This window comes from Lagenorhynchus albirostris, chromosome 16 (assembly GCF_949774975.1).
Source record: "Lagenorhynchus albirostris chromosome 16, mLagAlb1.1, whole genome shotgun sequence".
In the NCBI taxonomy this organism is placed as follows: Eukaryota; Metazoa; Chordata; class Mammalia; order Artiodactyla; family Delphinidae; genus Lagenorhynchus; species Lagenorhynchus albirostris.
This window is the reverse complement of record NC_083110.1, coordinates 33996528-34057475: the sequence shown is the minus strand read 5'-3', so window position 1 is coordinate 34057475 and position 60948 is coordinate 33996528. Positions and strand designations below refer to the sequence as shown.

The 60948-nt window shown below is 50.2% G+C and overlaps 3 protein-coding genes across 4 annotated transcripts in view; 1 reads left to right on the top strand and 2 right to left on the bottom strand.

The window, feature by feature from the left end:
* Positions 1-3622: 3622 nt before the first annotated feature.
* LRIT2 (leucine rich repeat, Ig-like and transmembrane domains 2) lies at positions 3623-7887 on the top strand. Its single transcript, XM_060126953.1, has 3 exons — positions 3623-3732; positions 4023-4804; positions 7094-7887. Exons 1-3 carry the CDS (start codon positions 3623-3625, stop codon positions 7885-7887), a joined length of 1686 nt encoding a protein of 561 aa, XP_059982936.1.
* Positions 7888-13538: 5651 nt separating this feature from the next.
* Positions 13539-34914, bottom strand: CDHR1 (cadherin related family member 1). 2 transcript variants are annotated; one of them, XM_060125576.1, is made up of 17 exons: positions 34419-34914; positions 33797-33892; positions 32887-33032; positions 32016-32066; positions 30796-30885; positions 29443-29529; positions 28013-28129; positions 26865-27008; positions 25424-25502; positions 23961-24061; positions 21126-21329; positions 20465-20617; positions 18693-18857; positions 18228-18295; positions 17481-17709; positions 16569-16826; positions 13539-15910 (listed from the first exon to the last, which is right to left on the bottom strand). In XM_060125576.1, the coding sequence occupies exons 1-17, from the start codon at positions 34471-34473 to the stop codon at positions 15353-15355; spliced, it is 2601 nt and encodes an 866-aa protein (XP_059981559.1). In that variant the 5' UTR covers positions 34474-34914; the 3' UTR covers positions 13539-15352. The 2 variants fall into 2 exon arrangements, with proteins under 2 accessions (XP_059981559.1, XP_059981558.1); XM_060125575.1 differs by lacking the exon at positions 34419-34914 and having other exon boundaries at positions 33797-34201.
* Positions 34915-60235: 25321 nt separating this feature from the next.
* GHITM (growth hormone inducible transmembrane protein) overlaps positions 60236-60948 on the bottom strand; it is a 15084-nt gene continuing 14371 nt past the window's right edge. Inside the window, exon 8 of the mRNA XM_060126079.1 lies at positions 60236-60948. This exon is cut by the window's right edge and continues 257 nt beyond it. The gene's annotated coding sequence lies outside the window, so the exon portion shown is untranslated.

The following is a 60948-nucleotide window of genomic DNA, read 5'->3' as shown; positions in this document are numbered from 1 at the left end:
ATAAATAAACTAATTAATTAAAAAAAAAAGAATTTCTAGTCTCTCAAATGCTGAAGACCAGCCTGCACTAGGGTGATCCCACAGCATGTGGCCCTTGGAAGCCTTGTTTGGAGGTTGGTTGGAATCATGACATCTCCAGCATGTCTTTTTTTTTTTTTTTTGGCTGCAACATGGTTATATTCCTCCTGACCTAGGCAGAGGGTGTGTCTGCTGTCACTTGATGTAGACATGTAAACTTACAGGGAACCAAAAGGCAGACAACAGAAATTTTATCCTGGAAAGTGGATGTGGCTATTAAAACTAGGCTGTTAGTCAAGGGGCTCAGTGAGCAGTGCGTTTAAAGGGCTAGAGCTGGAAACTTTTGTTTTAACTATCATATAATCCAGGAGAGACAAAAATCAGTTTACAAGTACTTGAGCATATTTTATTGTATGGGCATTGTAGTCAGGATTGGTTAGGCTTATGCTGTGCTAACAATTCTCAGATTTCAGCGGCTTAACAAAGAAACATTTATTCCTGCTCTCACAGAGTCTACTTGAGTGAGTGGGAAATGAGGATGGAGGGAGGGGTCTGCTCTCTTCTTCACTCGGCGACCCAGGCTGATGAAGACTTCACCACCTGGAATGTCAACAGTTGCTGCAACAAGGGAAAAGAGAACCTGGAGAATCACATAGGGGATTTTAAAACATTATTTCGTCCAACATTTCATTAGCCTGAATATTGGTCACGTAGCACACCTGTTTCAAAGGGGCGTGGGGATGTAGTCCTCTGTGTGTCTATCACAGGCACAGGGAGCCGAGAAGACCGTCTGAGACATGGTTGGAGCAGGTGGAGGAATGAAGGAAAAACACCAGCTTGAGAAAGAGGAAGGACAGCCTATCTGCTTCCTGGTAGGTTGCCTAGTTCTCTGTCTGAACTCTCCCAAAGTTCCGATCATATTGGGGGATGGGGGGAAGGGGGCGTTTTCCAGTTGAACAGATAGGAAATCTAAGACAAGCCAGGGAACTGCTGCTCAGAAGCCATTTTTATCTAATTAATTTCACAAAAACAGAGTAACTCCTCCCCCAAGATTCTGTCTCTACTAAAAATCCTAAGAGCCAAGCTCCTAAAAGCATCCTTCCAGAAGGGTGATGGGCTATAATATCCTCAGATTCCTTCCTTCCCTTTGTTGTTAAGTCTCTTGAGTTTAGGGACACCACTTAACCACTAGTTGTTTAAGAGAAACGACACGAGCCAAGCTAATTTTAATTGTTCTAGTCTCCTGTTTTAACTGACAGCACAGCTATTCCCTATGCCTATATACAAAATAAGGAAACTAGAGGATGAGGGAGTCAGGAGATAAGAAGGAACAGTGATTCCAGAGATGACATACCAGTGGGCATCCTTCTCAATTTTCCGGCAGACCACTGAAAGGTTGAGTTGAGCTGGATTCATTTAAAGAGGCTGGATGGGATGAACAGAGAAGAAATTGTGGGGATGTAGGGCTCTTTAGGCCTTTCTATTTTGGGGTGAGAAAAGAACTCACTAGTCATTTGTGATATCCATGGATTGAATCACATTTTCCCACAAAGCAAGGCTGGCAAAATTTTGGCCAACCTGGTAGGGAACTCTGGAATGAGAATCACCCATCAGAGTTGCCCCCATCAGGCCAGACTGGCCAGGGCCCTGTGCCCTCACCTCCCTCAGTCTCTGCCTGGGGCTGCCTGGGGAAGGGCATGACCTCATGCAAGCACTCCTTGGAGTTGAGCATCGACTCATTCCTTGAAGGGTGTCTAGGCAGCACCTCTCCACATCTGCCACAGCTTTGTGCTCATTGTACTCTCCTTGCTTTTTAAATTTTCACTTTGAGAGGAAGTCCAGAGATCTAGCCAGATTGTAGAGTTAGACTGTCTGGAAATTCCAGCAAAAATATCTGGCTTGGATGGAAAGCCTGGGGTGTAATCAGCTTACGTGGTGACCCATTTCCCCTCTCACTGGTTAGCTACTAAGCGGCTTTTCTTCCCTGAGGTCTTTTATAGGATATAATGTATATCATGAATCTTAGGGGAACCCATGGAATTTCAATAGTTATCAGAAAGTACCCCAGGTAATGGAAAGCAGACTCTCTTCCAGAGTCTGTTGGTGTGGGAGGTGAATTAAACTTTATTGGGCACCTACTTTATGTTAGGTACTTTATTTTGCATAATATTAATATTTCCTAGAAACACTATAAAGAATTCATTAATTTTCTCACTTTGCACAGGAGAAACCGACTTTCCAAAGATCTCAAGACTAGGAAGTATAAGCTAGATAGAAGACCCCATGGGACCGGATCTATAACAGTATTGCTCACCATGGCCTTCCTTGCACCTAGCAAAGGTGTGGCTTAGAGCAGATGACCAATATATATTTGTTGAATGAATGAAGAATGGCAGATCAAATATACAAAACCACATATTATCTCACTTAAAAAATTTTAACTGGGCTTCCCTGGTGGCGCAGTGGTTGAGAGTCCGCCTGTTGATGCAGGGGACACGGGTTTGTGTCCCGGTCCGGGAAGATCCCACATGCCGCGGAGCGGCTGGGCCTGTGAGCCATGGCCGCTGAGCCTGCGCATCCGGAGCCTGTGCTGCGCAACGGGAGAGGCCACAAAAGTGAGAGGCCCACGTACTGCAAAAAAAAAAAAAAAATTTAACATAAGAAATACACAGCGTTCAGGGAAGATTTATAACATGTGAAATACACAGCATTCAGGATAAATTATGTGATCCAGGATAAGAAACATGCTTTGATTTAATCAGAAAACACAATCTCGTGGTTTAACCTCTGTACCGTGATGCTTCTCTGATTCTGGTCATCCAAGCAGCAGGTGCAGCTGTCTTAACACAGAAGAAAAATGAATCCACCACGCGAGGTGCTGGGGAGATTACCACTGATAGGAGTGGTTGCAGAATTACTTTGTTAACCATTATCTGCATTCACTTTTAGAGACTGGTTGAAAATTCTAGGTTACAGAAGCCAATTGTGATTGATGAAGTATTAGATGTATTCTGGCCAAATCTCCTGAACCATAGTGCTCAGGATAGTATTACCTGTTTGTTTCTCAGATCTTTTTTTTGTTTGTTTGTTTGTTTTTTGCGTTACGCGGGCCTCTCACTGCTGTGGGCTCTCCCGTTGCGGAGCACAGGCTCCGGATGCGCAGGCTCAGCGGCCATGACTTACGGGCCCAGCCGCTCCGCGGCATGTGGGATCTTCCCGGACCAGGGCACGAACCCGTGTCCCCTGCATCGGCAGGCGGACTCTCAACCACTGCGCCACCAGGGAAGCCCTCTCAGATCTTTTTTATGAGACTGAGGGGAGGCAGTATCAGGACTGAATTGGACATCTGGCTTATAGTTTGCTCTCTGGACTCAAAAACCAAAAAAACGGTAAATCTTCTGACCTTAGTTAAGAGACATGGCTCCCTCTTCTGGGTTCTTACTGAGCTTGTGATCTGGGCCATAACAGACCTCAGAGCATCCAGGGGCTTTGCTGCTGCTGTGCTGACCTACATCATTATGGATTACCAATAATAGGATTTGCCACTCAGAAGCTTGGACTATACGTATTCAAAAACTCATAAGGTAGTTTCTTACAGAAGAATATGGCTTCAGTTTCTCACTATTTCTTGCTAGTTCTTGTCTTTCTGGATTCACATGCAGCTCAGCTATCCTGTCTGCCAGGATGTACCTGCTCAGAGGAGAGTTTTGGCAGGTGCGCTGGGCTAACAGGATCCCAGTAGGGGACGGGCTTTCTTTGGGGATGGTGTGAAGTGGGAGCAGGCCAAGATTTGGCAGGAAATCAGCAAAATCTCTGTGAGACTCCCTCTAACTGGTGCTGAACTTTGATAAACTGCGCGCTTTTACCAAAATGGGTCTAACTCTTGTATTTCAAGAGAATCGTATTATTTCCTTCTAATTCATATGTCTAATGCCAGGATAAGCCTGATCCCACTTCCCAGTTTCCTGATGTACGTCTCAAAGCTGTTGTGGTTTTTTGTACAGGACTCTGCAGTGCGTGTCTATCACTTTGGGAAAGATCCCAAGGAAACTTCCTGAAGAGTTCAAGCAAGTGAGAATTGAAAATTCACCCTTATTTGAACTGCCCCGAGGGTCTTTCATCAACATGAGCACCTTGGAGTACCTTTGGCTCAATTTTAACAATGTCACTGTGATCCATCTAGGAGCCCTGGAGCACCTGTCAGAACTGAAAGAGCTGAGACTGGAGGGGAACAAACTCCGCTCAGTACCATGGACGGAGTTCCGTGCCACCCCGCTCCTGCGGGTCTTGGACCTCAAACACAACAGGATTGATGCACTCCCTGAACTGGCTCTTCAGTTCTTGGTCAACCTGACCTACCTTGACCTATCCTCCAACAGGCTTACAGTTGTAGCCAAGAGTGTCTTCTTGAACTGGCCAGCCTACCAGAAACACCGGCAGCCTGGCTGTGAGACCGAGATTCTCTCCAGCATGATGCTCGCGCTGCACGACAACCCCTGGTTATGTGACTGTCGCCTAAGGGGACTTGTCCAGTTTGTAAAGTCCATCAGTCTTCCAGTAGTCCTGGTGAATCCCTACCTCATGTGTCGAGGTCCTCTCTCCAAGGCAGGGCAGCTTTTTCACGAAACAGAGCTCAGTGCTTGCATGAAGCCACAGATCTCAACCCCCAGTGCCAATGTCAGCATCCGGGTGGGACAGAATGTGACCCTGCGATGCTTGGTACAGGCTAGCCCCTCACCAACTATTGCCTGGACTTATCCCCTGAGCAAGTGGAGGGAATTTGATGGTAAGTGCATGCACCCTCTCCATGTATCTGGGGGGGGGGGGGTTGGGGAGGTCTGTAGCAACCCTGCCCTCAATAGAGAAGTTCTAAACTGGGTCAATCATGAAGGAGGGGTGCAGGTGAGACTGGGACAGACCTGAATTATACTCACCACGACAGAAAAAATTCCGAGACAGTGTTCCACTATTGGCATTATTTTATTATTATTATTATTATTTGGTCATGCGACTCAGTGAAAGCCCGGAATCCTACCCACGAGGCCGCCAGGGAACTCCCTATTGGCATTATTTTACATGGTTGCGTACAGATCTCTATAGGATATAAGATGTAAATATATGTACTCCATATAATATATATTTATATATTTGTTGCGTACAGATCTATCTATCAATATAATATATATTTGTTACACACATATATGTATAATATATATCTATATATTTTTGCATACAGGTCTCTATAGGAAGTAAGATGTAAATATATATATTACATACATATTTGTTGCATATATATATATTTGTTGCTTACAGATCTTGATAGGATGTAAGATGTTAATATATATGAATTGACTTAACAATATTGTATTGATATAAATACTATAGAATTGTATATGAACACATATATTCTTTGAAAGCCTTCTAGATGCAAAAAAACCATACCGTGTATTTTTAAATCAGAGAATTTCTGACTAGAACTGATTCTAGAGATTATCTATTACTTATTTCTTAAACTTCTCTGAGCAGAATCACCTGGGGTGCTTGTTTCAAATAAAATTTTCAGGCCTCTCCCTGGAGATTTGATTCCGTTAGTCCAGGGGAGGGCCTGAGAGAATGTATTTTAACAAGTGTTTCATCCCTCTGCCATTGCCTACCCCCCAGCTAACTCTTACCAGGCAAGGTTGGGAAGTCCTAGATATTGACTGAATTTTGCACTTCCTACCGCTGTGTTGATCAGACATTATTGGCTTGAAGTTGCCATGCTGGGACCCAGGGAGAGGGAGTGACCTTCGTGGGCCCCACCGCTGGGATTCTAAACTGCCTCTCATTTCCTGAAGTTCATGCTCTGTTATCACACCTCAGCTGAAATCACCTTTAATGCCACCCTTCAGCGCTGGGGTACATCACAAAGCCAGGGATGGCCTCTTTAGAAGTATCTCGACGCTATCTAGAAGACAACTAGAAATATCTAAGTGAAACTTGAGAAGTACAATCAGTCACCCAGATATTTGTTATATATGGTGACAAACTCTGGATGATTAAAAAATACTTAATTAGCTGAAATTTTGACTTTTTCCTATCATTTGATTACGTCTCATAGGCTTGAGGTTAAATACCAATGAAGGAGAAACATAGGATCTGTTGTCGTAGCCTCTTTGAGAATGATGAGATGCACCCAGATGTTATCTTTTGTGATGTTCTATTATCATTCTCTTCGGTACCATGTTAGATCCATTCTCTCAGTAATAATAACAGCTAACACTTACTGAGCACTTACTATCAAACTTACGGAGTAAATACTGTTATCATCCCATTTTACTGATGAGGAAATTGAGGCCAAGAGAATCTAAGCAACTCATCCAAGACCATATATTTAGTAATGGATAGAATCCAGGCACTTGGCTCCAGGCTCTGAGCCACTCTACATCCGGGACGTAAAAAGGCACTTCCTGAAGCTCACAGTATTGTACAATCGCACTGTTGTTAGCGATCTCCTGGAAACCATGTGTTAGCTCAGCGAGGCTAAGGTCGTTTGGTGGGAGGAGCTAGTGAAGTTAAAAGAGTGTGGTCTGGGGCTTCCCTGGTGGCGAAGTGGTTGAGAGTCCGCCTGCCGATGCAGGGGACGCGGGTTCGTGCCCAGGTCCGGGAAGATCCCACATGCCGTCGAGCGGCTGGGCCCGTGAGCCATGGCCGCTGAGCCTGCGCGTCCGGAGCCTGTGCTCTACAACGGGAGAGGCCACAACGGTGAGAGGCCCACGTACAGCAAAAAAAAAAAAAAAAAAAAAAAGAGTGTGGTCTTCATAGACAAAAGAACTAGGTTCCAGATCAATCGACACCCCTGAACGATTCTCACTATAGGCAAGTTGCTTCATCACTCTAGTCCCCAACTTCCCATGTGTAAAATTTGGGTGCTCACCTTACAGGATTGCTGAGAGGCAACACCTGGCGCCTAGTACATGCTTCATAAATGGTCGCCACCACCTTTTAACAAAAAACTGGCATTGCTGGACACTCTCCAGCTGACCGTCTATCAGAGAAATATCCACCTGAGTTGTTTTGCTGTCTCTCTACCCAGTGTTGACCTCGTCCACTGCAGAAGATGCTGCTCTGTCGGAGCTGGTCATACCTGCTGCCCACCTGGTAGACATGGGCAGTTACACCTGTGTAGCCTCCAACTCCATCGGCAGGAGCAGCTGTGTCATCTCCCTCCACGTCCAGCCCGCCCAGGCCGCGCCCACACTCCATTCTCTTTTCTCCACTTCGGAGGGCAATGCCTACGTTGACCTGCGGGTGGTTAAGCAGACAGTGCGTGGGATCGTGCTGGAATGGTTTGTGGCGGCCGACACCCCTGAGAAGTGGTTCACCCTCTACATTGGGTCGGAAGAAGCCCGCAGGAAGGAGGTCGTTCATGTCGGCCCAGGAATCAGCACATACTTGGTGGATGATCTCCTCCCCGGCACAAAATACGAGGTCTGCCTTAGCCTGGGGCGCCAGCCCCCACGCCAGGGCCGGTGTGTGGTCTTTGTGACGGGCCGAGACCACGGCGGGCTGGAGGGACGGGAGCGCCTCCTGCACACCACGGTGATCCTGTGTGCTGTGCTGCTCTCGGTGCCTGTGGGCGCCTATGTCTGGGCAGTCCAGGCTCCCTGCAGCTGCAGGGAGTGGGGCCTGCGCTGCTGTCCTCATCGCAGGAAAGCCCCCAGATGCCCCCCGGCAGTCCCAGAGCACAGGGATGTCTCCTACAGAGACCACACAGCTGTCTGTGAAGATGGCCTGGGGCACAGAGGTGCTGAGGGGGAGGGGGACGAGGAGAGAGAGGAAGAGGGAGATAGTGGCCCGGGAGGAATGGTGTGGGCCTCCAGCCCCTAAATTAAATCTCTGTGGCAGCTCAACTTGGCTCGACCCATTTAGTCAACAAGTATTTATTGAGCAGCTACTCAGTTCCAGGCTCTGAACTTGACACAATGATCCAGGAGACACAATTCTTATCTTCACAGAACTGGTGCCAATGGACCCTTGTCCAGTTATCCATGGCGACTCGAAATTAATAAATGTTATTTTCTAAATATCTAACCCTATAACATTTACATGTTTACATGGAACATTTACATATAACACATTTCACACGTGTTATCCTCCTGCAGAAAGGTAGGATTCTAGCCTTTGTTACAGGTGAAGAAACAGAAGCCCAGAAAGTTACAATGACTTGACCAATGTCACCCAACTAGTAGGCAGGAGGCACCACCCAAAGAGGTTCTAGTTCCACTGTTTCCTTTAAATGTTTGCTTTGAAGTCTCTTGTGTCTCCGGTTGTTCAGAAAGTATTATTCTTCCTTTTAACAGCAAACTCCCAACTGAGATCACGTAAGTTTGATGTTCTAAAAAGCTGCCTTTTGGGGTGATGAGAGCCTGGCGGGTGATGTGAGTCTCTATTTGTGGGTGTCTGTGTCCCTGTGAGCAGTCCTTGGTGCTCTGAGAGCCTGGTGCTATTAGCAGTGAGGAGCAGGGGACTGGCTGCATCCCGGGGCTCATGGTCCAGTGATTGATGGAAAGCAGGGTCACAGGAGCCCTATTTGGAAAGAAAAGAATTTATATAAAATCATATAACTATCATTATTATTATTGCTCTTATACTTATTACAAAGAGGAGGCTACACAGTCCTGATTCCCACCTAGTTTCATGCGATTGTGAGATTAAGGCTTATTTTTTCAGCCCTGTGTCCCTAGTATTGCAGTGCTAAGTGTGACAAATGTTTTTATATGAATAAGGATATAATCCACACTCCCTTCCCCAGTTAATGTTCCAAGCTCTCTTATCAAACCCCTGAGAGGTGGTTGTTTCCTCTTACGGGGCTCACGTGGAGTGTGGGGACAGCTCACTGTCCCTGCACGCACCCCTGCTAGTGAAGGTCTTTCCCAGGATTTAAACCGACATCTGTGTCCTCACAGCTTCTCCCGCTGGCCACAGGGAGACGCTCTGAAGACTCAAGTGTGAGCTGACCCCCTTGTGACATCCCCAGAAATATTTTCTCCCTCCTTCCCACCTTCCTTACCAATTCCTACTCATCCTTCCAGACCCATCTCATGTATCACGTCCTCCAAGTAGCCCTCCTTGACTTTACATGTCTAGGAAAAAGAAATAATGAGTGGAACAGGATATGCAATGTTTTTGTTACTTGCAAGCCCTTTGGGGCAGAGAGTGACCTTTCTTGCTGTAGCTGCTGGGCTCATCCAATACCTGGACTGTGTTGATAATCAGTGTTGGTTATGATGAATTTTAAAAAAATTGAAGACAGCTCTCGTATTCAGACCAATTGTTACCTCACTTCTTCAAGTTCTCCTCATTTATCTTTTTCTGAGCACCAGAAGCTTTTTCATGGAAAATTTCTGTCACACCAAAAGTGGAGGAAATCTTGTTCTTCTCTTCAGTCAGCTTCTGTAATTTTTTTTTTTAAACATTTTCCACTCTTACTTCATCTAGTCCTTGCTCTCAACAGGTTTTTTAAACTGGAGTATTTACGGTAAATACAAAACTCACCTGTGAATATTTTAGTTCTATCTCCAAACAGATAATGAAGTTTCAAAAAGACACGACCACAATTCCACTGTCACACCAAAGAACATGAATTTTTGAACTGTATGTACATATATATAGTTATATATACATATGTGTACAAATAACACACACATATAAGTAATGTAGCGGAGAATTTTTTTATGAGAGATTTCCCATGATAAATTTAGAAAAAAAGTGGTCGGAGCAGGGTAAGAACGTACTTCCATTGGCCTCTGCGTACTCCTTTCATAGGATCAAAGGCTGTCCGTAGGTCATGAGGGGGCGCAGTCATCGTGAAGTGGCCTGGGGCTACCTTGAAGGCAGGAGTGGAGGCTTTGGCCTCCACTTTGGGCAAAGAAAGCTTCGTGGTGGGTGTGGGCAGAGGGATAGGAAGAGGGAAGGGGCTGTGGAAGAGGAGTGTGTGTAGCAGGGAGAGTCAGGAGCATATCCTGAGCAGGGGCAGTGTTCAGCTGCGTCTGTGACATGGAAATTTAGGGAGAGGGAACATAATCTAGAGAGGATTTCTGAGAATCTGATATCTTAAGACCCTTGGACTGCCCCTTAAAAAATCCTGAAGATGGGGTTTTGCTGGTGGCGCACTGGTTGAGAGTCCGCCTGCCGATGCAGGGGACACGGGTTCGTGTCCCGGTCTGGGAAGATCCCACATGCCGCGGAGCGGCTGGGCCCATGGGCCATGGTCGCTGGGCCTGCGCGTCCGGAGCCTATGCTCCGCAACGGGAGAGGCCACGACAGTGAGAGGCCCGCGTACTGCAAAAAAAAAAAAAAAAAAAAGTCCTAAAGATGCACGTTAGATCGATTAGGCAATATGATGGTAGGGGTAATAGCACCTACCGCATAAGGTTGTCCTGATGCTTGTACGAATTTTTACATGTAAAGATCTCAGAACAATGCCTGGCACATAGTAAGCCCTCAATAAGTATCCCCATTTAAGGCATCCATGTCCATTTGTGTTTTCTCTGAATGTGACTCAGAAGACAGACTGGTCATTTGGAACAGCAGATCTTATTAGGATTACATATGTGTGTCTATGTAGAAATACATACATATATGTATAAATACATATAAAGACGGGTATCTATGCTAATGTCCTTCACATTCTGTTTAATTAATGCTTAATTAATGTTCTGTTCTGTATAAATAGTGTTTCAAATATGCTATAGTTTTAGATTCAGTTGTCATGCTCTTGGGAATCTGTTTAGAGCGTAGACCATGTCTTTTTAAGGTAAGTGCCTTTGATACAGGAGACATTTGTAAGCAGGGCTACTTGCTTTTAGAATGAAGCCATTGCTAGTCCTAGGCATCTGTTATTAGCAACTTGAGAGAGGTGTTTTGTCCTTTTTTCTTTTTGCTTGTTAGAGCCTGTGTCCCTCACACCAACAAGAGGGCCTGACACAGATGATATACTCAGAAATTGTGTTATTGAAAGAATGACTGAGTAAATTATTGATTAATAAATAAATGACTGGACCTCACTCAGCCAAAGAGGTGCATTTGTACAATTTTATAATGTCACCAATATCACCAGCCCATTGCTACAAAATAAGGTCACTTACTTTATTGATCAAATTATGGTTGCTTAAGCCTTACCCACTTCATTCTAGAAACTAAGACTTTCTATTTTTAAAAAAAAATTATTTATTTTATTTTTGGCTGAGTTGGGTTTTAGTTGTGGCACGCGGGCTCAGTAGCTGTGGTGCGTGGGCTTAGTTACCCCAAGGCATGTGTCACCTTAGTTCCCCGACAAGGGATCGAACCTACATCCCCTGAATTGGAAGGCGGATTCTTAACCACTGGACCACCAGGGAAGTCCCAGAAACTAAGACCTTCTGAGCACTGCCCCCTCACCCAGTTATCTCTGTGAATCTCCTAAGGGGTTCTCCCTGTGTCCACATGCCAGTCAGCAGTCTTAGTCCTCACCTGGCATCCTCCCCATTCTCTCTGCCCATCCTCCCACGCTCGGGGCCCTTGAAGACTGTCGGGGAAGTATTCCTGCTTGCCAACAGATGCCAACATCCATGCTGGGTGAGCTGACCCAGGATTTTCTCAAAACTTCCAGTCCTCATGGTGGGGAGGGATAAATTGGGAGATTGGAATTGACATGTACACACTACTATACATAAAATAGATAACTAATAAGAACCTACTGTATAGCCCAGGGAACTCTACTCAATACTGTGTAATGACCTATGGGAAAAGAATCTAAAAAAGAGTGGATATATGTATACGTATAACTGATTCACTTTGCTGTACAGCAGAAACTAACATGACTTTGTAAATCAACTATACTTCAATAAAAATTAACTTAAAAAAAAGCGTCCGGTCGCCAGAGAACCAGGAGACTCTGGCTCCTGCCCAGCTCTTGCCAAACTTCGCCAGCTGGACTCTGGGGGACAGCTGTTCAGTACAGAGTCCCATGGGTCCTCTTAGGGGCAGTCTCATTGGTTCCTAACTCCCTGGGAGCGTAGATGCTCAAACACAATCTGTAGGGCTGCAAAGGTCACAGATGCTGTGGTGTCTGCCCCACCCTCCCCCACTTGCCTCCTGGTCCACTCTCCTCTCTCTTCCTATCAGAGGGTGGAAACATCCTGGAGGTAAGGATGAGCAGAAGAAATCCTTTCCTCAGGGTATGATGCTCTAGCATGGGGACCGTCAGCCGTCCTCAAATGCCCTCGTGTACAACTAAGAATAGCGCCTGTCTCCTGAGCTTGTATCAGCAGAAACAAAGCTGGTGGCAGGTGCTTTGCACAGATTAGCTCTTGTCATCCTCATAGCAGTGATTTTTGCATCCTGTACTGATGAGGAAAGTGAGCCCCAGGGATGCTTGGTGTCTTGTCCCAAGTCACACTTAGGTGGCAGAACCAGGATTCAGACCCAGGGCTGTCAGATTGTAAAGAGCAATGTTTGTTTGTTTTTTGTTTTTGTTTTCTCGGCCACACCACGCAGCTTGTGGGATCTTAGTTCCTCAACCAGGGATCGAACCCGTGCCCCCTGCAGTGGGAGCACGGAGTCCTAACTACTGGACTGCCAGGGAATTCCCGAGCACGATGTTATTTCATATAATTAGAAAGTCTGAGCTCAACCACAGGAAAAAAGCACACACTGTTCTACAGACTTCTTGGAGTCACATCTGTTGGTTGTCCATCTATCCTTGGGGCCCAGGAGTGGTAGAGCCCACCCAATCTGTTGCCCCTCCCTCCCAGCTCTTTACCTTGAGGTCTAACATTGTGCCTGTCCTAGTGTGAATGCGCAGGCAGTCCCTTGGCCCACACTATTCCCTAGTGCAGTGGCACTTGGCCTGGCCTCATTCCCACTGTCCAGAGGGTCCCCTCCAGTGCCACCACATTTGCTAGTCCCTTGGTGTTAGCCACATCTTCCTCCTCTTTCTCAATATGGCTTGTGCTGGCAGCTAGGCACTTTCCCCATGCTTCCCAGTACAAGAGTTGCTCACGTGCCCAGTTTCCACGATTGCCTCTCCTTTGGTTCAAGTTCCTGGGCTTGTCCTGGAGCCCCCATTCCCCACCCCTGGGCCTTGATACTGGCCTGAGCTTCCAGCCCAGGGGCCTTCATGTCCCAGAGACAGCACTGCTTCCTGGGCTTTCATTGCCTCCCAATTCCTGCCCTCGCTGGGCTGGGCTGGGCGATAATTAATTTTAGCTGCAGTTGCCATTCCTCCCCAAGCAGCCCTGCTGAGGCGTGTCCTGCTCATCCAGGCTCTGATGAGCCACACTCAGGTAGACAAGCCCCACCGGCGTGTTGCTGTTACAGATGTATGCGTGGCAAGTTGGACAAAATTTTGCAGCCCCCCCTCCAGTCGGATCTGGGGGTCGGGGGATGGATCCACCAAAGGAGCCAGGCAGCAGGCTGAGCTTGGCTGTCGGGACAGTTGGTCTCCACAAGTCAGCGAACACTGATGCTAAGCAGGCAGCCAGAGGTCAGCTTGGCTTTCGGTTAACAGATTTTATTTACCATTTACAAAAGAGGTTGATTGCATGCAAGTTGTAAGGATGCTGCATTGCCTATGGAGGGCAAACATGATCCAGCACAGCCCTGTCCTGAAACCTGCACCTGTTTGTTCAGTCTGGGCTCCTGGCTTGTTAGAGCCCAACCCTTAATACAGCTTGGGCTGTGGACTGCAGAAACCCTGGCAAGGAGCCTGCACACCGGCACATCTGAGTAACACCTTCAAACACCAACTCAAAAATCAAGAAAACCACACGTGCATGTAATCTGTTTAAATAAAATCACGGACGTATTCTAGAGAGGTTATTAGTGAGTGGAGTGAAACACAAAGAATTGTTCCGTTTCTCTCTGGGCACACGTTTAGATTTCCTCTTGGCAGATTTCCTTAAAGTCAGACGGAACTTCTTTGCATTAATAGAGGCCTGCATGTCGTCTCTGCTGGAGGCCGTGGTCACAAGCTGATGAGGTGTGCCCCAGCTACACAAACATGCTGAGGGGCCGGGAGCCCTCAAACCAGGTCCCTGCCGCCAAACTGCTACGTGGCCCCTCGCAATCACTCCTCTAGGGAACTCATTTTTGTCACCTTGGCAAAACGCAGCCTTGGCTGGATGTACTGCCCAGCTCTGGCCCTCTCTGACGATGGCTGTCCTGGGCTGCACGGGGGATGTAGTTGGGGGTGGGGGGTGGGGAGGGAGGAGACATGGAAGGGAAGCTATGCCATCATCACCCAGCTCAGGCTGTGGTGGATCAGTGGCAGTGCCCTCACCCAGCACAGCGCCTCCTGGGGGGTGCTTGGAAGAATAGCTGAGGGGCTCCCAATACTTTGTGGAAGAGCTGCACCCCCAGAGAACTGGGCTGCGGAAAAATACTTTGCGTTTGTGCTGCTTTGCACTTGGTGAAAGCCCCTGTCACTACTACTTGTTTTGAGCCTCGCCCCAGACCCATGAATGAGGCAGACTCACTTTCTTCATTTTCCAGATGAGAAAGAGGATGAGCAGGGAGTTTAAACAGCTTTCCCAAGGTTATAGCATGTGAGTAGAAGAGCTGGATAAAAATGGAAGTCTCCCCAGATCTCAGCCCTGCACTGCCTCTTCAAGGACTTCTGGTGGGACAGCTGCTAAGGGGACTTGATGCTTTTCCAGATATCTCTAGGGCTGCCAGCGCAGCTCCAGCTATTTCTGGGACCAGGGCAGGCCCATGGGGCGTAGCAGGGGCCCACAGTCTCTGCCCAGACACCATCCTCCACCTTCCAATGGCTTTTAGGCACAGGCCCACAGTCAGCGTGAGTTTTCAGTGCATCTTTGCCCTCCCCTGCTGCACTTGGTCTCCTACAGCCTGCAAGGTTCGCTGACCCTCAACCTTAGTCAGCACTGAACCCCCTTTTGCTGCTCCTGTTCTTAGCTGAAGACTTCAGGATCCAGGTTCTAGTCGACCTTGTCACATGTGGCCAGGGCCCTGCTCCTGGACTGAGAAAGCTGGGGCCCCAGCAGGACCCAAGAGACACTGTGAGATCTGGGACTGGTGAGTAGAAGACATAGATCCGGCTCCTCGTCAACTCCCAGCCTCTGCAGAACAGGCGGCATTGAAGCCGTGCCGAGGATCTGGGTGACGGGAAAGTATTTGCCAATTGCATCCATAACCAGAGAAATAAATTCCTCGCCCAAGGCACTGTCCTGAGGCCTGGATGTGGGGGTTACACCATTGCACAAAACAGGGGTGACCCTGAGGGGCAGAGCTGGGGAGTACGGCCCAAGCAGCTGGGCAATCGGGTTGGGAGAGAGGGACCACAGGACACGTTCTAGAAGTAAGCCTCGTTATGCACATTCTTCTTCTCAAACTTTTGCCTGAGCTCAGAGACCAGAGCTGACTGGACGGGTCTTCCCGCAGCCTCGTGTTCCGCCAAGGCCTTGGATTTTGGTGATGGATGGGGTCGCTGAGGGGCGAGTGAGCCAGAGACTGTAGGCACCATCCAATGGGCTGGTCCCATGCTGGGCGCCATGCTGGGTGGTGGAGGGGGAGCGGGGACTTTGGGGGGCAGTGCACTTCCCAGGCTGTTGTTGTTGCAGTTCTCATTGGGAGGATCCTCTCTGAGCACAAACCTGTCAGCGGCCTTGGTCCTTCTGAACTTGAGCCACTTGACGCCGGCGGTGCGGGGTGCAGGGCTGGGCCGCTTGCGGAGCACACGCCGCACCGGCAGGACCTTGTTGGACTTCTTGTTGCGCCAGAAGGTGGCGGTGGAGATGAGGACGGTTATGGCCACAATAATGGCCATGATGCCGGCCAGCACACCCACGGCCTTCATGGGGTTGTCTTTGGTCTGCATCAGGAAGGCGGCCATGGGGTTTCGGGACAGCATCTGGAAGAAAGATGCATTCGGCTGCTCCTGCCTCGTCCCCGGAGGACAGAGCAGGGGCCGTAAGCTCCCTTAAGCCTGATGGTTTTTAAGCTTTCTGGGGTCAGGCATCCCTTGGAGAATCTGCTGAGCACTACGGGCTTCATTGCAGAAAAAACGCACACAGAGAAAACACAATGCATGCACCTCTGCAGAAAAGTGCACAGAGAGAGCATGATACAAGCACCTCTTCTGGATGAAGAACTCCTGCATTAGCTGCTACTGCTTTCCTTTGACTGGGGGGAGTGTGTGTCACGTTTGCCCAAGTGCATTAGGAACCTCTTAAGTGATGACTTCCTGCCAGGCCCTGAGCTGAGAACCACGCATAATGATTTTACTTCTGCCCTTCAACACCCATGTGAAGGAGGCATCATTAGTCCCATTTTACAGAAAGGGAGTGGAGGCTTAGCAAAGTTCAAAGTCACACCATCACAAAGTGTTGAGACTAGGATTTCGAGCTGGTTTCAAAGCCTGTGTGTTCGATGGCACAGGTGGTCTTCGAGAGCATTGGGTGGGTGTCTTTGGAGGAAGGTGGTCTTTCTCCCTCTGGCCACGTGGCAGCGAGGTCTGAGCTGGCCCTCTGGCCCTCCCCCGCCTCAGCAGATCAGGGCTCCGTACCCACCTCAGTGTCTACGACGTCAATCTTGAGTAAGGCCGTGGTGCTGAAGGATGGGGAGCCGCGGTCCTTGGCCTGCACCTCTAGCGACCACGTGTGGTCCCCGCTGGGTGTGATGTTGTGCAGGGCATCCAGGGAGCGGATGGAGTTCTTGAGCCGGATCTCCCCCGTGTGTGTATCGATGTCGAAAACGTTGGCTGGCTCTGCGTGGATGATGGAATAGTCTACCAGGTTGTTGGGCTCCTCTGCGTCCTGGTCTGTGGCCTGTGCACAGAGAGGGACAGACAGAGCTGGGCTTCGGGGGCGATACTTGTGTACCCTGGCTCAACCAACACGTCACATAGAGCTGGCTGGGCTGAAGGGAAATGGTCCTAATCCTATTTGAGTGAATGGAGCTGGGAGAGGGATTGAATGAGCCAGGGTGGGTCTGCGCTTGGCTCTCTATGTGTGTTGTAGCAATTCATTCTCAGAACAAGTCTAGGCAGTCCGTATTGTCAAAAAACAAAAGCCTGGAGGCGGAGTGACTTGTCTAAGGATGGAGAGGTAGAAGGAGGGCAGCTGGGATCCAGAGTCAAGTCTGTTGGGTTCCAGGGTTCATGCTTTTTCCGTATCGGGAAGGCAGTGCAGTGGGGAAAGCGGTGCTGTAAGGGCAGGCAGACCAGCTGTGTGAACTCAGGCAAACCAAACATGCAACCTGCCTGAGCCTTAATTTATTTTTATGTGTAAAGTGGCAAAAATATCTTCTTTCTCAGAGGTTACTTCTGGGTTGAGGTGGGGATGAGGGTATATAAAGTACCTTAAAAACCCTTGCTTATTTCAGGACTCCAGTATATTTTAAAAGAAATTCTTATGCTACAGTGCCGCTTGCAGTTGCAGGGACAAGACTTTTAGGGGAGCTCAGCTACCTTCGAAGCCCACCTCAATTTTCACTGGGGTCCCCAGCACCATTGTCTTCTCCTGGACGCTCTTTCCAAACTGGGGGTAGTGGTCATTGACATCCAGCAGCGTGACGAACACCTCGGCTAGGCTGTACCTGCCCTCCATGTCCTCTGCCTTCACGTAGAAGTTGTACCTGGCAGTGTCCTCGGCGTCCAGGCTGGCCCAGGGCTGGGTGTAGATGATCCCAGAGGATGGGTGGATCAGGAAGCTGTCGGGCACAGACAGAGCAGGCGAGGGTGTGCACAAGCACACTCACGTACATGCGTGTACACTCACAGAGGTGCACACGTGCCTGCGGTAAGGAGCCGCCTACAGGAAGGGGCGGTAATGCACCAGGCAGCTTCCCCAAGGCATCCCGCAGGACCACCCACCTACTTAGCAGTCTTACCAATGTAGAACTTAACCCGAGTCACAGCCCTTCCCTCTCCTCCCACCACCTGCCCCTTCCTAGCCCAGCACTGCTTGCCTGGCCCCCAAGGCCACGAGCCCCAGCTCCAGGCCATAATGATGTCCCTTCTCCTCTCAGACTCACCTCACCTGGTGGGTCCCCACACCTCGACCTCAGGCTGTCTACAGCTCCCCTCCATTCCTTGCGCCCAGGCTCGCCTCCCCGACCCAGGTCCTGCTCTTCCCAGGCTCCTCCTGCCTTTAGCACAGATCCTCCTCCACCCTCAGCCTCCCAAATCCCTTGCCTGAGGTCCTGTCCGGGATTCTGGATCTACTCACAGGTCTGCCCCGGATCCATAGATGGAGTATTTGACTTCACCCCAGGGACCTGTGTCCGGATCGACGGCCTGGAAGAGAGAAAGCTCCCAGTGGCCCCTGCCCCTTTGTGAGGGCATGTTGGCAGCTCTTGCTTTCAATGGCAAAACAAGGATTTGGGGGGTTTGCCCAGCTGGGGAGAAACTGATCTGGAGCCCTGCTCTGGAGCCCTAGTTTCGCCCCAGGAGATCTCAAGCATTGGAGGAACCAGATCTGGAAGGCCTTGTATTTCTCATTATATGTCCTCATTACAGTCCTGTGAGGTGCTGTTATTCCCACTGTATAGAAGAAACAGGCTCAGAGAGGGCAGGTAGCTTGTCTAAGAACACAGCCAGTGAGTGTGGGCTTTGCAATTCAAACTGGAGCCCCAGTTTGTCTGACTTCACAAGGCCCCCTTCACCCCCAGTCCCTGGGTCAGCCCCAACCCACTGTGACAGCCAACACTTTGGAGCCCCCTGGGGCATTCTCAGGGATCCTGGCAATGTAGTAGTGGGACGTGAACTTGGGGACATTGTCATTGGTGTCCAGGAGCTGGATCACGATGTCCGCTGTGGAGCTGAACTTCTCTGGGGTGTTCACTTCGATGGCCAGGAGCTGGGGAAGGAAGGAAAAGGAGGACTTGTCTGGGTGGCAGTCGCTCTGCAGAGAGCCTGCCACGTCCCGTCTCAGTATCATCCCTGCCTTGTCTCCCGTTTTCTCAGCAGCCATCCAGCTATGCCTGCCCCCACCTGCAGGGGGCACCTCTAAGGCACACATCATTTCCCTCCCCACTGACTGCAATGCCCGTTTCCTTATGGTTGCCATTTGCACTGGGACCAATTTCTTTTGCTCCACTGATTTGCATATTCCTTTGTTTTAAACTTCCATTAAAAAAACTATTTTGCTTCATAATATACTTCAATATCTGTTAGAGCAAGTTCCTGCTTCATATTCTTTTTACCTGAATTTCCTGACTATTCAGGTTTATTTCTCCAGATAAAAACCAGTATAATTGTGTCAAGCCCCCTCCCTCCTCCCCTAAGCAAATTCTGGGTAAGACTTAATTGAGGTGGTGTGATCCTTTATTAATTGACGAGAATTTGCATTTTTAAACAGGGTGTGTCTTTATATTTCTTGCCTTCTTTATGTCCTTTTGTTAGATTTGTGCGTTTTTTTGTCATTTAGATGCTGCATATTTCTTGTTATGGTAATTCCTAGAAATTTTATCTATTAGTTGTTACTGTAAAAGTGCTCTCTTATTCCATTATTCTCATTGCTGTTTTTTGTACGTAGGAAAACTATTAGGTTTTGTGTATCAACTTTATAATCAATCATGTTAGCAACTTTGCTGTGTCTAACAGTTTTTCGATCATTTCTTTTAGATTTTTCTAAGCAAACAATCACATCATCTAAAATAATGATGATAATAATAATTTTTATCTCTTCCTTTCTAATGTTTGTACCTTTTGTTTCCTTTTTTTATCCAGGAATGATGTTATTCTAGGAATAGTGTTAAAGAATAGTGGTGAGAGCAGTTATACACGTTTTGTTCCTGACTTCATAGAATGCTTTTAGAATTTCACTTTTATCGACTGACTGATTGATTGAAGTATAGTTGCTTTACAATGTTGTGTAGAATTTCACTTTTAAGCATGATGCTAGCTATCGGTGTCTATGCATTTATAATCATAAATAATTAAAACAATTTTAAAAATATCAACAAAGTATTTTTCCTTTTTATTAATATAAATTATATATTTATGTATAATATGCATTTATTTATGTTTATCATTTTAAATAATTACATGTACAAAGGAGTATATTTTTCATCTCCTGCTAAAGTTTTTAACAGAATAGATGACATATGTCAAATGTGTATGAGAAAACATCTATCCTGAGGATCAAATGGTTTTCTTCTCTCAATCTATTCACGTGGCACATCATATTGGTAGTTTTCCTTTGGACACCCCTCCATGCATTCCTGGGGACAGTCGTAGTTTAGAAGCGGGAGCTCAGTGAGGCTGTGTGCAGTAAGAGAAGGTTCTTGTGTCATGATTCTTCTTCTCCCTTTTCCACTTACTCCTCAAATCAGCAGGAGGGGCAGAGAAACTGAGAGGAAAGGAGTAGGGCCAGGAGGGGCAGAGTGTGACAAGGGACCCCTTAGGAATGAATCTAGGTACTGCTGTGACCCCCCATTCAGGGTAGTGCAAAGCATCACCTACCTTGAAGGTTAACACTTTGAACTTTTCAAAGTCAATGGTGGCTGAGTTCTCTACAATGATCGTCACTTGGGCTTCATTCAGGACCGTCTGGGGGACCACTCGGAAGATGCCCCCGGGTCCCACCAGCCGCAGGTTGAATTTGGCATTGGCTCCCTGGACAACAGTTTGGAGAAAGGAAACAGGGAAGATGGATGAGAACAGAAACTCATTAGACAGTCGCGCTGTGCAAGGAGCCTTCACGTGCCCTTGACCCCGGGAGGTGAGTATTATTACTTCTTTCTATAGGGGAGGTGATGAAGAATCAGAAAGGTTGAGCAGACTATGAAGACTCACCAAGGAAACAAGCACAGAAAGCCTCGCCCTGAGCCGGGCACAGGAGGCAACAGGCCACATCTGCATTGTCTGGAGGGTCAGACGCACAGGTGCTTTCATTTGACTGGCTTTTTCCTTTTAATTGATTGTGAATATATTTAGGCCAAGCAGCTAGTCTTTGATTATCTACCCTCCCTCCTCTCTCTCCTGGTTACCCACTCTTGCGTCATTCATTTTGGGACTCTCCAGGCCCCTGTGACATCAGCAGGAAAGGCTCATGCAGGCTCAGCTTTGGGACTTGGTCCCATGTGGTTTGCAGGAAGACAGAGTGGAGGGCAGGACCACATACCTGGTCTGAGTCGTTGACAGTGATCTTGAGGCCCCGCAGGATCTCCCCCTGGGGCGGGTGCTCGTACATGGACAGCTCAAATCTGTTCTGGGGTCCACTCTCTCCATAGAATGTCGGCGGATGGTTGTTGAGGTCCACGATCCGGATGGTGACAGGGGCCATGGCCTGGGCAGCTGGGGTCCCTGCAGAGCTGACCTCAGTCACCTGGGGTGGGGACAGGTGGCTGTGGCTGTGTGGCAGGCTGATTCCAAGATGGCCCCAATGATCCCTGCCTCCTGGTATTCATGCCCTTATGTAATCTCCTCTTTTTCAGTGTGGCCTGGCCTAGTGACCTGCTTCAAACTGAGAGAATATGGCAGAGGTGATGAGATATCACTTAGTGATTAGGTCACTAATTTGTGATTAATCTAGTCACTAATAAGTGATTAGATTAGGTCATAACTTCTATCTTCTAGATAGATAGAAGATATCTATCTATATCTATCTTTTGCTGGCTTGGATGAAGCAAACAGCTGTGTTGAAGAGGCCTGTGTTCCTAGGAACTAATGGTGATGTCTAGCCAACAGCCAGCAAGGAACAGAGGTTCTTAGTCCGACAGCCCACGAGGTACTAAATCCTGCCAATAACCATGTGAGCTTGGACGCTAACCCTCCTCCAGCTGGGCCTTCAGATGAGAACCCAGTCCTGGCTGAAAATTTGTTGGCAGCTACGTGAGAGGCCTTGAAACTGAGGACCCAGCTGAGCTGACCCTGTACTCCTGACTCAGAAAAGCTGCAAGATATAAATGTGTGTTGTCTTAAGACACTAAATTTGTGGTGATATGTTACAACAGTCATAGGAAACTAGTATAGTGCTATTACTTGTCCTGTTTTACAGATGAGGCAAGAGGAGTGAGGCAGTCACCCGGGGTCACACAGCTGGACTAGGAAGAAAGTAGATGCGTCTGATTCCTTAGGCAGTGCTCTCTCCACCTCACTGCACTGCCCTCTCCTTGCAGCCAGACGCGGGTTCAAACCCTAGCTTTACCATGTTCTGCACTTGTGTCCACTTGTCCAGGGGGAGGCTGCAGGGAGGGGAGGTGTGGCGATGCACAGTGGATGACAAATACAGGCTGCAAAGCCAGGGCCAAGAGTCCACAAGCACCTCAGGAACGGGTGGCAAATACCATATGAGGCCCTGCAAGGGCTTCCTTCCGCTCTCCTATAAGCATGTCTGGTCTTACCTATCCTCAAATGACCCTCCCTGCCCTCTACTCCATCACACACTAGCTGCTTCCTAACTCTTCTTTGGTAGAAGCTTGTGCCCTCTGCCCCCTTTCCTCCCATTCAATGCTCAGCCCGTCCCCAACTCAGATACTTCACACTGACTTCCATGCTGCAGGTGGTACTGCCCGCTCCCCCTCCCCCTTCCGAGTGTGCTGTCCCCTTGGCTAAAGTGGCTCCCCTTTGCAGGTTGGACTTGACCCCTGGTCTCTCCTTCCCCGGCACCTCCCTCTTCCTCACTCTTATCCTGGGGTGCTCCCGCAGTGGCCTTCTGAGCCGGTGGCTCCTCTCTCCCCCCAGCCCTCCTCTGGGTGGCCTCATGCCCTCCCTTCCTTTCACAGCTACCTGTATGTTGATGCTGTCTGCCCTGAAGTCCAAACCTGTACCCACAAGTTTGGATGTTTCAACTTGAATGACCCCGAGGCACCAGAATGCCTCATGCCCATCCTACTCAACTTGCCTTCTCACCTGTGTTCCTGATGGCACGGTACCACCCTAGATGCATCCCTCCCTCTCCTTCCCCCCCCAACTCATGGCCCCGTTCTGTGGAGTCTGTCTCCTTCACAGTTTGCCGTTCGTCCATTTTCACTATTCCGCCTCCGCTCATCCCCACGGCCCCTCGGCATCTGTCACCTGGGCTGATGGCTTTGCTTCCCTACCTCTCATCCACTTCCCTCCAAACCCAAGTTGGGACCAGTGCTCTCAAACGTCAGGCTGAGACTGGTGCCAGACTCACCTGGGAGCTCAAAACATGCAGAATCCTGGGTTTCCCCCAGACATACTAAATACCCATCCTCGGGAGTGTGTCCTGGACATCTTTTTTTTCCAAGCTCTCTGATTTTGGGAATCCCACTGGTCTAGTGAGCAGTCAGAGTGAGCTTTTAACAAGACCCTAATTCTGCTCAAACCTTTCCATGGCTCTTCCCTGCTCTTGGGCAGGACTAGGTACATAGTTTGCAGGCCCAGTGAAAAATGAAAATAGGGGGCCCCTTGAGAATTTCAAGACAGCAAGAGCAGAGCATTAAGCCCAGCATGGGACCCTTCTAACTGTGGTTCCTGTGTCATCTCACAGGTTGCATGGCCGCAAAGCTGGCCCTGTTGCAGGGAAAACCCATGCCTCGTATTCAAGGCCTTTACTCCTCCGGCACCAGCTGGGCTCCAACCGTTTCCCCTTTACGTGCTGCCTGTGGACTCTTGGCTCCGGTCCCACCTGACCCCTCATTGCGCCCCTGCTACATCATGTGCTCTCACCTCCAGCCTCGGCTCATTGGGCTTTCCTAGCTTTGCAAGGCCTCCGCCTGCCCCACCCTAAACAGTGCTCCCCAACACCAGTCTCCACTTGCTGGGTCCTACCCATGTTCATGGCATCGCTGCTTCCAGCCTTCCTTCTCCTGCCTCATCACAGCTCCCCTCGCCAGGTACCACCTCTTGTAGGTGCTCCTTGAAGCAACATCTAGATCCTTCCTCCCTAGATCCTGCGAGCCCTAGGGGGTAAGGGGGCAGCCCAGGTCTCATCACCTTTGGAACCTTCCAGGGCCGAAGGGTGGGGAACGCCAAGCTCGTGGGAGGGTACCTGTACATGCAGCTCATACGCCTCTCTCCGGAGCTGGGCAGGGCTCTGGGTGATGGAGATTGCTCCAGACGTCTCATTAATTTCAAAGGCTCCATCACTGCCTGTCACAGAAGAGAGATGTGCCCTGCAGTTCTGAACAAGGCCACACGGTGGCGCAGGGTGCCATACGTTCCTCAGATGTTATCTCATTCAAGTCTCCCCTATTATCATCTGTGTCTTGCCAACGAGGAAACTGAGTCTCAGAGGCGCTAAGTAACTTATCTAAAGTTACACATGAGTGCAGAACTGGGACTCAAGCTCACTACTTTCTGGCTCCCAGGTGCTCTAGTATTTTGCTTCTTGTGTGTGTGTGTGTGTGTGTGTGTGTGTGTGTGTGTGTGTGTGTGTGATAGAAAGAGAAAGGAGAAATAAAGAGGTATAGAGGAAGGGAGATGGGGGGTGGAGAGAAGGAGAGAAAATAATGGAGGGAAGAAAGAGAAAGACTGGAGGAGGAGGAGTAGAGGGAGATGCAAGAAGACAGGAGAGGAGATGGTGTGGTGTGGGCACTCGGTAGGTGTTTGAAGGATTGCGGCGGTGGAGGGGAGGGAAGGCAGTCAGAGGTCTGCATGCCTGGGGAGAGATGCCTGTGTGTGATAGTGGACACATCTGCACGTGTGTGAGCTGCTGGAAGGGGAGTGTGTACCAGGCATGTCCCAGGGACAGGGTCAGAGGAGGTGATGGTGTCTGAGTGAGAGCATAGAGATGTGTGCACGTCTGGGACCAGGCACGAGGTGTGGTGGTCCCCTGGAGGGGACCAGGTACGAGGTGTGGTGGTCCCCTGGAGGGGACCAGGTACGAGGTGTGGTGGTCCCCTGGAGGGGACCAGCTACTGAGGGCTCAAGAGCCCTCCCCAGGGCTGGCTTCTCTTGCTCAGCTGCTGCCCAGCTGTGGAAAGAGCCAGCAGACTTAGGTTCAAACCCAATGGGAACTTGGGATAATTTAGCTTCTCTGAGCCTCAGTTTTCTCACCCATGTACAGGGCTAGTACTAGGCACACGCAAAATCATCATTGCATTTAATTCACTGAATTCAACTCTATGCTCTAGGCCAAAACATTTAAAAGAATGAGAAAAACACATGGCAATTTAAAGAGTATAAGAAATCTTGCCACCCCTTCCCATTAACGAGGTATGCCCAGGAGCCTGTGGGAACGTGAATTGGCACCACCTGTGCCGCTCTCAGTATCCAGCCCCCAGCCCCTCCCTGCCCAATGCGTCTCTCCCTGTTGCTGGACATAATGAGAAGCAGGGACCAAAGCAGACGCCCAAGGAGACGTGCCGCCTCCTGCAGGGACCCAGCCACTCTTCTCCACGCATCTTGTGCTTCTGGCCTATAGATGAGGAAACTGGGATCCGGAGAGGTTGGATCTCACTCTGGTTACCCAGCGAGTTGTAGCTGCAGCCCAGCAGTGAGCCCCAGACTCACCGTTCACGAGGCTGTAGAGAACACGGTTGGGTTTGCCACGATCTCCATCCATGGCGACGACAGTCAGGACCTCTGAGCCCTTGGGGGGAACAAGGATTTTATCCTGTGGCCCTGGGAGGCCGTTCGAAGGCTTTGGGAAGTTGCCCCACCTGACAAGCCCTGCTCGATCCTGGCCTGCCACCCCCTCCTGGTCTCCCTACTCAGGCCCTTTTCCCCAGAGGCCTATCCATCCTCATGGCAGCTTCCTGACTGTCCTCTCCCCCCGCCCCGGCACCTCCTTCCCGCTTAGCTCCTCAGCAGGACCGTCTGGGCCTCGCCCTGCTCTGACCTGCGGCCCCCATGAGAGCAGCCCGGCCTTTCTCTCTCCCTCACTCTGTGCCCTTCTGCACCACTCGGCTGCCAGCATCTGAAAAGGTGATGTCTTAGCTTGGGCCCAGCACACGAGTAGTGCTCAGTAAGTGTTTTCATTGTTGTATAAAGTTGGGAATTATCAGAATCCGGGGAAGTGAAAATTGAGAATGCAATTCCATTCCACAGAGAGTTCTTGAGCCGTGGCCATGGGAGGTGTGGCTGGGGGGGGCACATAAACACATGGGCTCACCCCAAGTAGGGGCGTGCCCGTGGAGGGGCGTGCTGGGCGTAGGAGCAGACATCAACCAAAGATGTCGGCGAAAGCAGTGCCTGGGCTGAGCCGAGAAGGGCAGGAGGCGTTAGGCCCATGGGCAGGTGTCCGGCAGAAGGAAAAGGGTGCAGTGGTGAGAGGGCTGGGCTGAGTAGAGGATGGTGGGGGCTCCCGGGTGGAGGGGAGGCCAGCCCCTGGATGCCAGGCCCAGGGCTGGAACCTGAGAGGTCAAAACACAAAACACAGGGGTGGCGGTGGGGGGGGGGGGCGGCGGGAAGGAGGGACGGAGACTGCACTTAAGGGGGAGGAAGCTGAGGCCAGCCTTCCAGCTGGGCCCTCATGTGATGTCCGACAAGGGTTGTGGTGATTCGGCAGCAAACTGTGGGAGAACTACGGGTTTGAGGGGCCCCAGGCTACAGGCTTGGAGGGAGGGAAGCGAAAGGCACCTCACCTCCTGTACGAGGTGGAGGAAAGGGCCACCTAAACCAAATCATCAGCTCTCTTCCCAGCCTCTCTTCTCAGCCCTTTTGAAGGGCTGACATGTGCAGCCGGGCTGGCGTAAGCCTGAGTGAGTGGCATAGCCTGGGCACCCGGTACGTGCTCCACACACAAGCTGCCGCTTCTTCCCGGGCCTACTTCCCCATGCAAAACGACCTGTTTGTGGCCTGAGTGAGGGGTCCAGAGCCGGCCTCCCCGTGAGCTGAGGCGCGCGAGCCCAGGTCGAGCCCAGCCATCCAGCAGGGGGATCCTCGGGCAGCGCAAAGGACAGGGCAGGAGGTGTCTGAAGGTGACACTGGGCTGAGGGGCACAGCCACCCACCGGAAGGGTGTCCTCGTACACATAGCCGTAGTAGGGCGTGCCCACGAAGACAGGGGCCATGTCCTGCACGTCCTCCACATTGACTGTGACCGTGGTGGTGGCCGAGAGCACCACGCTGGCCCCTCGCAGCCTCCCTCCGCCATCCTGGGGAAGGGTCGGAGAGGGAAGAGAGGTTGGGCTCTGGAGTTGAGCAGACTCCCACAGAATCCGGCTCCTGTCACTTACTGGCTGCCCTCCCTGATTTCCGTTTGCTTCCGTGTCCCCTGGAGATAATTTTGCCCTCATACGGGGGTTAGGAAAATTAAATGAGATGATGCAAGAAGGTCTTCAATCAGTGCCTGCTATGCAGTAGGCGCTCATAGGCATTCCTTTGGAAAGAGGGTTAGGTTTCTCTCCAGGGAAATCATGTCTGATCAGTAGCAGAGGAGGAGGGGGTCAGAGCCAAATCCCCTCTCCCAGCCCGGAGCCAAGCCTCAAACACTCCTGAGGACCTGCTAAGAGCACGATGTGGACCCGCGCCTGAGCGTGTATAATGGAGCCGTGCGCCCACCAAGCCAGCGCTCGTGGAGTGGCTGGCAGGCAGGCCCGGCACGAGCCTCCTGGTGCAGACTAGGGGGATGACCTGTAGCCAATATGTGACCAACAGGGGCCTTTCTGGAAAAGAAAATGGGGGGCTTAGAGGGACGGCTGGGGTTTCCTGCCCTCGGGAAAGAGCAGCCGCTTTGGCCGAGCACCTGCTGAGCTGCAGGTCCCATGTCACACGCTTTAGAAGTATGAGGAATTTAGTGAAGTCTCGGGGTGGGCAGATGAGAAAACTGAGGCTCAGAGAGGGTAACCGGTCACACAGAGAGGAAGAGGAGGGTGAGCAAGCCCGGGCAGAGAAACAGAGGTGCCCAGAGGCCAGGCTGTGTGGATGTGAGCCCTCTCTGGCTCAGAAACACCAGCCTCCCTGGAGAATATGTCCATGTCTGGGCAGGCTCCACGCATTAGAGATTCCGAGCGGCTGCACCCCCCCATCCCCTCCCCATTGTACCTTCTGCCCCGAACTGCCCCCCCGTTGTAGAACCTAGCTGCTCCAATCCAAGGGCAGCTTCCCCTGACGGAGGCTGAGGAGAGTCCAGGCGCTGCCATTCCTCCCTCTCTATTACCTTGGCAACCACAGCGATGAAGTGGGCCGGGGCCTTCTCGTAGTCCAGGGTGGCCCCAGCCTGGAGGCGGAGTACACCACTGTGGCGGTCCACAGAAAACCTGGTGGAGTGTGGATTCTGTAAAGAGCAAGGGGCAGGCTGGGCCTTGGGGAGGGACCCAGGTCCCTCGCCTGCTCTGCTTCCTGAAAGGGGGTCTTCACCGTCCTCCCTTCATCACACGAACTCTGGTCTCAGGGCTGAGGTGCACACTTCAGGGCACTCAGTCTTCCCGGCCCCCAGGGCCCCGCTTCCTAGGGCTCTGGGCTTCCCCTCCCTCTCCCTCAGTCCAGCAAAGACGTTCCCTTCCAGCAGGGCCTCAGCTCTTTTCTCAGCTCAGCTGGAAAACAACGGGGCCCAGCTAGGGGCTAAGCTCTGGCCTGGAGTTTCCAGCAGGCAGAAATGTCAGCAGAGTGCTCTAACCTAGAGGAGGTGAGGGCTGAAAGCCATAGTGACAGAGAGAGCCTTCGGGATCTTCCAACCCCTCCGTTAAGTGACTGTGGGTCAGTCAGCAGCATCTGGGTAGGGGGTTGGGGCGGTCAGATGGGGACAGGAGACAATCCTCAATCTGAAGAGGGGTGACTGTGTGTCAGGAGCTGTTGTTGGAGCTGGACACGTATTTAATCCTCACAACTTCCAATGAGGATGCGCTTTCAATTTGAGGAAACTGAGCTGGGAAAGTCATACAATGATGGAGGCCCCATGCGTGGGAAGTGGTGGAGTCTTTCCAGAACCTGTGGAGCCCAGGGGCTTTCTCCAGAACCTGTGTCTCTAGCCACTGAGCTATACTGCCTTGAAAATGGTGAGAGCAAGTGATTAACTGTGGAGAGCAGAGAAGATGCTGCAGAAACAGCAGCCATGGGAAGGAGGGCAGTGGGTTCCGGAGGAGTCCAGGGAAAGGCAGGAGGTGTGCGGAGGGGTCTCCGCCTCCGACAGGGTGGGATGGATGGACAAGGGTAGGGTGGAGGTGTCACAGCTCTGCTCATTCTGAGAGTTGCCCCTTCTGCCTTTTTTCCGATTGACACTTCTAGGCTCAGACAAGTTTCTTTTACTTGGTGTGTGTGCAAAGTGCCCAGGCCATCTTCTGGGGGAGGGGTTGGTAGGGGGAGAGCTGAGGGTCCTGAGATCTGGGGAGAGGGAGGCAGGTCAACTCAGAGGGAGCCAGGATGGCCCAGTCAGGGGAAGACGGCTTCCTCTCAGGCCAGTCTTAGGTCCCCACCTATTCATCCCACGCCTGCATTTACTGAGACCTTTTTGGGTGGGATGCACCATCTCTGACAATCTTTGGGAATAGTTGAGGCACTGACCTAAGGGCTTTAGTGATGGAGATGGGGGCTGTCCAGGTGTCCCTGCTAGCCCAGGCCTCTGGTTATTTCCTGTGTGTCCCACCTTACCTTCAGGAAGTAGGTGACACTCCCTCCAGAACCTGTGTCCCTGTCCACTGCACGGACCTTGGCGATACTGCTCCCGGCAGGTGTGTCCTGAGGGGTCACAGCCACAGAAGGTCAGTCCCAGGGGCAGTGACAGATGCTCGGGGAACTGGGGTCTGGGGGCACGGAAAGGTGGAGTCAGGGAAGTGAGGGGTGAAAAAGAGGTGAAAGGTGGTGATTGACCCAGGGAGCATCCAATAGGAGGAGGGGCCTTGATGGAGCAGACACACTGGAGTCAGAGCGGGGTCAGGAAAGGGCAGAGGGAAGGAGGAACAAACAGACATCCTCCCCCTGAGAACGGCTTCAAATAGACAAAGGCTTTAAATATGAAGTGACTGTAAACAGTTAACAAACACAGACATATTCCGTATCACCAGGGATCACACACGTGCAGCTTAGAGCCAGCGCAAACATCTTTCTCCTACTGAATTAGCAGACATTTAAAACTCCCAGAATGGCCAGTGTTGGCCAGGAACCAGGAGACAAACCCTTTCTCACATCCTAGGGGAAAGGCAAACAGGTACCATTCTGGAAAATCAATCTGGCAACCCCTCACAGGCACCCAGGCTTTGACCCAGCAATGTCAAATCATTCCAATTAGAGAAGGGAACTTTTATGCTCAGAGTCTGTTGTTTGGTGTTTCTTATGACGGCAAAAACTTAAAGTATCTTTAATATCCAAACATAAAGGAACAGTTCAGTAAATGCTGGAATATGCACTCAAGGAAAGCTATTAAAATCTCAGTTACCGCAACTTTACAATTACTGAGGAAAATTCTTATGTTATAAATTCAGTGAAAAATAGAATACAGAAAACGTATGTTTAGTATAGTCACAACTATGTAAAATAAAGAGAAAGCAAGAACCTACGATCATGAAAATGATGAGGAGGAAATACCCCCAAATTTAACAATGTTGTCTCAAGCTGGAGGGATTAAGGGTGGTTTCTGAAACTCTTTTTTCCCTACTTTTCTGTACAATTCACATTTTCCCAATAAGAGTACCTTATAGGGAATTCCCTGATGGTCCAGTGGTTAGGACTCGGCATTTTCACTGCAGGGGGCGAGGGTGCCCCCCAAAAAAGAAAGTGCATTATAATTCTAATGGAAAATGGTCAATGAACATTCCTTTGGAATAAAAATGTGGGGGGCTGGCAACAGAGGTGGCAGGAGGACACAGAGGGGAGGGGTCTCCAGAGGGTAGTGAGTGACGGAGAGGGCTCTTCACTCCAATGCCTTGTCCCCTTGGCCAGGTCACAGGGCAGCCCAGAGGCCTGGGGCGGGAGTGCATCGACCCTGCCTGGTGGCCCCTTGCTCACCTCGGGAACCTGGACAATGTAGGGCTCCTGGATGAACCTGGGTGCCTCGTCATTGGCATCCGTCACCAGGATAGTGACTTTTTCCGCCACCTGAGAAGGGGCAAAGGGGACAGGTGTTGGAGCATTGAGACCTTCTGGGTGATAAAGGGACAATGGCCTCTAACACCCTAGGTGTATGTCTCTGCCCCCTCCTTCCCCCTCCCTTCCCCTCCCTCCCTCCTTCCTTCCCTCTTTTATTCATTCATGCAGCACATACTGTTAAGGAACTACTCGGTGCCAAGCACTGTGCTCCATGCTGGAGACAGAAGACACAGTCTGATGGTGTGAACTTTGCAGGGTGGAGTGGTGGGCAAATAGCAACGTATGAAAGAACAGTCGCGATGTCATTCAGGGCGGCAACCACTGGGCGCTGGGGGCTGGGGCCTGCACCACATGACTCTGAGGGCACCGTGTGCCCCAGCCTAGGCAAAGGCACCAGTTTAGGGGGCTACATCCAGAGGCCCAGAGAAGAGGCATCTGACCCAGCCTGCGGTGGCTGACAGCAGGGAGGCCTCACAGAGGTGTGAGAAGTAAGGTCTGCAGCACTTTGTCAGGTGAGAGGGGAAGAGGAGGAAGCTGTGTCAGGAAGAAGCAGCAACATGGGCAAGGGCAGAGTGAAGCACATACGTGGGTTTAGAGCGCAGAAGCAGATTTAGGGCTACGCGGCTGGTGGGGTGAATGTGGGAGAGAAGGCGGGTGAGTCTGACGGTCCTCTGAATGGCAGTCTGGAGCTTGGACTCCACCCTGAGGGCAGTGGGGGCCAGCTGCTAGCGCTTTCTGAGCTGGGATCTGTGGCCAGGTCTGGTGCTGCACAGTGATGGCTCCAGATGTGGATTGAGGTCGGGGAGCCTTGGAGGGAGGGGAGCCCCCAGGATTATCCGGGAAGCAGTGATGAGGGCTGGGCGAAAGTGGCAGCTGTGGGGAAGGAGAGGAGGAAGGAGGGGTCGGGTGCCCAGGTGTTCAGCTTGGGTGATGGTGCAGAGCCAGGAGCCAGGCGGGAGGAGATGGATGGGCAAGCAGGTTTGAGGAGACACTGCTTGAGGAATGTGGGTGTGCTCTCCCTCCCTTCCTTCCCCTCTCTCCTATGAGCATGTTGGGGCAGATCTTGCTGGACCTCAGCTCAGGTTTGCTGGGAGCCCTGCCCCGCGTGCTGCCAGGGGCTGGCTGGAGTGTGTACTCACCAGATTCAGGCCGTCGGAAATGCTGACAATGGCTTCAATCTCGTCCTCCCTCTGTGAAGCACAAGGACAAAGTGTCCAGGAGTCTGAGGCACCATAGGGACCCCTGGAGGCTAGGTGCAGCAGAGGAGGCCCGGGCATTACAAGGGAGCCCTGGAGCAGGGCGGGGTGGCTGAAAGCTGCCTCTGGCCATGCTTGAGACCTTATTTTGGGGCTTGGCCCATCAGGGGTTCTCATAAACCCAGAGGGTGGAGGTGAAAACAGAAAATACACCCCTGTCAGAATGAGAGATGCTAACGAGTGTGCTGGAGGACCCAGGAAGAGGTTTTTAGTCCATTTAAAATTTTTCCTCTTTTTGCCCCTTATCTCTCCCTTGACTCTCCATATTCTACAGTTCCTCAGAGGTCCAGGTCTGTGGTGTCTCAAGCTCTCCCCTTGACACGGTGGGTGTCGAGGTCCCCACGTCCCGTAGGGTGACAGGGAGGGGAGAACAGTTTCACCTCCTCTGCTGTGTCCCCCAGCTGTCTCTGGGACCCACCCTTTCCTTTCTCTGCACTGGTGGAGTCTGCCATTGGATCAGAGCTGGCAGCATCCCGCGGCTGAGGTCCAGGTACCTGGTCCGCCAGCCTGGTGTGGGATCTCACAAGGGACACATAGCCCACGCCCTGTCACCCGCAGGTTCAGAGGGCACAGAGGGGGAGGAGTTTTAGCAAACTCAGAGCCGCTTTCTAAACCAGTCTTTCCAGCCCTGATCCGCTGGCTGAGTTTTCTGTGATTTACGGGAGCTCTCCAAGGATGCTCTCTAGGGCACCTTCCCGCCCACAGAGGTCTGTCTACATGCCTGGCAGGCAATGTTCCTCACAGGTCCCCATACCTCTCTGTCCAGCTCTTCAATCAGGGTTATGTTTCCAAAATTGGGGTCAACCGAAAAGACACTTCTAGCGCTGGGGTCAAAGCTGATGTGGTAGGAGACGGGGTCTCCCTCGGGGTCTGTTCCATTCAGGGTGTACACATGAGAGCCTGGAAAGAGACAGTTGAGCGCTCACTGCTGGTCCCGTCCCAGCTGGCTGCTTCCTACTCTTTTTCTTTATTCTTCACGACTATCAGATGGCTGTTAGTACCTGCCACTTTACAGACTGTAATCTAGAATACGGATTACAGAGGGCTTCAGGGCTGCTGGGTCTAACTCTAGGGTCTCTGCCTGGAAATGACTCCTGTCCCAGGAACCAAGACTGGGGATGCGGGATGAGGGAAAAGGGAGGAGCCTTAAGGTGGAGGGGTGACCCACGGGCAGCACTGTTCCCCATGCTTGGATTATTCAGGGAACTCTGAGCAAGTGCTTCCTGTACACTGCAGTGGTCCTTTTGCTCAGGGTTCCCAGACCAGGTGATGGACAGGAAGTGCGAACCTCCCTCCTTCTCCCGCTCCTCTCCCTGCAGATGCCACTGAGTTCATTGTTCTGGGGCCATTTTAAAGCCTAGAGCCCTGGGGCTCTGGCACGTTAGTACTTTGCTCAAGGTCACGCAGTGGGTAAAGGCCCCAGCGCTGAGGACTGCCGCCTGCCCCTGGGGCCGGCCCCGTCTCTGGGCTCGGCGCCTGGGTCTCCAGGACGGGCCCAGCTTAGGTGTCCACGGCCGCCCGTGCCCTCCTTTCCTGCAACTGCCCCAGGGAATTCAGAGCGCTAACAGGATGTCCCGGGAGTCACGGGTTCGGTCTCTATGTCCAGGGGAACGTGGGCCGCCCCTCCGGGAGACCTATGTGGGGCAGACGCCAGGCGTGCTCACCCACAGGAGTGTCCTCCGGGAGGCTGAAGAGGGCCATGTTTCCGTTGGTGCTGCCCACCCCGTTGTCGAAAAAGTAGGGGGCGAAGTTGGCCTGGGCTAGGAAGAGAACACAGAACAGAGGACACCCGAACACGCGCAGGGACAGCTCGGCACCGGCGTGGTCGCGCGTCTGGCCCACCCGCGGGCAGGCGAGGGCTCCCGTCCCAGAGCCCAGCGCGCCCACCGGGGCCCTCGGCCACCTCCTCCCGTGGGCTCCGGCTGGGCTCGGCTTGTCAGGGACACGCACCATCTGGGCGTTTGGAACTCAGGCAGCGGCCAGTCTCAGCCCCATCAATGGGCAGACTAGGAAGCCTCGCCCAGAGAGGGGCAGTGCCCTGGTCAAGGTCACACGGGGAGTGAAAACACCCTCCCACAGCCCTCGGGGCAGCTGCCAAACCTCCGACTGCGCTTCTGAAGAAGCGGAGAGCAGCGAGAATCTCCTTTCCCCAGTCCGTGTCCCCGTCCCCCATCCCGAGCCCCACTCTGGAAATGAACGGTCCAGAACTGTCCCTGGGTCCACCCGGCTGGCGCCAGCACCCACCCCTCGTCCCTACCGGGGCCCGCGGGGCCTGCGGCCACTCACCCAGGCGGTGGAACAGCAGCCCCAGGGCCAGGACGGCCCGCAGGCCGCGCCCCATGTCTCCGCGGGCGGGTCTTGCTGCTCCCCGCAGCCGAGGCCGGGCGCCGGAGCACGGAGCATGCCCTGGGCCCGCGACGAGTGCAGAGCCGGGGTGGGGGTGGGGTGGGGGCGGCGGCGGGAGGCGGGCGTGGGCGGGAGCGCCGAAAGGTGCGGAGGGCGCTAAGCGGATGACACTGCTCGGATCGGCGCCCCTGGAGCGCTCCCGCCCGCAGCGGAACGAGACCAATTAGTGGGTGCAGAGCTGAGGGGACCCGCTACCAGCAGCGGGCGGGGGTGGGGGCCGGGAGGGCATTCCTCTGTGCTACCGCGACCTCTGCCCCCAGGTCTGGAGCGCAGGAGCCAAGGGGACCCCAGGGCCGCAGGGCACTGGAAAACTGGGACTTTTTCCAGGTCTGCAAATCCTGGTAGGGCTGGGCTCCACTGGAGTCTTCCCTTCTTATGAACTTCCTCTGTGACTGTCAGGGAGTTTGCCGCTCTCTTTGAACCTGACTGTAAAACAGCGGTAGGGCACGGGCGCAACCTCAGCGCGGAAGGATCCCTCCCACTAGTCTCTAGGAGAAATGAGGGCGGGGCAGAAAGGGGGTGGGTGGGCTCTGGGAAGGGCATGGCCTGAAAAATCCAAATCAACTCCAGGGATGTGGCCCTGAAGGCTTTGGGGGTGAGCTTTGCGGTTGGGAAAGGGGCAGATGGTGAGGGTTTATGAGGACCACCTCTCTGAGATCTCAACCCATTCCTGTCCTGCCCGCCCCCAGGCCAGGCTAGCTCTCCCAGAGGGTCCGATTACTAGTCTGGTCACTAGTGGGGGTCCACGTGTGTGGTGGACGGCAGAGAGGGCCTTCAAGTCTCTAGTAAGGTGGAAGCAGAGATTGCCAGGCAGCAGGCTAGCCTCCCTCCCCATCTGCAGTGCCCAGTTGTGACCATGGAGAAGCAGCAGACCCACGCACGCCTCGCAAGGAAGGGCGAACTGTTTGAAAGCAGATTCAGGCCCCATGATGGGACAGACTTGCTAACAGAGCTGGCCAGCACAGGTGTGGACTGTCCCAGGAGGGGTGAGCTTCCCATCCCTGGAAGACGTTTAGGCAAGCGAGGCGCTGCTATGGGGGCCCCGGGTGCTGACAGCTGGGAGAAACACTTAAGCTCAGGAGCCTTCCTGGTTGCTGATAAGTTTCCCCGGGCTGGACCTTCACTCTCTTGCTCAGACACCAGCATCTGGTTGAAGAAGCAGCCTGTTCTCCTTATATTCACAGGCTGTACAGGGCGGACACTTCAGGCCCGAGCTTGGTCACTCTCAAGGATATCCTTGGGAGGGTGTGGCCACAGACAGAGAAGACCCCTTTGTGTGCTCCCCAGAGAGCCTGGGGTCCCAACATTTCCTCCCCAAGCGCGTTCACAGGAGTAGAGCATCCCCCATCCCCCAGGCCAATCCCCCTCCATCTACTGTTAGCAAGAGTTAGGGATTCAGGCCAAGGAGAAGATGAATGAGCAGTCCCAGAGTGTTTGGCAATTTTCAGGCCCAATTAACCAAAACCCTCCATGCTGAATCCCCTCGGGCTTGGCCCTATCACTGAAAAGGTGCACTTTATTTATTTTTTGAAAAGGTATAACAGTTATTTTTATTTTATTTTATTTATTGAAGTATACTTGATGTACAATATTACATAAGTTACAGGTGTACAATATAGTGATTCAAAATGTTTAGAGGTTATACTCCATTTATAGTTATTATAAAATACTAGCTACTTTCCCTGTCTTGTACAATATATCCTTGTGGCTTATTTTATACTTAATAGTTCGTACCTCTTAATTCCTTACCCCTACATTGCCCCTCTCCCCTCCCCTCTCCCCACTGGTAACCACTAGTTTGTTCGTATCTGTGAGTCTGCTGGAAAGATGCGCTTTAACTTGCACAGACATTCCTGCATCATTCGTGTTACAAAATGCTGGGACAAAGCTAGGGCAAGCATTCCCTGTGTGCTACACAGAGATGAGGAGACTGCGGCTCTCTGTAGATCACCCAGTGAGCTGGAGGCACAGACAGGGTTTCCTGGGGCAAGTGTCAATGTGCTGAGAAAAGCCAGCTCTCCCTGTGTCCCATCTGCCCATCTCCTCACCAGTCGTTGTGGTGCTTTTGACTCCTTTCTCCTCAGTTCACTCAGTCAACAGACTTGTACTGGAGAGGGATAGAGAAGGAGTACCCCACATGCCGTGTGTGTGTGTGTGTGTGTGTGTGTGTGTGTGTGTGTGTGTGGTGTGATTGTCCCTGCTTTCGAAAGGAAGAAGTGAAAGCACAGAAAGGGTAAGTCACTTGCCCAGGCTCACACAGCCAGTGAGGGAAAGAGTCTGGATTCACACCCAGTTTGGCCTGGCTGTAAAAATAGTTGAAACTCTTTCCATGGCAGAGGAAGATGACCGTGAAGCTCCCGAAGCTTCAGCTCCTGAGCCCCTTTCTCACACGTCCTTCCAGAGCCCTAATTTTGTATTTGTAGTTTATATTCTTCTGTCCCCCTTCAGTTGTACAGGTTCAGATCTCTTATAGTGACTAGCGGCCTGGTTTGCCTGGGACTGAGGGGATTTCCGGGGTACTGGACTTTCAATGCTAAAACCATTAAAGTTTGACTTAAACGGGAATGAGTTAGTCACTCTAGACCGGCCCCTGTCCTCAAACAAAGCATCTGAGAACGTAAAAAACAGCAGCTCTTTATGGAGGTTCTCACCATGGACCCTGATCTTGACCTTGTGGTGCTGAGGGTCTGGAAACTGTCTGGAGGGCTCAGTTTCTCATAGCTGGGAAGGAAAGTCCCACCTGCCATGAGACATGGGGCTTGGCCCTCACTCAAAGACCCCGGGCAGTCTCAGGCACACCTGTCACCTTATCCTCCACGGGCCTGTCACCCCTGCATGGTGACAAGCTCCCTCTCCCCTGGGCCTCTTCACCATGGCACCTGCTGTGAAATACCAACTCAGGTCATCTCTAGGTCAGGTTCCGAGAGCTCTTCCTCAGGTAGATGTAAAACAGCTGGTCCCGCTGTTAGAAAGTGGGAATTCGAGTGCCAGCTGCCAGACTGGGCGTGCACGCGTGCTCTAGCCCCATGTGGCAGCATGTCACCCCAGGCTCTTGTGACCTCTTTTATCATATCTGATCTGAGCGTGCTGACCCGCGGTGCCTTTGCCCACATACATGCACGCACATTCACACAGCTGCCCGAAAACACACGAGTTCTAGTCCCATTTGCAGACCCATTTGTGCACACATGCGTGCACAGCCAGCGGATCGCTCACATCTCCTCATTTAAACACGCATGCCCAGGTCACGTGTGTGCACCTGCCCTAGGGGAGGTTGGGCAAGGGGCGCTCTCAGCTCTTTCTGTTGCTGAGCAGCAGAGGCCTGCTTTCGGGCTCATGTTCCTAATGACCCTGATCTAGGAGGGGGATAGGGTTGGTCTCCAGCACCCTGCTATTGCCCCAGCTGTCTGGGATGAGACCATCTGGCAGACTAACGTCTGCCCTGGAACTTGGCATCCTGAGCTGTTCTGTTCAGTTGCCAAGTTCCAACAAAATGACTGCTCATGACAGGGAAGCCGTGGTCCAGGATGGGGTTTGGTACTGAGCATGAAGGCATAGGGTCAGGGGATGTACCTTCTCTGGACACGACTGTGAGGTCCCACCTATCCCAGCCCAGGTGAGGTCCTGAGGACTGTCCTCTACAGGTCTGGGTCAGGTATACCCACCTGGCTGGAATTTGGGAGTCCCTCCCTACAGCAGTGGGCTCTGTGGGGCTGAGGAGTCCTGGACATTATCTACTCTGAAATGTGGCCACTCTCTGACCCCTTGCTGTGTCCAGGCCAGGTATAAGGTGGCTGCCTCAGTGTCCTTTGACATGGGAATGGCATTTTTCCTCTTATCTAAGGCCCGACTTGTTCCCCTAACTGAGAGACTCTGCAGGAATCTGGGGCTGCCACCTATTCCCCCAGTCTCCATCTAGCTGGAACTAGTACTCACTTGCTGGGATTCCTGTGTCTTAATGCCGGCTCTTGGTCACTGTGGCATTCACACAGGTGGGCAGAAACTCCAGTCCTGGCGTTGCCTATTTTCACCCTATAGCCGTCTCCTTTGCTATCTCAGCCTGCCAGATGGCTGAGCCTGGGTAGGGGATATTCCCAAGAATGTCTTCTCCTCCAGAGAGTAGTATGCTTCTGTCCCCAGACAGAACTGGTCCTTACTTGGGACCTTGACAGGACCCTTAAAAGAATTTAGTGCTGTAATCTGTCTGCTTTGGTGTCTCCCCCAGAGTGCCGTGAATCATTTAGGGGAGAGACCATGTTTCATGCATAGGTTGCTTCAGTATCCACATAGGTCCTGTCCCACAATAGATCCTTGATGAGCAGCTGTTGACTCGCTGAATGATGACTGAATAAATGAATGAATGAAGAGACACCTGACAGTGTCATAAGTCTTGGTTCCTGGTCCTAGTCAACAACTGGCCCTCTTCAGGCCTTTGACATTCTCCCTCCCCCTCCACGCATCCATAAATGGGTAGGCTGAAGTAGCCAAAGGGTATACACTGAAATGCCTGCTGAGCCAGGCAGGATGTGGAAAGGTGTGAAATGGCTGAGGGAAAGGCAATAGGGAGTGGTGGGAACTACTGCACACGTGTAAGCGTCCATATCTATAGCGTATTTAAACGTTGAGTTGAACAAGTGAAATGGTGGCATTTTGATGTGGAAGAGGTCTGACATCTTGAAATTTGATAAATTCCACCCTCTGGTTCATACTTTGCAAATCCTGAGGGTCAGGGCAGTTTGACAGATTAAACAGCAGATGAACCAAAGACCTCTTCCAGTGATGGAGCTGTTGATAACAAGCCTGCCACCTGCCTCTGGACCTGGCCACATGTTACCAGACTGCTTGTAAACAGGCAAGGTCCAACCACCACTTGGGAAACCAGACTAGATACCTAGACACACCCATATCCTAGAAGTTTTATGATGCTTCCACTGCAGGGCAAGTGGCTCTGGAGTCAGTTGGAGGGAGTCACACGTGGGGTCCTGCGTGAACATTAACCAGCTGGGACTCTAGAAAGTGGTTTACCCTGGACAGTTGGCCCAGAGATAAGCTCAGAGATGAGTCAGCAGAGTGGGTGGGCACGCAGGGCTGTAAAATGCGTGTGGTTTCCAACAGGAGGTTCTGTGATAGCTGGGGGTGGAACTGGTCCCGGAGGACCTAGTCTTTTTTTTTTTTTAATTTTACTTTAATACATACATAATTTTATTGCAAAGATGTGATCAATAAAATGTTTTTCAAACACAAAAAGTATTACATTTGGATAACATTTTATGGGGAACTGGAACATAAATATAAGTTATAAAAGAGCAGTGTAGAATTACCGAATGTTAAAGAGCTCATTCATATAATATTTTTTTGAATTTTATTGTATTTATTTTTTATACAGCAGGTTCTCCACCATCCCTGCCCGCTACTTTCCCCGCTTGGTGTCCATACGTTTGTTCTCTACATCTGCGTCTCTGTTTCTGCCATGCAAACCGGTTCATCTGTATACCATTTTTCTAGCTTCTGCATATATGCGTTAATATACGATATTTGTTTTTCTCTTTCTGACTTACTTCACTCTGTACCTGAAGACCTAGTCTTGAACGGGGGTGGAGAGGGGGAGAGTTCTGGATCCGTTTAGTTTGGTGGAAACAGATCTGGGGTGACAGTTCGGCTTCTATTTCAGAGCCAGACATTTCTCATTTCCTCTCCCTAACAGCCCTCTGTGACAGGCAGTCTTGGCCTCATTTTCCAGATGGGGAACCTGAGACTCTGAGAGGTCGTCTGACCTCCCTGATGTCATACAGTCAGCCATCACCTGAACCCAAGTCCGTCTGGGAAGCCTGTGCTCTGTCAACTACACTAGGGGTCCCACCAAGTCAGGGAGTGTGGGCCCCTTCAGTTACCATGGAGACTGCACACTTTCTCTAGCGACACTACTGTAACCTGCCAGTGTGTTTAGATTCTTCAAGGAGTCAATTAAGGCAACAGAAGAATTCCAGTTTTATAACGTAAAGTCACTTCCAGATGTCTGGGTTTTCTTTGTATCCTCTTAGGGTCCCTGTGAGCCTTGAATAGCCTTATTCATAAGACTTTCCCTGTCAACTCAATACCCTTTGAGGGTTAAGTTCTTCCATCAAGTTTAAAAGCCCGTGTCACAAGTTCTGGAGAGGGCATCCCACAGGTGAGCGTGGGAAGGAGAGTGTTTGGCATTTGGACAGCGTTCGGCTCTGCATGGGCACCTCTGTTTGCTTGGGAATTGGTCTCAGTCTTTCCCTTGCTCCTCAGAGGAAGGACAGATGGGGCAGGGTGGGCGGGCAGGTGCAGGGTCCTCAGCTCCTTTCTGTGCCTCCCACTTTTGGCCTGGGCTGTTCTGAGGGCTGGTGTCCCTGGAAGCCCCTCTGGGTCACTGTCCATCTGGCCCAAGGCTGGTCTCTTTCTGGCACTCACCTCCCCCAGGCCAGTGGCTCAGAGCTGCGGGGACTGCATTCCTGCCCCTCAGAGACAGCCTCCTCCCAAGGGCCAGATTGTGTCTTCCTTTTATTTGCATACCTTAAATGACTTCCCTAGTGCACCCTCAAAGATGCCGAGGCTTCTGCGGTTGTGCTTTCCTGAGGAACTGTTGGCCTTCAAATTGTTCCTCCTGTTGACTCTCGAGCACGCGTGTTTAGTTTCGTGTGAGTGTTTTCTTTATCTTCTCTTGGGTAGGGTGGAGTGCGGTGGAGCGGAGAGGAGATGGGTGAGGGACGAGGATCTGGAATGGCCAGCTCCCCCATTGCTGGGTGGCGAGGGGTTCACCTTGCAAGAGAGTTCCTGGTGAGAGTCCCACACAGCGCAGGAAATGTCCACTGTGGACTTGGCCCCCAGCCCATACACTTACAGAGCCTCAAGGCTGCTCCACTGCTGTTCAGAAGCCCCTGGAATCCCTCCCCTGTATCCCTCCCCTGCTGTTCTGCCTTCGTTCCAGCTCATTCCATCTCTTCCTGATGGTCCTTCCTACCTGCGTTCTCGCCTGCTCACAGACAGCTCTGGCTCTCCATCGTCCTCAGGATAAGCTCTAAATATCTGATAACGTTTGGGTGCTCTCATGGCCCCAGACTGAAAACTCCACTTCCCTTTTATCCCGCGATTTTGCTGTCCAGTTGCTAGATTCTTCTCAAACACTCAAGTCTTTACCCCTGCTTCACCCTAACACACACACACACACACACACGAACACACACACACACACACACACACACACACACACACACACACACATTCTCCCACTGGGACTCTCCCATAACTCAGTGCAAGCATAAGCTCCTCCTCTTTTCACGTCCATTCCCGTGCCTGGTCCTCTGTTCTTGCCTCACAACTGCGTGACGATTTCTCTGCCCTCGAGGACCATATTTGCTCAGCTCTGAGCCTCACAACTAGCACCGTCTGACCATTACCTACCCCCAGGAATGGGTGACTGAGTGAGTGAGTGAATGAGCTCGCAAATGAAGTTCCTGGAAGGAAGGCAAAGGTCTGTCCTAGGACAAGGTAGGGACTTTGAGCTTGCCCTAGGACCGTTGTCCCCATTGCCCAGGGCCAGGGAAGCTCTGCCTATCAGCCTCGCACCTGGTGGGCCTGGACTTCTCAGACGTGCCTGTGGGATGACGTGGGGAGGGCCTTCTCACCTTGCCGGGAGAATCAGATTAGAAGGCATTTACTGAGGGATAAGCCTCTTAGACCTGGGCCATCTGTTCCCTCTGAGCCTTCTCTCCGCAGTTCTGTGTTCACTTGGGCATAAACACTCCCCTAGGGTGGGGGGCAGGGAAGGCAGGGGCTTCCCGGAACCAAGCTCCTCTGTGTGCCAGGCCCCTTGTGGGCATTTTACAGCTGTCTACTTGCCGGAGCCTCATGTTAACCCTCTGAATAGGTCCTGGACTCTCCATCTTACAGACAAGGGAAAGTGACTTGCCCAGGTCACACGAAAATCCTGGGGAGGACTGGGGTTTGAGTCCTGGCGCGTCGGACCAAGACCCTTGCTCTTGTCACTATTCCTCTCTCCCCTCTTTTGCTGGTTAGGGTGTGCTGTGAGGAAGGCGTAGCCTGCAGGAGAGACCTCAGGGTGTGGGGTTTCCTCTAGTAGAAAGCTGTGGCTCAGGCCCTACCACCAATTTTCTCAAGCAACCATGTGCCATGCATTTCGTTTATTTATTTACAATTTGTTTCTTTGAACGTTCTTTCCAGCAGACTCACATCGGGAAGTCAGGAAGGGGTTCCTTCAGGAGCCACGGGATGTAGGGCTTAGGTGTACTATCTCAGGACAGATGAACCTCTGCATGGCTGGTTGGCTGCTCTTGGGCTCCTGTTACCCTGCACCCTAGCAGGCTCGGAAGTCTCCAGATTTGTAGCTGCCACAGGTCACGGTGGAGTCTTGACTGTCAGCGTTCAAGGCTCGAGGTGGAGACTGAGGCCAGGTGGGCTGAACCTGGCGCACAATAACTCTGAAGGTTGGTGGCATGATTGAGACCAGGATCTGGAGTTCTGGAACTTTCCCAGGGCCTTTGCTGCCCGACACGAAGCCCTCCAACGTCCCAGCTCACTGCCATGAAGGTTGAAATGGGTTAGTGAAGCCCATTGATGCCTCCCGTGTATGTTTTGTCTCGCTGGATTTTATATCTCTGAGCCAGCATGAGCCCAGAGGGGCTAAGTTACTTGTCCAGGGCCACACAACAAGACAGGCATTCCAGGACTTTGACCTTTGAATCCATGTGGTGGTTTTCAGAAGATTCTGGTTCTGGCTTTTCTAAAAGGCAGCATGAGCACAGTCCAACATGGCAGGCAAGAAATGTTGTGTTTAAGAGAAGAGGCTCAGGTTCATGGGCAGAGGCTTTGTCATCAGCCCCAACTTTGCGGGGAGTATTCTGGGGGAACCTAAGTCTTCTGGGTGTCTAAGGCACTGAGCATGAGGGTCTCGGCTATATGGAGCCTGTTTTGCGGAGCACTACACCTGTGGGAGTGCCCCAGGCACCACCCAAGAGTGGAGCTTTGGCTTGAACTTGCATGGTCTGCAGCTTCTCACATGGTGTCCTGGGAAGGAGCAGTGGGCAGACAAGACCAGACAAGAGGCAGAGAGGCAGACAGAGTCAAGGTGGGGGAGAGGGGAAAATACAGTTAAGATTAATTTTTAGATACAAATATTTAAAAGAAAAAATTAAAGCAAGAGTCAGATCTTACACTCCTTCCTGGAGGCCCAGAGGGGGCTTTTCATTGCAAACATGACCAGCCCAGGCTATTTCTATCCCAGCAGGCAGTAATCTGATTTACAGGCAGAAGATGGAGAGAAGGTAGTTTATCTGTTCAACTCTCTCTGTCAAGAGCAGAGTCCACTAAAGTTGAGGGGTCTGGAAGCCCTGTTTCTGATGGCTGTGGTGGGAGGGTTCACCCACACCTACTTGCAGGCCCTTGGACCCTCAGGCTGTCTCCTCCCTGTCTCAGGCAATATGCGTCTCATCTTCTGACAAACCAGTCCCATTTATGGGAGGCATAATCCATAAGGAAAAAAAACCCTGCATGCATTAAGCTAGTTTTCATAGTTTTTTGGGTTTTTTTTTTAAGATTTTTTGATGTGGACCATTTTTAAAGTCTTTTATTGAATTTGTTACAATATGGCTTCTGTTTTATGTTTTGGTTTTTGGCCACGAGGCATGTGGCTTCTTAGCTCCCCGACCGGGGATCGAACCGGCACCCCCTGCATTGGAAGGCCAAGTCTTAACCACTGGACTGCCAGGGAAGTCCCCATAGTGTTTTACTAAAGTAATTAATTAATTAATTAATTTTTTGACTGCCTTGGGTCTTTGCTGCTGCACCCGGGCTTTCTTTAGTTGTGGTGAGTGAGGGCTACTCTTGGTTATGGTGCGCAGGCTTCTCGTTACGGTGGCTTCTCTTGTTGCAGAGCACAGGCTCTAGGTGCACAGGCTTCAGTAATTGTGGCTCACAGGCTCGGTAGTTGTGGCGCACGGGCTTAGTTGCTCCACAGCATGTGGGATCTTCCTGGAGCAGGGCTTGAACCCGTGTCCCCTGCATTGGCAGGTGGATTCTTAACCACTGCGCCACCAGGGAAGCTCCGTAGTTTTTGTTATCTATCTATTTATTTATTTATTTTGGACGCACTGGGTCTTTGCTGTGTGCAGGCTTTCTCTAGTTGCAGTGAGTCGGGGCTACTCTTCGTTGTGGTGTGTGGGCTTCTCATTGCAATGGCTTCTCTTGTTGTGGAGCACGAACTCTAGGTGTGCGGGCTTCAGTAGTTGTGGCACGGGCTCAGTAGTTGTGGCCCGCAGGCTCTAGAGTGCAGGCTCAGTAGTTGTGGTGCACGGACTTAGTTGCTCCACAGCATGTGGGATCTTCCCAAACCAGGGCTCGAACCCGTGTCCCCTGCATTGGCAGGCGGATTCTCAACCACTGCGCCACCAGGGAAGTCCCCATAGTTTTGTTTTTAATAGCACAAAAAAATTCTGGAAACAATCTGAATATCCTATGGTAGAGAAATGGTTAATTAGTAAATGGTACCTCGTGATGATGGAAATGTTTAACAGTGATAAAACCCTGTGATTATGAAGACTATATAGCATCATGAAGAAAAATGCTTACAATGCAATGTTAATTTTAAAAATTAAAAAATGAGGTACAATAAAAATAAAACTAGGTAAGCATGTTTGTATAAAAAAAGGAAACACAAATGAATGAGGAGGGTTATTAAATTATGGTGATGAAATTCTTCTTTTTCCTGTTTTCGTTTCTGGATTATTATTATATGCAAGGTGGTATGATTGTTAAGAACATAGAATCTGGAGCCAGATTATTTGGATTCAATGCCCAGCTCTGCCACTTACTTACCTACCCTAGCTGGGTGACCTTCAACAAGTTACTAAACCTCTCTGTGCTTTGGCACCTCATCTGTAAAAATGAGGATAGCAAAAGTATCTAACTCTTAGGATTATTGTGAGGGTTAAATGAGTTAGCAGATGTAAGTGCTGCACAGTAATTGCTATATAATCACTAGCTATATGAAAAATAAATTTAATTATCATAATTCATCCATAGCTTCATCTCTTAATCATAAATAAGTGCTAATATTGGTGTAATTTTCTCTTTTTCTTCCTATTTGAAAGTGCTTTTGCCTTTCCATAGCGATAACCATAGTAATATACACTGTAAACTACTCCTTTCTATCAGTATCATATTGTGAGAGTTTTCCACCAGCATTTTTGACGGAGAACCATGATTTCCGATCACTGTTTCCCCTCCACCCCCTGTCCCCACCCTCAGGCCCCAAGATTCTCTTCTGTGGCTCCTACAATAAATACTGCAGTTAACTGACTGCAAATATGGGTGCAATTCTCCACCCTCCCTTTGCAATGTGACTTTGCAGCTTCTCTCATCATGATAAGGGGTCTATTTCCCTGCTGCTTGAATCTGGCCTGGTGACTTGCTTTGACGAAGAGAATGCAGTGGAGATGAAGGTGGACCAGTTCTGAGGCCTGAAGAGGCCTTAGGTACTTCCACTCACATAGGAGGAGCCCTGCAGCCCCAGGTAGACAAGTCTGAGTTTGCCTGTTGGAGGATGAGACACCATGTGGAAGAGAGTCCATTTGCCCAACTGAGACCATCCTAGCTTCAGACCACCAACCCCCAAACATGTGAGAGAGCCCAGCCAAGCTCAGCAGAAGTGCCTGTCCAACCCTTGGAAGAATGAGTGAGCCCAGCCAAGACGAGAAGAACCATTCAACTGACCTGTTGACACATGGAAAATGATAACTACTTATTGTTTTGGGCCACTGACGTTGGAGGTGTTTTGTTATGCAGCCGTGGCTGACAGGTATAATCACAAGAAGGAAGACTGCTGATCTGAGTCCCTCTGATTGGTCCACTGGGCAGTATGGGCCGGGCACCCTCTCCACCTCCTCCTTTCCTGCATCCATTGTACTGAGCCCTTGTGTCCACCCTGCTACCACCCAAAGTTGCCGAAATTCTCAAGTCATCACACTCGTGGTCCTCAGTGGGTAACCTTTGTCTCTGCAGTCTGGGCTCCTTTCTGAAGACAGTGGCAACCCCACGGCGGGGAAGAAATCTCTCTGTATCCCTTTCAGCCCCTGTCTCCTACTATGGGTCAAGTCATTTTGCTGGGCTTCAAAGCAGCGAGGGTGGCACGGAGCTCTCAGGCCTCGGGAAGTCTGTGGGATAGGCAGGCACACTCTCAGACTCGAGGGACCCTCCCACAAGGCCGCCCCAGCCTTCCCCAGGAGCTCCCTCTCACTCACAGCCTCAGGACACATGGATGGAGGGCAGCTTGACAGAGTCCCCAGGGTCACAGAACTTCCCAGCGGGTGGGGTCTAGACAGCTGTCAGTCTGACCCCAGCCTAAACCTGGGGTTCCTCAAGTGCTAACAGAATCAACAAATTGAACATTCCTTTTAAAAGTGCTGCCATATAGATTGCTACAAACTTTTCAAATGCTTTATAGAAAGCCCTTTTTTAGTAAATTGGTAAATGTGGTAAGTTCAGCAAATTGGCCACTCAGCACATTGATTTTTGACAATGGTTTTGTCAAATTGACCCAGAGTCCTGTGCCCGCCTCTTCCTGTCACCGCCACGGTCCTAGAAGAGCACATAGGTAAAAGCCATGCTCAGGAAAGATGCCTTAGATTGGAGGGTAGGTGATATTGTCCTGCATGTGTCACAGCTGGTGATGTCAGCTCAGGGACATCCTCCAGGCTGCCCCAGGTTACCTTCTCTTTCGACAGACACGCGCAGACACTCCTACGTCAGTGAACTGGGATAGAGAGGCTGAATTCCCAGAGCCTGGCACACCCAGTGTCCCTGCTGTTGATTCCACAGCGTTGAGTGAGCCCCAGGGTCAGCCCTGGAAGATGGCGAGTGGAACCTCCAAGCCTGGGCAAGCTCAGACTTCCTCCACAGCCACGGGAGGGCAAGTTTATGGGGTAGCTGGTGCCAGGCCAATGCCTGGCTTTATAGTCACGACCCCATGGACAATGAGGTAATAGACTCTATGAAAATACAGAGTCCATTATTATACCCTTTCACAGGTGAGGAGACTGAGGCTTAGCAGAGCTGGGGTACCTGCTCAAGGGCGCACAGCTAGCCAGTGGTGGAGCTGAGATTCCAACCCAGATGGAACTTTCCTTCCAGAAAGTATGCAGTCTCCCTTGGGCACGCACATGTCTTCATAAGCGTGATGCTGGAAAGTTCTCTCTCTGGAGGAGAGCGTTTGTTGCAGTGGAAGGAGGAAGACAGATCCAAGTTCCTGGCTCTGCCTCATAGTCTTTCTGAGCCTCAGTTTCCCAATCTGTAAAGTGGTGACCATGCTTCCCCAGGGTGGTTCCAAGCGTTTAAATGAGACCGCATGACAGGGACCTAGTAAAAATGTTTTTTGCTCTTCTTGTTCTAAGTTGTTTGCAAATTCCTGCAATGGAATTTAAAAGACATATACACTACAAGAAACCCAGACTCAGCACGGGAGCCATGCACTTAGATTATCCTAAAGTCTTGTGTGACTGAAAAAAGAGCTGCCATTGTACTGTGCACAAGGAGTTAACCCAGCTGTTTCCTATGAACCGTGTGGGCTTGTCTGTGCGTGTGTGCATGTGTGCGCACGCACCATGCATCCTTAACTTCTCTTATGTTTATTGTGATGAAAGAAATTTTCACAGGGAGTTCCCTGGTGGCCTAGTGGTTAGGATTCTGGGCTTTCACTGTCGTGGTCTGGGTTCAATCCCTGACCGGCAGACTGAGACCCCACAAGCTGTGCAGCGTGGCCAAAAACTAAAATTTTTTTCACATATTGAGAAATAGGGAAGTCATTCTGGCTTATACGCGAGTTAACTTGAATTTTATGCTAACTAAAATAGCCTGTGTGTGGCCTTATCAAACATGCATTGTACATCTGCTTTGAAGAGTAAAAGGGCACATTGACCAGAAGTAAAGAATGTCCATGTTTAAAATATAGATTAAATGCCCCTCTTCCTGGGATGCCAGGGCTGGTACTCCTTTGATTAGCATTCCTTCCCAGGTGCCAAGGTCATACTGAGTCGCTGTGTACATGCTGGTCTGTTCTTTTTTTTTTGAAACCTTGAAGAAATGCAACCCTGACTTGTTTAATGTTCTTTGCTCTGACAAGATAAAAAACTGTGCTGAAAACCCTGCTTCTCCACATTTTCTCAGAGTAATCTGGGAGGCGGGCTTCTGGGCTAGTCCTCAGTTTGGCTCAAATCAAACTATTTTCTATTCTTATTATTGATTGTTTATTGATTATCTTCATCGACAAGGGCCTCTGAGCAAGTCCATCCTGGGGAGGGGTTGCAGGGTCTGAGCATACCCTGCCCCTCCCCATGGGGAAGGACTCACACACCTCCTCCTCCAGGCTGGAGCCTCCGGGGAGAGCAGAGCTGCAGTCAGCCAGCCCCGGCCTGGCGTCACACTGGGGCTCAGTGTGTGAGAAGTGGTTATTTTTACCCGACCCCAGCGGGATGTGAGGCCAGTCTCAAAGGAGGGGCTGTCAGCTTCTCCAGAGAAGTGGCCCGAGGCTGAGCCGTGCAGCCTGCCTCCCTCCCTCTGCTTCACACCCAGGCCCCCACCCGCCCCCAGCTTGGTGCACAGGACTCTTGGTAGCTGGGAGGGGTGTGGGAGCTCGGCTCTGATCACAGGTTCCCTGGGCCACCGCCCCAGAGGAGCCAGCAGGGCTGGGGCCTTCTCAGACTTCTGAGAAGTGGCCTTAGGCTGCAGGGGCGGGGTGGGGGGGCAGCGGTGGGCGGGCAGGCAGGAACCCTGGGTTTGTGTCAGGCCTGGCTTGCTTTTGCCATGGGAGCTCTGCCAGGTCCAGGCTCTAGGACCCTCCTACCAAAGGCCAGCAGAGGTCCAGCTGTCCTAACCTTGCACCCCAGGTCAGGCAACTCCCATGCGTCAGCCTGCCCCTGGCCTGGTGCCCCAGTCCTGGGAGCTGGGTGTCTGCAGCCCTCTGCTGGCCCGTCTCCCTCACTCCCCAGTCCCCTCCGGCCTTGGAGGAGAGGGCAGCCTTGCTCTTCGAGCCCTCGCCCTGGCAGGGAGCCCGCATCTGCACCTCTAGCCTGGCGCCCTGGACGGGTGCTGCTTGCCCGCAGCTCTGGGCCTCCCTGGACCCGTGTGCCCCATCCCCTCTGTCACCCCGCCTCACGTGCCAGCTCACTCACGAGGCCAGCCCTGCCTTGGTTCGTAGCTTCCGTGGGTGCCTCCAGACTCCCCCCACCCCCCCGCCCATCTCCTGCCTGCTCGCCTGCTGCTTCCCCTGCCTGCCCTGCCCTGTCCCCTCCACGCTCCGGGTGCCGGTTCCTTGTCTTTCTTCAGGTCGCACAAATGTCACCTGCTTTGATGCCTCCCACCCAGGGTAGGGGTCTTTCCCATCCCATTTTCTAATTGCATCCTGTTCTTTCCCTTGTGGGAATGTATTCAGTTCAAGGTGATTAATTGTTGACTTTTGGGGGGGGTCAGTTTCCCCCACTAGACGGGAAGCTCAGTGAGGGTGAGGTCAGGTCTCTTTGTGGCCCTTCCGCAAAAGTGCCTGATGTCCCCCAGGCACGGGGGCCAGGGGTGCATACACGGCCTGTCTCACGGCCTCCCCAGAGCTTCTCCTTACATCTGGGCAGGTGCTTACCTTTCCGGGTCATCATATCAGGGCCAGGAACTCGGGGACAGCAGGGCTTGCCTTTCCCGGGCTTGGCAGGATGACTCAGATGCCTTCTCCCTGAGGGCAGACACAGGAACAGAGACCCTCTCTTAGCGTGCTTGGGGTTGCCAGGGACTGGGTCTGTGCAAGAGTGACAGGAGGGAACTTCAACTCCCAAGGCTGAGGGCTCAGGAATGTTTATTCAAGGAAACTCAGGATGGGCCAGGCTACAGGAGGGCCTGTGGGAAGAGTGGGCCTTGAGGTGATCTATTTTCCGTAAATAAAAAAGTCAGGGCTTCCCTGGTGGCGCAGTGGTTGGGAGTCCGCCTGCCGGTGCAGGGGACGCGGGTTCGAGCCCCGGTCCGGGAGGGTCCCACATGCCGCGGAGAGGCAGGGCCCGTGAGCCGTGGCTGCTGGGCCTGCGCGTCCGGAGCCCGTGCTCCGCAACGGGAGAGACCACAGCAGTGAGGCCCGCGTACCGCAAAAAAAAAAAAAACGTCAGTGTGGGGAGATACTCTGCCTCCAGAATACGTCTTCCTCGTGTCCCTTGTCCGAGTCACAGTTCAGCACCGTCACTCAGAAGTGTCTACGCCCTTTGACACAGTAATTCTCTCCCTTTGGTAATCTAAGAAAATAATCCTAAACTTAGGAAATGTTTTATGTACACACATGATTTTTACCATATACTTAAAATAGTGCAAAGTTGTGACTCATTTGAACATCTAAACATGTAAATTCATCACAGCACATTCACCTGATGGCAAGTTATACCTAAAAATATTAGTTAAATAACACCACTTTGGGGAATCTGCTGGATATACTCCTAAATGGATAGGAAACTTAACGAGGAAAGGCATTCGTCTTCATTGAATTGTCATTAAGGTAACACTGGCAACCTCTAACTTCTCCAACAGAAGAGGTCTGATAAATTGCATTGCTATAGACTGTGTTTATGAGGAACTCTAATCACTGTTTTCCATGTTGTATATGTGGCAATGTTCATTGCAGAAACTTTAGAAAACAAATATTTTCTATAATCCTACCGTGCAGACAGAGATAGTTGTTGTTGACATTCTGGTATAAATGCTTCCAGATTTCAATCATAAGTATTTTTGGTGACTATAATCATATAGTGATCAATAAAAGAGATACAAGATTGAACACACAGAGTGTTTTCAATTACAAAGGTGCTTGTATGCACACCGAAAAGAAATAAACAAAATGTTGAACATGGCCATTCTTGAGTCATGAAACTATGGATGTTTTTCCCTCCATGTTTATTTCTATATCCCCAAACTCCAACAAATGTTAAAATAACCATAATTGCTAAAACAAACAAACCAAAAAAAGTAGGCAGTTTTTAGAGGGTTAGGCAAGAGCAAAAGCTCAAAATATTCAGCGATCTGAACTGAGAAAGACAGAAGAGCTAAATACTCATATCCACGGAAGTGCGAGGGCTGTCTCCCCCAGTTCCAAATGCACACGAACATGCCCCCCACCACATACTCTCATCCCATCTGTCTGCCACAGGTGTTCTTTGTGCGTGAGATTTGGGGGTGTTCAGGCTCAGATGGTCTACTAGTTAATTTATTCATTCACTCAACACAGATCGTGCCCCAAGCTTCATGCACGTGTAATAGAGCGGCTCCAGAACTCCCGGCAAGGGAGGACTTCGGCGCACGAAGCAATCTAGCTGGCAGGTTGTGTGTCCGAGTGGTCAGCACACTGCTCTTACTTAGTTTTTGTGTGTGTGTGTGTCTGGGGAGCTGGGGCTGTGGATGGAGATGGCAGGGGCTTAAAACTCCCGAGCCACCCCCGGTGCTGCCACTGTGGATAGAGGTGCTGTACAGGTTCAGGGGTGACAGCCCGTCTTTCAGGGCCCAGCACTGCCTGTGAGGGCCTGCCCTCCAACATTTCCTGATTCCAATCTTCCCAGACATGGGAATCCCTGTTCAGGGACCAGCACCTTGGGCGGGGGAGGGGGGTAGTCCTACCTTCTGCGGAGAAGACGGACGAGCAGAGAAGCAAGATGCAGAGTAGGCTGGCGAGGGCTAGAAACCTCATGGTGGCCGGGTGGGAACGTCACGTCCCGGGGAAGCCGCTGTGCCGCAGAAGTCCTCCCTTGGGGCCCCCGGGGACCTTTATAGAGTGGCAGAGAGAGAGGTGTTTCCTGGTGGGCAGGGCACCAGCAACCTTGGAATTCTCATAAAGGGTAGAGTCAGCCCCTCCCAGGAGGAAAAAACCCTCAGCTTTTCGAGAAGTTGAGAGCATTTCATGAACTGTAAAACAGAAAGCTATAAATGCCCAGCCCCAGGAAGGAGCTCCTGACAATGGCCTCAGAAAGCTCCTGGCAGGGAAGAGCCACTTCTCAGGGTTGAATATTAACTTTTAGTGTCAGTATTCATTCCATCAAATACAGATTTTCCTGTTCATTCCTTAGATGTGGCAGGGAGGCCCATAAAACCCCTTGCAAAGCCTCAGGGAAGAGTCTTGAGCAGTGAATGAAAAATAGGGAGCACACTGCTAGGAATCAGATGACCTGGGTTTGAGTCCTGGCTCTGCCACATATCCGCAGTGTGTCCTTGAATTTGACGTTGAATAGCTTTGAATCTGCTTCCCGTCTGTGAAATGGGCACAGTGCTCTCTTTCCCACAAACCTGAACGAGGACATGTGTGAGGAGCTGCCTGCGACATGGCAGATGCTTGTACGGCTGGAAAGGAGGTGGACCAGCGGCTGCACCTTGATAGACGTTTAAGACGGTGATGAAGCAGAAGAACATGTCAGGTACAGAATCAAACTGAGCCAAGATGTGGAGAAAGAGAACATCCTACAACGGCAAGCATGGGGGAAAGTCGGCTAATGGTGCAGGAGCCTCAGAAATCACCGTATCCATTGGACACACACCATGGGCTAGGCTGTGCACCTGGCCCCAGGGACACAGAAGACACTGCCTGGCTGGTCTCAGGGAGCTTCTCGTGGTGGAGGCAGTCATGCAGACACACAGAATTTGCATCTTCCCTTGTAATATTATGTCCATCTTGTCCTTTCAAAAGTGTGCCCTTCTAACCAAAGAGCTGGTTCCCAGCCTCGAAGGGTAAGTGGGAAGATGGTAGTATCAGGTTCAACACTCTAGGATCATCCTGGCTCCCGGCAGTCAATTCAGACAGTCCCCACTGCCCGGAACTGGCTCTATTCTCTTGCTAGAGATTAGAGATTCAGGATAGATCACATGCTCAGACAGCTTGGTGAGCAAACTGTTTGCCAGGGGATATTTTGACAGTCAGCCTGTATGCTTTCATGTGTTCCCAAGAAACTTAAAACCAATCCACACAAAGAAACTGGTTGGGGCGCTTAAGGACCAAAATGTCATACTGTGTTAGTCACCTGCCCAGCCCTGGCCTGATTCCCTTTCCAGGCTGCATTCTGAATCCTGCTCTCTGTGGTGAGCGGGCAGTGGCCATGGCAGACGGTGTGGTCAGGAAGACCCAAGGGCTCTACCAAGGACAGCTCCAGAGCTGGGGCCCAGGAAATGCTTGAGGCGTGGCCATTGTACGAAGGAGGGTCGAGAAGAGGATGGGACTTGTCTTGAGTCTCCATCCGTCAGCCCTCATGTTGTTTTTTCTTAGATTGCTTGTTATAGGTTCCTAAACCCAGCAAACTTTCCCAAAGATGCTTCCTGAGATTACAACCATGACCCACATCAAGGACTATTACCACTATTTTCTGGGGTCATTTAGGGTGCCACCACTGAGTTCTCTGGGCAACAGCCTACCTTTGGCTGCCACTCACTCGTTACCTGCTGTAACAGGTACTCTTTGGATTGGCATGGCTCCTTCTTCCTTTTGGCAAGCCATCATCAGAGGGGAAAAGAACGAGGTACTTGGGCAGAGGGGGCAGGGATTGGGCCGGATATTCAAGCTGAACTCTACCTGCTTAGCAGTGGTGCAGAAATTAGGAGAGAGTCCCAGGCTAGTGAAGAGAGAGATTCGTTAGGATACACAGTCAAACAAAGCCAGGTCTTGGGTAATTTTCCCAGAACCCTCAGCCACAGAGTCAGAAATAGACTCTGTTAGGTTAGGTTCTCAGTACAGCTAGGTTCTGTACTGCTAGGTTAGGTTCGGTTCTCAGTACAGCTTTTTGGGGGGCCCTGAACAGCTAAGAACAGGAAGAACTTGTAATCTCAGGGGTCTGTTCCTTACACACTCACACATACAACTCACGGATTTGCAGGTATTCCCAGGACCATGTGTTTAATGGGAAGAGCAGATTCAGAGGTCAGAATTCGACCTGCTTTTTAAATGCTTCTAAAAAATTACTGAAGCCATCTATGATGCATTAATTTGAATAACACAGGGTATTAAGTATAAGTTCCATCCAAAACCCCACTCCCCAGAGACAATCCCTGTTCACAGATTTTCACCTGCTTTTTTAACATTTCAAAGATAACTGTCAACTTCTTACTTTAAAAAAGGAAGAAACACCTCTGGCTCTTTAGAATATTTGAAATCTCATGTTGAGCTGAGAGAGGTGAAAATGAGAAGCATTTTAACAGGAACGCCTGTTAGTTTTAAGCACATGCAGTTTGGGTACAAAAATAATCAAGTTTGAGGCTTTGAATCATTTCCAGAGATGATTTTTGAACACTTGGCAATCTTCCTGAGAAAAAAGTCTCCAGAGACACACCTAACACACAGGGGAATTTACAAGGAAGAAAAAAATTTTCAAGTCAAATCTGTGATTTCTAAGGTCAATTAGGAAAATGCCTGGAGCCCTTTATGGTTAGAGCATTTTGACCCATGTCCCTCCTTCACTCTTGGCCACCATGCTCTTCTTTAAGGCTGTTATATGGGCCCTGTGATTGATCAGAAATGACTCTCCATCCTTTATTTGCTCAGGAAATTGCAGATCAGTTTATGATAGAGGGGCCAGCATCTGGTGTGATCCTTCAGTTGTCTTCTCATTTAATTCTCCTCCCACCTCAGGGATGCAGGCATTTCATTTCCATCTTACAACAAGGGAAAGGGAAGTTTTCCTTCACCTAAGTATGTTATGGCAACGTCTCACCTGGAACCAGGTGTGTTTGCCGCCAAATCAGAGGTTCTTTCCTGACAGTGGTACCATTAGAACTCATGAGTAGTTGAAAAGAATCCACTACACTGAAGTTTAGCTTACACACTACCCTCAAATTGTACCAAAACCTGACAACTTCCTCTATTTTTTACAATGAATCTGAACTTCCTCATAAGCCTCCAACCCACTGGATCTCGCCTGCCCCTGGGTGTCCCGCTGCTGGGGACAAGGCTGGTAAATTCAGGGTCTGTTGCCTCCACTTTCACCCTTGCTGGTCCCCTAGGTACTCAATGATGCTGTGAATCCACCCACTGTTCCTCATGCCTCCCTCCCCACTGGTGTGGGCTACCCTGCCTCACCATGGTGGCTGCCAGCAGGCCTGCAGGCTCCTCCATGGGCATGTGCCACAATGTGACCTTCTCTTCCACACCACAAAGCCACCTGGGGAGGGTAGAAGGCACTGTGTTCTATCCTGTGGCCACCCCATGCTGGTGCTGGAACACCTGTGAAGCCACCATCTCTGAGTCCCTAAAGGGAATAGTCCCTTGGCTTTCTGCTCTCTCTCTGGAGTCCCTGGCCTTTTGCCTCCACCCCTTCACATCCACCCCATGGTCTTAGCCTGGAGTAGGGGACTCAGGACGCTTGCTTTCTATTTCTGTCTCCCTTACTCCCCTACACTCATGAAAAGCACAGGCTCTATAGCCACATGATGCAGGTTCTCAGCAGAACACTTGGCAATCTTTAGCTGTGTGACCCTGGACAAGTTGCTCAACTTCTCTGTTCCTCAGTTTCTCTCCTCCTCAGTAAAACAGTAACTGAAGTTGGAGAGGAAGAGATCCCTTTGATGAAAGTGAATGCTAAAGCATCGTGCCCTATGAAAAGAAGTTTTTGTTATATTAGGCAGTCAGTTGTCAGCAGTGGAGAGCATAGCTTTCCCTCCCTTTTTTAATAACCTGTCTCCAAGAAATACCAATTCCCCAATTGTGCTCAAGGATGTATGACGCTTCTTTAACGTGGAACGATGACTGTCTTTTCTTGCCACGATTTGGGGCAAAGAAGAAATAAACACTGAAATTCAGGTCTAAAGGACTGATAGCAGACTCACCCACATGTGTGGATTTTGATGGAGAAGGGTGAGAGGACCAGCAAAGCAAGTGCCACTGACTTGGGCAATGGGGAGGAGGGAGGATGCCAAGGTTTCCGGCTTTTGCCAGCGTTTGGAGCTGGAGAACGGCAGGTGGGGTTGGGATGGATCCTGTTTGTCAGTGTCTGTTGCGTGCTTTGCAGGTTTGGCAGCAGGCTTCCCAGAGGAGAGGTGTCCCCTTCCCTTACTCTTGCCCCACTCCTGGAAGCACTAAGACCAGGCGGATGCGCAAGGTGCTGACAGAGCCCTGCCATCCTGGGCTAAACTTCAACCCTGATGTCACTGCAGACACAGCACCTCAGGGCTAAAAGGGCCTTGAAGGTTCTGGGTTCAGTTCCACTCAGAGGTGAGATGGTGCCAAAGGCCACAGGGTGGAGAGAGTTTCTGCTTTCCCACTAAGTTCCTAAAATCTGAAAAGTTTCTTTTGAGGTGTTCAATGTATTTTCTCTCCATATGGACTTACTTTTCTAAAAAACTACTTACGGGAAGATATAATATACTGAAAAAGATACCGAACACCCCATTTCCCTTCCAAATGCCCATTTTTTCTGCCACTCAGAAATAACAGAGTGAAAATCTTGTCATAATTTCTCCAACTTTGTTTTTCTTTCTTTCTTTTTTTGGCCGTGCCAAACAGCATGAGGGATCTTAGTTCCCTGACCAGGGTTCGAACCCGTGCCCCCTGCAGAGGAAACGTGGATTCCTAACCATGGGACCGCTAAGGAATCCCCCAACTTCTTTTTAAATACGTCTTCTACTTAAATGAGGTAGGTGACCATACTTCTTTTCTGAGGCACCCAGTATAAGGGTGACATAATTTGTGAGCACACAAGTAGAGTCACAAACACATTTGGTTTGCAGGCGGAGAAGGCTGGGTTCTCTGCAAAGTAGGTCCAGATGCTTCCCATGATGCTTTGCGGGAAGGCTGCCCCGGACATGCCCCTTCCCACCAAAGCTGGGAGCCCCCTCCAGCCCCCAGCCTTTCTGTGCTGGTGTGTGTAGGACACCTGTGTTCCTGTGGGCACTCAGCATAGTGAAACTGCCCCCTTTCTCTGAACTCTTGTAGTGAGTAGTCTCCATAATGCTTTTGTAGTTTCTCAATAATCACTTCACAATTACCTTGGGTCATTTATTGCTGTTTCTCACATTTTAGCAACATGGTACCAAATAGAGTGCCTATCTCTTGACCTGATCTCTTAAAAAAAGTGACCTGTAAAGATTAATGCTGTTATGGGGGTAGGAAAAGGGATGGACTGGAAATTTGGGGTTGGTAGATGCAAACTATTACATGTAGAATGGATAAACAACAAGGCCCTAATGTACAGCACAGGGTATTATATTCAATACCTTGTGATAAACCATAATGGAAAAGCATATAAAAATAAAGAATGTATATAGGTGTATAACTGAGTCACTTTGCTGTACAAAGTGACACATTATAAATCAACTATACAGCAAAAAAAAAAAAAAAAAAAATTTAATGCTGTTGTGTTCAGGCGCAAAATTCCCCACCAACAGTAAGGGTTTCTGTTTCCAGCATTCCCTGCTCAAAGGTCAGCAGGGCCAACGGCCCTCTCTCACTATGAGATCTCTCCTGGCCACCACCCACTGCCTCTGCCCATCTGATGCTGTCTTCTAGCCGACAAGCTCCCAGCCAGGCTGTGACAGCAGGGTGAAAAGGGTCTCATTCACCCTGGTTTCTCCCCACAGTTGGTGCTAAGAGTTCATTCCTTCAAGGAGTACTGAACTGAACCAAGTCGTTAATCCCTTTTATGAACAGCCAGATCAGGCCAAACCACAAAATCTTTCTCTCAACTTTTACTGGCATTCCTGTTTGGAAGTCATTCTGCATTGCTGGGAAATCAGTCCAATTCAACCTGTATGAAGTACGTAACTGGGTGGGGCTAGGTTGTGGAAGATTCTCTCTGAATCATCAGATACCAGTTCCTACAGGACAATGAACTATTAGAAATGGAAAACAAATCATTGAAAAATACCATTATTTCTTCAATTCTAAGATGCCACTGATTTAAAGATACGCTGTTTAGTTTGGTGGAAAAAAATCATGAAATGGAACATACATTTCAGAAATGAAGTCTGAAAAATACTGCATCTTAGAACAGGTAGCATGACTAATGAGCTAATAAAGACACGACACCCTTCCTAGGAGATCAGATGATGTTTCAGAAAATGAGAAATGGATTTTTTTTTTTTTTTTTTTTTTTTTGCCTAAAGCCCATCAATTTGCAGGTCTCCACTCTTCCCTTGAGTGATGTGAGGAAAAAAACCCCAGTGGTATGTTAACAGTAGCCAGAGAAATAGTGATTTTTCTTCTGTTATCATTTAAGTCCTATTATAATATTTTAACTTATATTCACATTTTATATTGAAGTCTTCACTGTCTTAGCAAAATCAGAAAAAGTGCTATAATAAAATGCTGTCATTAAAAAAAATAAACAAAAAACCCCCCTTTATTTTCTAGATAAGCCTTTGCCTGATACCACTGTTGAAATTATATCATTTTGTGTTGTGTGTATATCATCCCAACATAAGGATATAAACTTTGTGTGCTAAAACGTGACTGACAACAACAGGACCGGTAAGATTTTACTCCAAGATCACACTGTACAGGGGCTATGGTAGAGAAGGGAACACACAGAAGTTTCATAGATCTTTCTTAGGAAAAAACCCTTCAAAACCAGCCAGCAACAGCAGCTAAAACTTACATAGCGTTTACTAAGTCCCTGCACATTTCACCTTAACCCTGAGGTAGGTTCTGTATCATCTTCATCTTACAGATAAGGAAATGGGCACAGAGAGGTTAAGTCATTTGCCAAAGGTCATGTAAGGAATAAGTGGAAGAGCTGGGGTTCAGATAAATGCAGTCTAGCTGTAAGGACCATAGTTATCATCATACCATACTCTATATACTACATCAGTAAGGGATTAAGTTGCTTTCTTGAACAAATCTCCTATTCAATAACATGCATATGGTTCAGCTGGAAAAATTACAGACCAATCACCATCTGGCTAGAACCATTATTATTTCAGAAATAGGCATCCTATGTAACTTGAGGTGGGGAGAATAGTTATTTATGGATTACTGTAGTAAATATTTGTCAAAACACCAACTATCTCAATAATCATACACTTATTTCATTCATAGGAACTTCCAAAAATAACTCTTCTGTATCAAAAAACTTATAAATGGCACAAGAGAGTTAAATAATGGCCTATGGAGGAAAGGAGAATTCTGCTAGGGGAAACTCTAGTGAAGCATTTTCTCCATTACAATTTTGATCGATATAGTTCACGAAAGAAGCCTCGCTTTGCCGCCTTCTTTTTTTAAATAAATTTATTTATTTATTTATTTTTGGCTGCGTTGGGTCTTCGTTGCTGTGCGCGGGCTTTCTCTAGTTGCAGCGAGCGGGGGCCACTCTTCGTCGAGGTGCACAGGCTTCTCATTGCGGTGGCTTCTCTTGTTGCGGAGCATGGGCTCTAGGCACACGGGCTCAGTAGTTGTGGCTTGCGGGCTCTAGAGCGCAGGCTCAGTAGCTGTGGTGCACGGGCTTAGTTGCTCCGCGGCATGTGGGATCTTCCCAGACCAGGGCTCGAACCCGTGTCCCCTGCATTGGCAGGTGGATTCCTAACCACTGCACCACCAGGGAAGCCCTGCCTTCCTTTTTTTAGTGATTCCTCTGAGAGGGAATGCAAGAAACTAAATCTGAGGGGGAAAACTGCTTTCATAATCTCAAGTGTAAACCACGAATAGGCTTTTCTGATATAAAAGTTAAAGCCTGAAGAGATAAGAAAGGCAAGCATTTATTCCTTTAAACATTTCAATAAATTTGCAAAAATATTCAGCAACTATGCACATATTGTTTGTATACTTAAAATGCAACAATTTTCCTGCTTTGAATATTATTTTCCTGAGTGTTTTAAGGATATTTTGTTCTACTAGACGATTCAAAAGTAAGACTTACACACACACATAATACATGTAACAGGAATTCTCCACATGATTAGCATCGTGGACTCTCCTAACAGTGTCAAACAATGAGAAGCCAAACATGATCACATCCACGTCGTAAGGAGAGCCTGGAGAATCACCTATGTCTTTGTTTTCTGCTCAGTGCTTCTGATAAGTTCAGCAGATGTACAGCCATGACTTGTTTCCAAACATCCAGACCCCCTCACTGGCTCACCACAATTACACAAGTGCTAAGTTCTAAGTATTCAAAGAAAGACTGCAGGTGTCGCTTTACTTCTCTGTGGTCCCTTTACCAAACCCCTACATCACTTATGACATTACTTGCTAATATTCTGCAATCCAAAATGAAAAATGCAGGTATACAAGTTTGCTAAATTTCACTTAACCGAATAAATTTAAAAATAGATAAAATACTTAAATTCCTGCAACACAAAACTTGGTTTTCATATTCATTAGAACATTTTAGAATTACTCAAACACAAGAATTGAAAATGTGTGTGCTATTTGGAAGAGAACTACTGAATTTAT

Coding starts and splice junctions, on each gene's coding strand:
- LRIT2 (XM_060126953.1), top strand. CDS start 3,623: ATGGCTTCAGTTTCTCACTATTTCTTGCTAGTTCTTGTCTTTCTGGAT. Junction 3,733..4,022: donor TCAGAGGAGAGTTTTGGCAG/GTGCGCTGGGCT, acceptor TTTTTTGTACAG/GACTCTGCAGTGCGTGTCTA. Junction 4,805..7,093: donor CAAGTGGAGGGAATTTGATG/GTAAGTGCATGC, acceptor CTCTCTACCCAG/TGTTGACCTCGTCCACTGCA.
- CDHR1 (XM_060125575.1), bottom strand. CDS start 34,085: ATGGTGCGTGTCCCTGACAAGCCGAGCCCAGCCGGAGCCCACGGGAGG. Junction 27,009..28,012: donor TCATCGCTGTGGTTGCCAAG/GTAATAGAGAGG, acceptor ACCCTTCCCCAG/GATGGCGGAGGGAGGCTGCG. Junction 18,296..18,692: donor CCAAAGTGTTGGCTGTCACA/GTGGGTTGGGGC, acceptor TCTCTCTTCCAG/GCCGTCGATCCGGACACAGG.